This window comes from Aulonocara sp. 'chitande type north' Nkhata Bay, linkage group LG3, assembly GCF_057382095.1.
Source record: "Aulonocara sp. 'chitande type north' Nkhata Bay isolate Kocher_YH1m ecotype deep benthic linkage group LG3, A_spYH_male_GT1.1, whole genome shotgun sequence".
Lineage (NCBI taxonomy): Eukaryota > Metazoa > Chordata > Actinopteri > Cichliformes > Cichlidae > Aulonocara > Aulonocara sp. 'chitande type north' Nkhata Bay.
Genome location: NC_141346.1, coordinates 10,166,280 through 10,236,546, shown reverse-complemented (window position 1 = coordinate 10,236,546; position 70,267 = coordinate 10,166,280). Strand labels below are relative to the sequence as shown.

Here is a 70,267-nt window from a genome sequence, read left to right as displayed (position 1 = left end):
TTAATATTGTACATTGGGTTATTTTTATGAGTTTTACTGCATGTTTTAATGGTATTTATTTGGTGACTTGTCCTGGAAAGACTCCACCCCTACCTGATAATAAACTGATCACACCTGCGAGAGAGCCCAGAGAGGCCAATAAGAGGGCCTGACAGACCACAGGAAGGAGTTCGACCGAGAGGCAAGAGAGGACCGAAGCATGAAGGCACCCATGAGTGTCACGGGAACCCACGAGAGCCTGGAGTGACATGGAGGCTTAGGAGATGAGGCCTGACGTGAGGCTTCAGGGTGAAGTCACAGAGGCGTGACACATGGCGTGGGACATGAGGCCTGACATGAGGTTTGAGAGCGACACGAAAAGAGTGACACATAAGGCCGGTTGGTGCTTGGCGTTCCGGGGAGAGGATACAGCACCAGCGACTAGGGACGCGGAGCGAACAGTCGGACGGCAGTAGTAACAAGAGCCCAGCTTGTGCACTGCGGGAGAGCAGAGGCGGCGAGACAGCTGGTGCCGATTTGCAGTTTTAAAGAAGCGGCGGGCGGAGTTGAGAGCTCTGCCCACCCGGGGTAAGTCTTCAACTTATCCCCTTTTTACGAATGAAAACTGCCTGAAAAGAATAGTGACTGCCGCTCCCTCCCTTTCTTCAGCGTACCAGGACGCGGAATGCGGGGAGGAAGGCGAGGACTCCGCTGGGTTTCCCTTTTACACCACTTCGCTGGATTTCTTAGCTCTTTGTGACTCTTATACCGTGGCGGATGCCACTGGACTTTTAATGTTGTGTTTTATTGATTTTTATTGTGTTACCCCTTGGCCAGGGTTGTTTTAATTAAATATAATAAATTATATTTTAATTATACAGTTTTTAATGTGTGCTTTCCCTTGGCGGCTCCACTGCTCAATCCGGTTGGAGGAAGATTTTCTTCCTTCACACAAAACCCACTGTGGAAGTAAAACCAGCCTTCCGCTCCGTTACACTAACACATAGAGACAGACAACCATTCGCGCTCACATTCACTCACAGATCCACACCTATGGGCAATTTGTATTAATCAATTAACCTATCCCCACAAGCTGCATGTCTTTGGACGGTGGGAGGAAGCCAGAGTACCCGGAGAGAACCCACGCAAACACGGGGAGAACATGCAAACTCCACACAGAAAGACCCCGGCCTGATGGTGAAAACGAATTAAGGACCTTCTTGCTGTGCAGCAACGGTGCTAACCACCGTGCTGCCCACAGCTGTTTAGCTTTCTGTATTTATTTATGTTGGTTTATTTAAGTGATAGCAGAGCTGTACGTTTGCATGTTTTCAGAAATCTCTCATCCAGAACATGGTATATTATCTTTAGATGGAAGCTGGCGAGCTAACTTCCTGCTAACTTCTAATCCTTGTGGGCTAGAGATGTGTGTTTCTTAAAAACTTACTGCTCTCAGAGTCTCGAGCTGCTGACCGTTAAAGTCAGGCCTTTTTACCTCCCGAGGGAGTTCAGCTCAGTTCTCCTCTCAGCTGTTTACATTCCCCCACACGCTGATAAAGCTACTGCTATGGACAAACTGTATGACATCATTACTGGACTTGAAAACAAAAATCCAGAAGCTGCCTTTATTGTGCTGGGAGACTTCAACAGAGCCAACATGAAGAAGGTTCTCCCCAAATACTATCAGCACATCTCCTTCCCCACAAGATGTGATCAAACATTGGACCACTGTTACACTCCATTCAAAGAGTGCTACAAACCCCTCCCCCGCCCAGCTTTTGGTAAGGCAGACCATTGTTCCATACTGCTGCTGGCTGCATACAGACAAAGACTGAAACAGGAAAAACCAGCTTCCAGGGTTATTTACAAATGGGACAGTGAGGCTGAGGAGGTCCTGCAGGACTGCTTTGACACAACTGACTGGCAGATATTTGTGCATGCAGCTGATGGCAACATCAATGAACTCACAGACTCTGTCATTGGATTTATTGGAAAGTGCATGGATGATACCATCACAAAAACCACTGTCCGCATATATCCAAATCAGAAACCCTGGGTAAATAAAGATGTTCGCGCCAAGCTAAAAGTGCGGACCTCTGCCTTTAACTCCGGGGATGCTGATGCATATAAAGCAGCCAGGTACGACCTCCGAAAGTCCATAAAAAAGGCCAGAAAGGACTACTGGGACAAAATGGAGTCCAGCTTTGACACCAGGCGACTGTGGAATGGACTGCGCTGCATCACTGACTACAAGAAGGTCAACACAGTCAGTGTTCAGCCCACTGCATCTCTTGCAGACGAGCTTAACAACTTCTATGCTCGTTTTGATGCAGACAACAGAGAGCAGATCCTCTACCCTCAGGAGGTCAGTGAGGCTGCAACTCTAACTCTGAAAACAGAAGCTGTGAGATAGACCTTTAAAAAGGTAAATCCTCACAAAGCTCCAGGACCAGACGGCATCCCAGGCCGGCTACTCAGAGTGCGTGCAGACGAGCTGGCAGAGGTGTTCACCAACATCTTCAACCTCTCCCTGAGGCAGTCAGTGGTCCCCACGTCCCTCAAAGCATCCACCATCATTCCCGTTCCCAAAAAATCAGTGGTCTACTGTCTGAATGACTACCTTCCTGTTGCACTGACATCCGTCATCATGAAGTGCCTGGAGCGGCTGGTCAAAGGTCATATCTGCTCCTCCCTCCCTGACATACTGGACCCTCTTCAGTTTGCCTATCGGACAAACAGAGCCACAGAGGATGCCATCGCCCTGGCAACGCACACCACCCTCACTCACCTGGAGAAAGGGAATGCATATGCAACGATGCTCTTCATCGACTACAGCTCGGCATTTAACACCATCATCCCCTCAAAACTTGCCACGAAGCTCGTCGACCTTGGGCTGGGAACACCGATCTGCAGATGGATTCTAAACTTCCTCACAAACAGGCCCCAGGTGGTGAGAGTTGGTAAGCACACCTCCTCATCACTCATCCTAAACACAGGTACGCCACAGGGTTGTGTGCTTAGCCCCCTCCTATATTCCCTGTTCACACACGACTGTGTTGCTAAACAAGAGTCCAACATCATCATCAAGTTTGCGGATAACACAACCATCATAGGCCTCACTACAGACAATGATGAGACGGCCTATAGAGAGGAGGTGATGGCGCTGTATGAGTGGCGCCTGGAAAATAACCTGACTCTCAACATCAGCAAAACTAGAGAGATGATAGTGGACTACCGGAAACGACCAGTCAGAGAACACCAGCCCATCCACATCAACGGTGTCAAGGTCGAAAGGGTCAGCAGCTTCAAGTTCCTTGGAGTCAACATCACTGAGGACTTCTCCTGGACCCTTCACACAGACACTGCTATCAGGAAAGCTCGCCAGCGGCTTTACTTCCTGAGGAGGCTGAGGAAGTTTAGCATGAACGCCAACGTCACCTCAAATTTTTACAGGTGTGCAATTGAGAGCTTGCTGACGAGCTGCATCACAGTTTGGTACGGAAGCTGCTCTGCCAGCAGCCGTAAATCACTACAGAGGGTGGTGAAGGCAGCAGAGCACATCACTGGCACGAGGCTTCCTGCCATTCAGGACATTTATCTCCAGCGATGCCTCCGTAAAGCACACAGCATCATCAAGGACCAGAGCCACCCAGCACATCAGCTGTTCTCCTTGTTACCATCTGGCAGACGTTACAGGAGCCTGTCTGCTCGGACTACAAGACTCAAGAACAGTTTTTACCACCAAACCATACGACACCTCAACCACAACAGTTACACACACACAACACAGCCCTCAGAAGCTACCCTGGAGCTTCACAAGTACTCTGTTTAATCTGCACTGGTCACTCCACTTTATTGTTATTGATATTTATATTTAAAAGTGCAATACTGTAATTTTCTGCTGCTCATTCCTGTGCAATATCCCATCTGCCCTCCCGTCATATTTCTTTTAAAGATTTTCTTATTTAATCACTAGTGTACATATATTTATATTTATAGATACATATATATATATATTTAGTCATCTTTTCTCTTTTACTATGTCTCTCTAATATTTTGCTCCTTACTATTTTTCTATTTTCTTTATTATTTTATTTTATTTTATTATATTTTCTCCTACTGTATCATGCTGCTGAGTGACTGCTGCTCGTCAAACACATTTCATTGCAATGTCGACCCTGTGCTAACTTGCATATGACAAATAAAACTGAAAACGAAAACGAAATGTAATAAATTTTGTCTTCATGGATGCCTGGATGTTAAACTTAATTGTTGCACCTGGTAAAGCAGCAAAGCTGATCATTTTATTAAAGATAAAAGAATTTAGACAGTTTTTAACTCTCAGTCATGCTGCAGCATTTGTTTGACTTTAAGAGCTGAAGTGAACGGAGTTTTGGATTACTCCGCGAGGCTCCTGACTACTGTAGCTGTGACAATCCATCAAGCGTTGCATCTTCGTAGTTTACCAAAGTCATACTAAAACATTTTTGACAGATTTTTGAGCGCTGTGTACCACATAAAATTGGTCCGAGGTCTGTAGGCGCAACCAGAATTCATACAAAAGGCGCACCGGATTATAAGGCACACTGTCAATCTTTGAGAAAATTAAAGGATTTTAAGTGCACCTTATAGTGTGGAAAATATGCATTATATACAGCACAGCTTTAATCTCCATGCTCTTTCGCTTTTGGATTAACTGAAAGCTTTCTGAGTGTTTAGAAAACCGTGAAAATGATGAAATATAATAACTATCCCCAAACACATGCATCAACTTCGATCAGATGAAAGATGGCAGCTCTTCTTAACGTGTGAAGTTTCTCTGTGAATTGTATTTATTTTTCAGCTACGGAAGCATGGTTGACCCAACAAATATGACTTCATCTGGTTGTTCCATCAGTCAACCCTTTTTTTATGATGGTCTACAGTTTGGTGTTTCTGGTAAGTTTATAATTTTCCGATTGTGCCCTGTTAAAAATTGGTTTAAAGTTCTATGTGCATATATCAATGTCCTCTCTGTCTGTCTTTTTTCTACCGCCTCCTTTCTCTTCTCTCCGCAGGTATCTGACAATCATCCATCCTTCAGGAACTCACATCCTGCAGACAGTACAAACTGCCCACATCGTCTCCACGGTCACCTGGGTTTTTCTCCTGACTCCAACAATCACCTACAACATTATGTTTTTCATCACTCACAAACCTCTGACTCTGGCTACTGTGAGTCTCTCTTCAGTACATCATTCAGCGTCCTTCATAAAACATTTCATACCAGTTGCACCATCATCTTCCTTCTGGTCTTCATATCCCCGGTCTTCTTCTACTACAGCACCTCCCGCAGGGTGTTGCAGGCACAGCAGAGTCAGCTGGCCTCCTCCTGTGCTGACAAGCTTTTTGAAGTCTCGCAGGAACATATTGGTGCTGGTCAGCATCTTCTGTCTTTGTTTCGTGCCCTATCACTTGGTTTGTCTTCCCTATACACTTCTGTGGACCAGCTGCTCTGTACGTCGGGTATTGTACTACTTGAAGGAAGTGACTACCCATGATATCAGTTTCAAATGTCTGCCTGGACCCTCTTGTTTACTTTTTCATCTGTAAGACTTTTCGGGAGCAGCTATTAGACATGTGGCTGATTTAGCATATAATAAAATGACATATATTTTATAAATAAAGTTTCATTTGAGCTCAGAGATCGATGTGAGGCTACAGTCAGCACAAGTGCACTAATCATAGGCAGTAGCTTTAAAATGAATAAACAGAACCAATGTACGTTTAAATTTATACAAACAATGCAGTGTTAAATGTACAAAATCATCTCCACCACAGGCACAACCTGAATGGACCTGAGCTCCATCGTGGGATAACAGGGCATGCCCACAGATCAGAACAGCTCGGTAAAGATGTAACTAGTTCTGGGGCAGGCTCTGCAAACAGCAGAGGTCTTCATCAGTAGAGGAGTGACATTCAGGCCATTGTCATAGCCCGGTAAACAACTGAACTCCGTATATCTTTAATCTTATGATGGCTCCTGAAGCTATGGTCCTGTCGGTTGATCAGCTGGCCTTGCTGCAAAGCTGTGTCATCAGTTGCTGATCATTACAATCCTTCCAACTCTCAGTAGCTGCAAACGAAAGCTCATGAGCACAAACAAAAACCACCTCACACCTGACTTGGTGCTCAGTGACTACGCATGCAATCGTGAACACAGCCATACGGGAAAATTGTTAAGTAATAGACCAAATTATGATAATGTGCTCCATGAGACGCATTTTGAAAAAACGATGATATAGTTGATTAAAAACAATCATGGTGTCCCTGCTGTTCTGGAGGCCAAGCAACACTCTATGGGTGGTGGCCCTGCTTTCTGCACAGAAATGTGCACACACTTAAAGCACACACAGAGAGTACTTGCTGTTTCTTCTGTCTACCTCTGTTCTGCCTTTCATCTCTGTTTTAATGTTGTCACTTGTCTATTAACTGGAAAAACAATGAGAATTTATCGAGACTTAATAAACAGTAAGTAAGTAAATATTATTTATTTTGGATTATTTCAGCTAATTGGAAGAAAGGTGACATGTTATATTTTTGTCTTATTGTTAATTAATTTGCAAGAATTGAAAACTAACTTTTTCACTTGGTAATATTTTCGAAGTGAAAATGAATCAATTCAGGAATGAGGCTGCAACATGACAAAACGTGGAGCAAGTGAAGCGCTGTGAACACCATCCAGATGCACTGTGAGAACTGAACCTCTCTACTGCAGGTGTGACTTCGTTTTAACCTTCTTCTTTCCACTTCAGTCTAACATGTAGCGTAAACAATCACACATTTATATTGCATTTACTTTCTTTCAGTTGTTTTTTCCAAATCCTGGAGCTGATAAATGATCACCTTGTTGTTCTTTACTGTTTGTATGAGAGTAAAATGAGCGTTGTTCTTTGTGACCTGGATTGTGTCGTTAATCTGTGTCACACAGACTGACTTTAACTCTGCAGTCATTGCGTCCTGTTTCTGATGCGACTACAGGTTCTCAAGTTTTATTGCAGGGCTGTTACCTTTAACACACACACACACACACACACACACACACACACACACACACACACACACACACACACACACACACACACACACACACACACACACACACACACTAAATTCATTCAGTATTTTACCGTATTTAATAAAGGTTTATTTAAAACTCACAGCATTTAAATGTTAGATTTCACTTTTGTGAACTTTAATTTGCTTTTCTTGTCTAACGCTGAGCTGCTTCCTCCCAAAACTCAGGTGCAGCTTCTAGTTTAGTTCTCATCAGAATGTTCAGTGAGTTCATGAATTCAATCACTCTCTACTGCTTATTTGACACTTGTTTAGATTCAATTTTTTAAAATAGATTTCTGTATTTCACAGTGTATTTTAAAAACACGAACAGTTTTTATGGTTTTGTATGTTTGAGTGAAACCACAGCAGCTACTTCCTCCTCCTGTTTCCACTGAAGTGATGTCTGAATCAGTGACATTTCTCAGCACAGAGGCGATAAGAGCGTACATGATGTACCAACGGAAAGATGACACAGTGTTGCTGGAAACTGCTGACAGGTTGAAAAGAATACTTTTCATGATGCTTCATGAATAAGAACTGTCTTCTTTTAACGTACATTGTACAATAACACTACTGCTACCACCTCTTTTTTAGTGACACCCAGACATTAAACTTTAATGCAATATTTTGGTGAACATTGACACTGAGAATCTTATTGGAGCTGAAAGAATTTGGACCATTTTCACTCAGTCATGGTGGCTCCATGTCAGCTGGAAACTTAGGACTGCCTGCACTTGGGCCCTGAATGATATTCAGCACTTTATGATCTTATCCAGTGTTTTATTCATTTAGAAGAAACAAACAAACAACAACCAAACAAACTAAGCTAATCTAAAAAATATATAATCTATAACAGCCAAGCACAGAAATGACCACCAATAACACTACATGTATTCAGTAACGAGAGCTTCTTCATCAAATCATCACGCTAAAAATAGATCTTTAAAAAAAGCGTGTCATCTTTAGTGAACTGAAACGCAATGAAGAAGAATCTGTGGATTTCTGTTGAAATTTTATGATTTATGAATTATACGTTAATGTTGCCAACACAGGAAGTGTATTGAAAGTCTGAAACCTCGGACTGTCATGAAGGAGGCCAGTCCAGAGACTTCCCGTTTTCTGCTGCCGTTTTGATTCGCTTTCGTTTAAATGAAGAACTGGGATTTTGAGAATATGTCTTTTATAGTGTTAGTTTCACCACCTGCAGGATCATAGAGCAAATCCAGGTGGAATCGCCAGTCTGACTGGACTCAATACTGTGGTGAGTAAAAGAGAAAACAAGAAGTCTGCTTGGACTTTTGTGTTGGGAAAGTTTCATCATTATTATTGTTTTTTTTCATAGTTTAGTCCTCAGAAGAGGAACCAATTTGTGGGAAGGAAAAAATCCACTGTGGTAGGAGGTATAGAGGAGGTGACGTTCACTGTTTAAATTGGATTAGCGGAGTTGAAAGGATATTTATTATTTTCCGGTTTTCTTGAGACCCTGTGGTTTTGGTGAAATTTGAAATATTTTTTGAATGTATGAGTTTATTTGATGCTCAGGATGTTTACAATTTCCTTTTAATTGCATTCTTCATGCAGTCTTCCATGGCAGTAGAGAGTAGGGATGGGTAACCAGATCGAAAAGCAGCGCACATTTCGGTGCTTGATTTCGGTGCTTTTTTTTCCTGAGATGTCATACACTTTGGATTCTAGCCAATCACGTTACCTTTCCAAGGATAGTCGGCGGGCCCAGGTACGCACGTTCTTTTAGAGCAGAGCTACAGATTAAAAATGCCCAAGGCGAAGCGAAGTCTGGCTGTACTTCACAGCAAAAGATGCAAACTCAACTGCCTGCAAGAAGTGCTTTAAGGTGATACTGTGCAAAGGAGGTAACACCTCGAATCTCATGACAAACCTTGACACGTATAGCGTTTTTTTAAAAGCCGAGAAATGCACCGTTTCAAAAGTATGGGTTTGGCACTGGTATCGGATAAAACCTAAACGATACCCATCCCTAGAAGAGAGACCTGGCTAGTAGCCTAAAAAAAGAAGAAAACGAGATTAATAAATCTCGTTAAATTCATTAAATGTCCTTTCTCTATCATTTTCACTCCTATAAACAAAACACACAGGCCATGTTTCTGGTGGAGTCCACCGGCCCAACCAATGGAATCCAGTGGGCGGTGTCTAACTGGTATCCTTGAACAGAGGTGGTGGTTTACGACACCAACTCTCTGCCATCTATAATCCAGTTTTGAGATCCCTTCCCAGACGCCTTAACGCCCACTCACATCCTGGGCCATCTGACCTCAGGAAATCACATGATAGGGTGGGGCCAGGTTTCACAATGAACTCACCAGAAACCCTGTCTGATTGTGACCCACACCTGTTTTCACACCTCAGCTCATGTGATTAGGTAGATGATCATCAGGGGGTCCTTTGTCCCTCTTTGGGGGGAAACTCCCACTGGGTTTAAATCTGGGACTCTCCACCATTTGACCCTTAGAACTGAAGAAGCTTCTCGGATGAGAGGTGAAACGTCTTCAAGTAACTTAAAGAATTCCTGACGCTTTTCTTTCCAAGCTCCTTAGACTACGATGACTTGGATGACTGAGGACCTTCACAGACATCTAACTGGTAAGATGGAGATGATGAGATAAGGGGTCCGATTTGTAGGACAGCATGCCCTGACCTCTGATGCTGAGCCAAATGCTCCATCCCTCCAGTGCAGCTGAGCCACAAAACACCACCTGCCACAGTCAGGAGCATCCAGCAGGAGAATATGGTTTTTTCTTGCTCATCTATGGCACTGGTTCAGCAGGCAGAAGAGGCCAAATGGCTCTGCTGTGTCAGCAGCAGCAGTCTGTATGAAGTGCTGTAGTAGAAGAACAGAAAGATGATGGTGCAGCTGGTGGGGATGGTTTTGTTGAGTTTTCTAATTTTTTTCTAAGTTTTCTAAGTTTTCTAAATTACAACTCAACAGAAAATTGTCTTTTTTCCACATGTGAAATGCGTTGCGCCAGTTTAGCAACAAAGAGAAACGGGGAATAACTCAGACTTCACGCTACAAGTGCGTGTTTCCTTATCTTCAAGAGGGCATAATGACACGAGCAGTTTTTCCTGCTCTAAGCTGAAAACTGCATAAACAGTTTTTTTTGTCCGTTATGCTGATCATGAATCAGTCCATGGTTTCTCTTTTGTTACTGATTCATGTTGCTGAGTTATTGCGCTTATTTTCCTGTCCTGTGTTTTAGACACTGAGTGGAGGGACTTTTGTGTGTAATAATGAATTAAAACAAAGCTGGTGTTTGCGTGTCAGAAGCCAATAGTACTTCACAGAGCCGTAAGTCAGTAATAAGCTTCAGGGGAGGATTATTCCCACTCCTCCTTCTCAGACTGTATTTAAAGGATAATTACACCTAATAAGACTCATGAGAGGAGATGATTGATTGATCAACTGATTGATTGAGACAGTACAGGTGCATCACAGGACAGGCAGGGCCATCTCATACAACACAACACAGCTTGAGGCGACTGTTTAAATTTGGTGCTTTATTAATTAAATTAAATTCCATCACAAAACAGCCACAGACAACAGTTGTGAAATGAATTGTATAAACATGATAAGACAGTAGAAAAGTAAAGCAATTTAAAGGGAAAAAACTTTTCTTTTAAATTTGCTCCAAAAACAAATATCTGTGGCTGGGACTTTTTTTTACAGCTCCAGAAACATGGATGACCTAAAACCTGTGACTTCATCTGTCAACCGGACGTGTGATCTGGTTGTCCCATCAGTCAACCCTTTCTTTATGCTGGCCTACAGTCTAGTGTTTCTGGTACGTTTTAAATCTTCAGATTATGGATTAAGGATTCCCCTCACCTGGTTCAGATTCCACACAAACAGGATCTCTTCTGTCTCTGTCTCATCAGGTGGGTTTACTCCTCAATGGCTTCATCATAAAGTTTTACTGTTGCCAAGCTCAGCAGCAGGCATCGAGGAGCTTGATGGTCTACCTGAAGAACCTGACAGCTGCTGACTTCCTGCTGTGCGTCTCTTTGCCAATGCGTGTCACTGATTATGCCAGCAGGTCTGTTATCTTTCGGGAGCTCTACTGCAGCTTTGGAGCTACTTCCCTGTACCTCAACATGTACGCCAGCATTATATTCATGGGGTACATTGCTGCCGACAGGTAAGGAACTTTTACTGATTTCAGACTTGAATTCATGACAATGTTTAAACTAGATTAGTGGCTGAACTACATATTCTGTGCTCCTGACTAAAGCACCAACAACTCCTTTCACCTCAACAGTAAAAACATATCTGCACCACTTTTACTAATGATTGAAGCTGTCTACCACCTCCTTTCTCTTCTCTCCGCAGGTATCTGACAATCATCCATCCTTCAGGAACTCACATCCTGCAGACAGTACGAACTGCCCACATCGTCTCCATGGTCACCTGGGTTTTTCTCCTGGCTCCAACAATCACCTACAACATTATGTTTTTCATTACTCACAAACCTCTGACCTCTGACCCTGGCTACTGTGGGCCCCTGTTCAGTACGTCATTCAGCATCCTTCATAAAACATTTCAAATCAGTTGCACCATCATCTTCCTCTTAGTCTTCATATCCCTGGTCTTCTTCTACTACAGCACCTCCCGCAGGGTGTTGCAGGCACAGCAAAGCCAGCTGGCCTCCTTCAGCACTGACAAGCTGGTGAAGTCTCGCAGGAACATGTTGGTGCTGGTCAGCATCTTCTGTCTTTGTTTTGTTCCCTACCACCTGGCTCGTCTTCCCTATACCTTTTTGTGGACCAGCTGCTCTGTGGGTCAGCTATTGTACTACTTGAAGGAAGTGACCACTATCTTATCAGTTTTAAATGTTTGTCTGGACCCTCTTGTTTACTTTTTCCTCTGTAAGACGTTTCGAGCTCAGGTGAACTTTAGCATGGGGTCAAGAATAACAACACAAGCAACCCAGGAGAGTGAGAGCAGCAGGAAAGAGGTGGAAATTGTAGAGTTAAATCCATGAGTTATTATGCAAATTTCTACTTTTTTGAAATACAAAGAGTTATATTTGATTTTAGAGTCAGATTAGATCAGTGAAACCATGTCATGAGTCATGTATTCCAAGTTCTCATGAGCCACAATAGGTTCTGCTGAGATATCATAATGAGTCTAAACTGAGCACAAACCCACCCCCACACAGATACCACCAGTTTATGTTGCTAGCTTTCACCTATTAGCTAAGTAGCTGAATCTGAAACTCATTAATCTGAAGCTTAATCAGGCTAATGATCAAATTAATAAAAAACAAATACAAAATCTCGAGTTGTTTCTGAAAACTTGTTCTGTTTTTAAAAAAACAGCTTTAAATTTTAAAATTGCAAAATTGTCTTTGCGGCTTTTGATGATATAGGAAAAATTGCTACTTTTATTATTTCAATAATATGGTCTTTCTGAGCCTGGTTCTGCCAACGGTTACTTCCTGTTAAGTTTTTCCTTCCCACTGTCACCAAGTGGTTGCTCAATGGGAGTTGTCTGATGGTTGGCGTTTTCTCTGCATTACTGTAGGCTCTGTATCTTACAATATAAAGCACAATATGAAGCACAGGTGACTGAATGTCAAGACTGTATGTTTTTGCTTGTTTGCATGTTGCGTATGTAAAACCACAGCAACTACTTCCTTCTGCAGTTTCCACTGCACTGACGTCAGACACTTAAGTGACATTTCTCAGCACAAAGCTGATAAGAGTGTGTATTGACTGTGATAATGTATAAGTGTCTTTATGCCTCTTTGCGGTAAATTGTGTTGTTCTGCTGTTAATGGTGGGTGTTTTTCCAAAACAGGAAAGATGACCATAGAGCTGCTGGAAATTGCTAAAGCAATGTACAGTAACGGTAATGCTATAACCTGCAGTGACATGCTGAAAATCCTCTTTTTCACTGACACCTGGGCATCATACTTTATTCCATCACCGGGGAGAACATTGTCTGCTGGGACCTTAGGACTGCCTATATTTGGATCCTTAAATGAAATTCAGCACTTTATGATAACAATGTCATGTTGCATATGTTTAGAAATTTACACCTCTCTGTGACACTACTACACCATATTATCATGGCAAAAAGAAATCTTTCAAAAATATATGAATTTTACATCCAAATTTATATATATCATCAGAAGCATATATGAAATGATGCTGAATCTCTGGATTTATTATATTATTTTTTGTTTTATGAGTCCCACGTTGAGGCTAGCTCACTCCGCTCATGTTTTATGCTGATTTCTTTTTTCATTAGCTGTTGTTTAAGTGAAGACGCTCGTTAAAAGCTACATTTACTCTTTCAGTTTTTTCATTGTACACTTAAACAGATGTAAACGCCTCATGATTGTTAAAACCAATAAACTCTCTCAGGACCTGTGTAACCTTATTTTTGAAAAACATGCTACTCGCATGGGCTACAGAACAGTTTCAAGACCGCGGAAAGTTCCAGTGAACACTGTTGGGGCTAATCCAGAGGTAGAAGTAGGGATGGGTAGGGATGCCATTATGGCACCGGTTCTGACATAAACGGTAGTAACCAGATCGAAAAGCAGCGCACATTTCGGTGCTTTATTTCGGTGCTTTTTTCCCCCCTGAGATGTCACACACTTTGAATTCTAGCCAATCATTTTACGTTTCCAAGGATAGTAGGCGGGCCCAGGTACGTACGTTCTTTTAGTGCAGAGCTACAGATTAAAAATGCCCAAGGTGAAGAGTCAAAAGTCTGGCTGTACTTCACAGCAAAAGATGCAAACTCAGCAGCAACAAGTGCTTTAAGCTGATACTGTGATACTGTCAAAGGAGGTAAAACCTCAAATCCGATGAAACACCTGGCGACGCATAGCGGTTTTTTTTAAAGCCGAGAAATGCACCGTATTTGATAGCTTGCTGCGAGACCTCACACTGTGCACATCTACTGCGGGTGTGGTGCCTGTTATCGGACCCGGAGTTAGCAACATCCCCAAAAACACGAAGAGGAGAGTCCTGGCCCCTAGCCCTGTCAGTGTAGCAGAAATGATAACGGATGATGATGCAGCAGCAGCCGTTCTTCTCTGCGTGAGTAGCTTAATGTTTGATGGCAGATACTCCCTTCACCCTGGCCAAAAAGGCTAAAATGACCAAAGAAAAACTGGGAAACAGCTGAACATGAGAGGTTTTTGGAAAAAGTTTGTGTTTTTTCCATTGATTAAGCACTGCTTCCAGCCAAGAGTGATACCATATATGCCCTATAGCTGCAGAAAAGGCTAACATTGTTATCTTTTTACAAAAAAACAGCTGAACATGAGACGTTTTTGGACCAATTTTGTGTTCTCCATTCTTTATGCACCGGTTCGAGCACCGGTTTGAGCACCGTTTAAGCACCAGCACCGTTTCAAAAGTACCGGTCTGGCACCGGTATCGGATAAAACCTAAACGATACCCATCCCTAGGTAGAAGAATACCATTTAACTGTAAACCAACAACAACCTTGTCCCGCCCACACGGTTGTGGTTGGCAGCTGATAAAATATAATTATTATAAGAGTTGAGTATAGTTTTGCAGCAGTGCAAAGAAGGAAAGATTAAACCCAAAATGCAGACTCATAGGCAGAACGTAACTCAAAAACACAGCTTTATTGCTGGATGTAGTAATCCAAAAACCAAACAGGGGCAGACTAGAAACTTAAACTAGCAAGAAAAACACACAGCTGGAGAATGAGGGAGATCACGGCGCAGGACAGAGAGAGACACAGGCATAAATACACACAAAGAGGGAACAAACCACAGAAGGCAACACAGCTGAACATGATGTAACTAACAAAACAGTCAAAGAAACCTGAATATGATGCACACCGGACATGGGAATGTCAAAGCAAAGCAAAGTAACTCTAATTAAACCACAAAGACAGAACTGACTAAGCATGAGAGATAACACAGACAATGCATGGTGGAAATATAGAGTGGCTCTTCAACTGGTGGGGGAGATTGTCACACGTTGCAGGAGCTTTCCTCTCCTCAGGAACTCTCTCTGCAGGAGGGGGAGGTACAGGAGAGGTGGAGGAAGATCTCAGCCTGGGTGTTTATTGCCTCATGTAGTCTGGAAGATGAGTGGATGGTGGGGTGGGTGCAGTTTTCTCTGTGGTGGGGTTGGGTGGACTGTCCCGGGCTCTGTGGGGCCGGGAGGCGCTGCTGCACTGGGCCCCGGTCTGGATGGGCCTGGGCCCCCTTTCCCTGGCGGGTCGCGGAGTATGGAGGTGTCTACTGGGGTCAGCGGGGGAGCTGGCCCCAGGGAGGGGTCACTTGCCCCTCCCTTCCTTCCCTCCCCATCTCCAGCTGCCTCCCTCTTCCCGCTCCACCACAACCACCCACACATGCAGGACCTTGGAGTAGGGGTATGTCACCAGGGTGCAGAGGAGGCTACGCCCCCCCCCCCCCCCCCTGTCCCCTTCTGGCTGCCTCTGCCTCAATTTTATCCCACAACTTAGACATTCACATTACTCACACTCTCATTACACATACATATAGGATCTTGGGGGTGGGCACGATACACGGAATCCAAAGTACCATCAGGGTGTACACCTCACCCCTGGCGTCGTTGCCCACCTCTCAAGGTTAAATACACGTAGACATTGAGGGCTAGCAGGAGGGACCATGCGCTTACCTGCTGCTCTCTGGCAGGTAGCTCCATGCCCTCCTGGGTTTTAAATGCACCTTAGAACACACATGCATCACCACTACATATGAGCGGGTGGAGGGAGGTTTGGAATCTTCTCTCACCCTCATTCTCTGCGGCCTGCTGGAGCGGGGGGGCTAGGAGGAGGAGTTGGCCGTGTGGGGCCTCCCTGCTGCTGCGGAGTCGGGGCGGTCTGCCTCTCCCCACCGCAGGGAAAAGGGTAACACCACCTGGGTCTGGGTGCAGTTCCCCCCTCCAGGGGCAAGGGTACCTAGACCCGGTTCGTAGAGTACGCTTGGGGAGTGTGATCGTGTGTACAGCGTCTCTTTATGTCTGTCTCCACGTTGGTTGAGTGTGGAGTAAGTGCATATGAGCGCATGAGGGTGGGAATGGACGTTTGTATCTGTGTGTGCCTGTATTTCTGTGTCTATATGTCAGGTTGGGTGTCAGGCGCCACCTCTCTGGGGACATCTCAGGCCCTCCAAGGTTTGGAGGGCCTGAGATGTCCCACTTCCCCTGCCAGTGGCGGACTCCCTCAGACATCGGTGCGTTGGTGGTTCATTGTGTCCGGGGATGGGCGTCCAGGTACACACCGGCTCACTCCTTGGCGGCCGCTTATCGGTGCCTGGAGCCTGGGGCTCGCTCGGGCCACTTCGGAGGTGGGGTGCCCCCGGCCTCTCGGCCTGGGGCTCGGTCACTCAGGCACGGCTGGCTGCCGGCGGAGCTCACGGGCACGTCACTGCAACTCCCCCTGGCTTCTGCTCCGCGGCTGCTGAGTGAGCCCTCATCTGGGACTCTCCTCAGCTCTTTCCGGGACAGTGGCGCGGCTGCCCCTCTGTTGGTCTTCCTTGGTCTCTTGTGTTCTGGGGGCCTCTGGATGTCTGGAGTTTTGATCTCCTCCATACCTGCTTCATGCCCTGGAGGACGGGGCTGTGCCCCCCCCCCCCCCCCCCCCACACACTCTCTAGCAGATCATTACATGAAGGAACCTTTTAAAAAAACAAGCGCGTCCATGCTCACAGGTGTACACACGGGTGATCACACCCACAAACTACACCCTTTTTGGCTCCTACCTCAAAGCACACTGTGTTCTGTTGATCTTATGTGCTGCACAATAATGTTTAACATTTAGTATTTACTGTCATATTCCCATATATCATTGTGATGTTGTTTAATCTATTACTCTTGTTCTCTTCTGCTTGTTTTCTTTTTTCTTTCTCAGCAGGTGATCCAGGTGATCGATATATGCATTTTTTCTTCTTTTGTTTTTTTTCTGCTCATTCTGTTGGTTTTTGTCTTTTGCCCTTCTCCCCCGTCCCTCTTCTCAGCTGTTTCTCTTTCCCTCTTTCTTTCCCCCAGTCAAGTCTGTCCCGTATTCAGCAAGTGAAAATAAAATGAACAATAAAAGGTGAATCAAATAGACCATTATGGCAAGGCTGGGATGGTCAATTTGGTAAAGTAAATCCGTTGGGCATCTTTCTTTGCCTTTAGACAATAATTCTGATGCAAAAGAGCCAAACGGGACAGGCAGAAAGAAAAAAAAAGTTTTCTTTACTAAAAACAAACAAACAAACAAACAACAACAACAAACAGTCTGAGCTTTCCCGAAAATGGTTCCTTAAGGAAATTATTTCTGCTACAAGTCTGTAGCACCTCTTAAAACAAACTCTTTCGGGGAGAAGTTCTTTGGTCGTTTATATTACCCATTCGTGGAACTGAAAATGTTTCTTCTACCACCTTCATTTTTCAGACCACTTCCCAGCATTACAAACTTGTCCCACACAAACACAGGCCACTCTTTGCACTCCACAGTTTACTGGGACCTCTTCGACAGCATCTGTTATGTTATTGCATTTAATCAAATCAAATCACGTGAGCTTGGCTTATGATCTTTTTAATGCCGCATTGTTCTCTGGAGAGAGGGTGAACGTAGAGTACTTCACAGCTAATTTGACCCAATCAACAAGGCCGCCGTCTCAGTTCAAGAGCTGCGAGTCTGGCACTCGCCTGGGAACTGGCTGAAAAGGACTACGAGTGATCCGGTGTTTTGATGTCTTGTTCGGTGGAAACACAACTGACAACGAAGAAAGGGGTGGGAAAAGAAGTAGCCTGATTTGTCACCTTCACACATTGTAGCTGACAGAAGCGTCACTCCCACAACTTCTCCAATACGCTTCCACTGCGTGCTTTCATGCGCACCAGGAGGCGGCGCGCGGTAGAGGATGTGCCACAGACTGGAGCTTCAAATCAGTAAAACAGTGCCGGTGTTGCTTCGCTCCTCGTAGTGCGGATGCCTTACACTGTATACGTTCATGAATATCATTATTACGGGCACTATTAAAAACAAAACTAGACCCGGATCAGAGCAGCCGTTCTGGCGCTTCAAGGTGTTTCCAATCATTTTAATTTGCCCCCCTCCCCGCTGTTGATTAGTAACACATGTGTTTATAATTTCAGGCCAAAACAGTTGCCATAAAATCAGAGTGTCTTGCTTCGAAAATGATCTTAAAATGAAAGAAAACACGCCCACGATAAGTTTATTTCTTCACCTGCGGGTGTCTTTGATTCATCTTTCCATTTTAACCCTTGTGTGGTGTTCATATTTTTGTTACCCAGCCAGTGTTCATGGGTCTGGTGGACCCGCTAGAGTTTTGGATTTCCAAATTAACACTATCAAACAATTTTTTGTTAAATTACTCATCAGATGTTTACTTCATCCCAATTACAAGCCATATGAACAGCAAACATGGTTAATTTTTTCCCTTTACCTTTGTTAGATCACATTTATGAATTAATGTGCTTCTCGTTTTTTTTTTTTTTTTTTTTAAATGTTATAAAAAAATAAATCAGTTATAATCAAGTGGAGTGAGTGGAAAGACACAACACATTTACACGTGAAGCAATATCTTTCACAACTAAATGGGATCAGCTGCTCATCAATGGTGACATTAGGCCCAGGGTTGTAAAACAGGGAGAGGTGGTGCACACACTTATCCCACACTGTCCTAATGGCAGCTAGCTTGTCTCTCTGCCGTCGAGCTGGTCTGTCGTCTCGGTTATCAAATCGGATAATCCTGGAAATGTTGTGGAAGTTTTCCAGAGACATTGATGCACTGAAAGGTTCTTGCAAGTTTCTGCATCCCACAGGGATTCTGTGGATTCCCCTTTGGACCTGAAAACTCCTGCAAGGATAAGAACCCCAAAGTAGGCCTTTGGGGTTCTTAGATCTCCTTCCACCTCTCTCCAAAAACACACCGTCCTTCTAGATTACTGCAATCCAGAATAATTTTCTGGATGGAATCTGGGATGAAAAGCTCAAATGAAGACTTGATGTCCTGCACATGAGTAACTGTCAGCCGTGTTGGCCCTGGCTTATCACAGTAACAGCTCTGCAGGGTGGCTGGTTTCTTGGGCAAGAAGACCATTCAATTTCACCAGTTATTGACATCCATATTTCTTCACTTGCTGTCTGGTGGGCTTGTTCTGGTCCTGGAGCTGGCTGCAGATGGGGTACTCGTCTTCGTTTTGTTACTAAATGGTGCTCAACCTCATCCTCTTCTTCAAAGTCACTGTCAGACTCTGAATCTTCAGAAATGTGAAATATTCTGAAACCTCTTTGTCAACATCATCATCTGAAGCTCCTCTCTCTTCCAAAATCAATCAGATGGCCCTCGCAGCAGATAATCTTTTGCCATCTTGATCAGTTGTGATAAAGAACCACACTGGCAAAGTCTTATTTATAGTATTATGCCCCTAATTTGCAGGAGGGACAGGGTATGAGAAAATAAAATTTGGATCCCTCAAGAAAGAGGGTAAAATGTGTGGGAATGTCAGAGCAGACGGTGTTGATAGTTGAATTTTCAACAATGTTGCAACTTTGTGCGGGAGCAGGAGGGGAAGAAAACACTATCAGCAGCACCAGAAAGGAGGAAGACAGAGTGTGGGAACACAGGACCTACACTTTCAACACTTTTATTAGACCTGGGTCCAGTGGACCCGAACACCTTCTATGTAATGTAAATGCGTGGGGGGAGGTACAGTATGAGGTCATTGAAAATTAGTTCGGATTTATGTTCTTCACAGAAAATAAGCCAAAGCCAATGAATTTCAGGTTGAAAAAATAATTAATTGTTTAATTTTTCTTTTGAGAAAAACTGAAAACGCATCTCACAGACCCGAACACCATACAAGGGTTAAGGTTTCTGGAGCATCTCGTTGTCCGTAGCTGAAGACAAGCTGTCTCTCTGGTCTAAACGGGGCCCATTAACGGGCCATAGGGGATCAAACAGACACCTATTATCCAGACAGCCATTAACAGGTGAGCAGCACATCAAAGCCACGCGTTCGCAAAGCCCGATAGCGTCTGTGATGTGCAAGAGGATGCCACGCAGGGGGTCGTGTTGTGTCTGCAGAACTCGGCTGCGTGCTTCGGACACAGCGTGCGGGATGGATTTTACAGCAACAACAACGGGTCAGCACAGCGCTCCAGCACGGTGCACCATGTTCCATACACGATCAACTCGAAGACAAAGTGCCGCCGGAAGCGCACAATATTCAGCAAGGCGCAGCTGAGCCAGCTGGAGAGGGCCTTCTCTGCTACACCCTACCCGGATATCAATGGGAGGAAAACCCTGGCCACTCTAACTGGACTACCGGAGTCTAAAATTCAGGTTTGGTTTCAAAATCGGCGCGCACGCTTCTTCAAGACTAAGAAATCAACTCGAGGAGCCACCAAACCTTCACAGGTCAGGCACAAGACACCGTGCACTCCTCAGGTGGCTTCTCCTCCACCTCCTAGTCCCAGCCTTGCATCTCCAACAGACTACCGGGTGCCCAGTCTACCTCAGTCCACCAGGCTCTCGTCAATCCTGGACATCCAGACCAAGTCACCAGACGTTCCCCAAATCTTTTGCCACCAATCCCAGGACTTCACCAGCTACTGCCAAGACGTGTTTCCATACGAAGGGCTGGATGAGTTGGATTTACCAGAGGACTTTGAATCTTTTCTCAATGCACGGGGGGTACAGCCAGCAGAACGTGGCCATCCTGTCCACAAGGAAGACATCCAGAGTCAGCAAGGTCTCCAGGCTCTCTCCAGCTCTATAGAGACCATGGCCGACCTGTCGGATCTGTGCTTCCAGGACCTGATGGTCCCCAGTCTGCCCAGCTTGGACAGCTCAATGATTGACTATCTTTTGGCATGACTGACAAAACTGAGAGCAACATATTGAAGACCACGACATGAATGGGTCCACGTCCAACAACACGTCCGTTTGTGTAACAGCTACGAGCCAGCCTGCAGCAGGATGTCTGCTACATCAGTGTATCCATTCTCACACCCATATGTCCACGCTGTGTCGCCAGTTGCCGTGGTGGCCTCCACTAGTGCACCCATTCAGTGATGTCGCGGTCTTTCAAAGTGTTGCGCTAACATTTTTTTGGACAAAGGTGCGGAGTCTACCTTGGGGAGGTGGTAACTGTGACTTATGCTATTCGTTATCTATTTAAGAAACACCAGTATGATGCACATCAGATGATTTCACATGTCCTTTTTGCACATAGTTTGTTTTTATTTATATTTTGGATGGGGATGCAAAGATAACGTTTAGCACTTGACTCAAAGCTGTCCTTGCTGAGTGGGCTTCAGCGGAGTCCTGGAAAAAAAGTAAATGAGACGCACTTGTTTCCAACTGAAACTCGGTATGTTACAAAGTATGCCAACTGTTGTGACGGGGAAATGGGACACGAATGACGAATGCGACAGACTGGCGACCTGTCCAGGGTGTACCCCGCCTCTCGCCCTATGACAGCTGGGATAGGCTCCAGCGCCCCCCGCGACCCTGAAAAGGAGAAGCGGAAGTGAATGGATGGAGGGAAAAGCTAACTAAGTTCAAAATTAGAACATAATAATAAAATGATACAACAAAAACTGTGGTATTTTCTAAATATATTAATAAATGCAAATTCACTGTGTAATTGTCTAACTTTATTAGCAGTGTCCTCCTGAAATGCACCACCAACATTGAGAGTAACATCCTCCTCTCTGCCCCTGCTCTTTGGTTGATATGGTAACATTTAAATAAGACACACAACTACAAAACAAATGTAAAGTACATAAAAATATGTAATTCACCATAATACAGACAAAACAGGAACTGTAACTTTCTATTCTGACTTTATTCACCTGCAGCTGGGCACATTGCACCAAAAACCAGCAGAACCCCCCCGAACACCCAAAGACCGGGGCTTATGCAAATGGCCAGAACGGCTGAACCAGGGAGATGGACAACTAGGCAAAAACTCCCCAGACACACGACCAAGGACCAGCTCAGTGCTGCGCAATCCCAATAAATCCCAGGGAAGATGGTCAACCCAGTTGCCACCCGTTAAATAAGCCCGGAGCGCAGCCTCGAGTGACTGGTGAAACCGTTCACACATCCCGTTAGCCTGCAGGTGGTACACCGTAGTGCAGTGGACCTTGACCCCCGGGCCGTCAGACATGGCAGATCAAAGCTCCAAAATGAACTGGGGGCCGCTGTCTGAGGTAATGTCAGCAGGGGGACCAAAACGCGAAACCCACGTCGACACGAAAGCCCTGGCCATCGCTTCTGCCGTCATGGAGCCAGGGGGACCGCCTCCGGCCACCTGGTTGTGCAATCCAACACAGTCAAAAGGTGCGTGAAACCCTGCGACTAAGGAGGATGGCAAACCAGATCAACATTTACATAGTCGAAACGCCGACCAGGTACATGGAAGGGTTCGAGGGGCACTTGCTCTTAAACCAATTTCCACAGGCCTGGCCAAACGAACCTGGAGCTGACTGAAGCATATACGCCATGAAGAGAGAGGGCTGAGTTGAAAAAGATTTGAAAACATTTAAATGTCACCTCAGCCCTTTGTTGTGTTAGACTGGGGATGAAGATTCACAGGGAGCAGAACTACTTTTGGTGATTTGCTGCCACCTGCTGTCTGCTTTCTGTGAGTCATGTGAGCCATGTGATTTAAAAAAAGGAACATTTCAAAGAAAATCAAACATCTCTGCATCATTTTTCTGCCTTTGAGAAATGTTAAGTGCTGTTTAAATGATTCAGTGTAAATGAAATTTAAATCTAAAACAGCTAAACATTGCTGCCTATCTCAGCTGTCAGAGGTTGAGAAGTGGGGTACACTCTGGACAGGTCCCCAGTCTGTCACAGAGCAAACACAGAGCTATTTATGTTCATTTATAAGATCAATTAGAAATGATCTGATAATATGAGCCCTGGACTGAGACAGGAAGCCAGAGTGTCCACAGAGAACCTGTGCAGGCAGTGCGAGAACATGCAAACACCACACAACTTTCCTGGCCTTCATATATTATATTATACTAATACTAATACTAGCATCATTATAATATTATGTTATTATTGTGTTAGTTATCATCAGTGTTTGTGTTCAGGTAACACTATGCAATATATTCAGTTTTAGAATTTATATTCAATGTTAACTGTAACTATGCTCAAAGTGTTGATGCTGTCTCATTTTAATAAACATCACTGTCATATGCGAAACTAGGCTGGCACTTTGGGTCGCAAGAGATCATTTTAGGGTGGCACATGCAACCCCATGCCACCCTTCTAGATCCGGGCCTGGCACTACCAGTAAACAGAATCAGTTTAGACCAGTGACTGATTTTCAGGAGAAAAACCTCAAATCATCTTGAACCATGGAGCAGTAAATGTTCTGTTTGGTTATTTCTTTTGTCAGATTTCAGCCTGTAAATGGTGCATGTTGTCAGAGAGAGGTGGTGTGACTGAATGTGAGATCATTTAAGAAGAAAAGTGACAACGCATCAAGTAGGTAATAAGCAGACATCCTGTTTGAAAAGACCAAATAACTAAATCAGATAAGTCTGTGTGGTGCACATGTTGCAACTTTTTAGCAGTAAAGACAAACAGGAAATAAGTCAGAGCGCTGTTTAACAGTTTGGTTACTGTGTGTTTCCTCATTTAGGTGATTTTATTAAACTGAGAGGACATAACAACTCAAGCAGCTTTTCCTGATCACTGAAAACTGGTGAAATACAGGTGAGTATTTTTATTCTTTTGTACTGGCGATTACTGGTGAAATACTCAATATTCCCTCCACTCAGCAGCACCACAGCTCGCTTTTATCAGTGTTCATGAAACGTATTACTGACTAACATCGAGGGCATGCTGGTGCCATCTGGCCTAATAATCAACCTTACATTCTTTTGTGGGGTTCATTGTAAACAATCTGTGATGAATATATCGTTATATTCAGTGTTGTATATTCAAAGATTCCAATCTAAAATTTGATTAAAGTATTATTGCAGTTTTATTACAGTTAATAAGACTCGTTAATCACCTGAGACATCTGTTGTGAAAGAAAGGGCCATGGATCAAAATTGTTTGTAGTAGAGCTCAACACAAGCTACGCTGCAGTTTGTAAAATTGGTTTGTTGCGTTAAAATAAGGTTAAGACCGTGAAGTTGCATCCTCTCAATGTCAGTGGATTTATTTTCTCCAGAAACATGGGTGACTCAACAAATGTGACGTCATCTCCCAACCTCCGACCCTGTGATGTTGTCAGAACACCAGTCCATGCTTTCTTTGTGGTGGTCTACAGTCTGTTGTTTCTGGTAAGTTTCAGATTTTCAGATGTGCTCAAGACATGGAACTTCAGCACACCTGCTCTGTTACAAATTGGTTTAAGGTTCTCTGTGCATCTACCAAAGTCCTGCCTTCCCCATCCTTTCTGCACCGCATTCAGGTGGGTTTACTCCTCAATGGCTTCATCATGAAGTTTTACTGTTGTCAAGCTCAGCAGCAGGCATCGAGCAGCTTGATGGTCTACCTGAAGAACCTGACAGCTGCTGACTTCCTGCTCTGCCTCTCTCTGCCACTGCGCATCTCCCACTATGCCAGCAGCTCTCCTATTGTTCAGGAGCTCTACTGCAGCTTTGGAGCTTCTGCCTTGTACCTCAACATGTACGCCAGCATCATATTTATGGGGTACATTGCTGCCAACAGGTACAGAACCATTAGTAATTTAAACTGCAGTTCATAACCATGTTAAAACTGTGATTAATGGGTTAATTACACACATCGTCGCTTTTCAGATTATTAATGACTTCTGAAGATTTGGGAACACTGTGACTGATTAGTGAAGTTATTCACCGCCTCTTTTCTCTTCACTCTACAGGTATCTGAAGATCGTCCATCCTTCAGGAACTCACATCCTGCAGACAGTGCGAACTGCCCACATCATCTCCATGGTCACCTGGGTTTTTCTTCTGGCTGCATCAGTTACTTACACCATCCTGTTTTTCATCACCAAGAAACCACTGACCTCAAACTCCATCAGGTGTGGTTATATGTTTGGGACATCGGTCAACCTGTTCTCCAAAATTACCCATGTTAGTTGCACCATCATCTTCCTCTTGGTCTTCATATCCATGGTCTTCTTCTACTACAGCACCTCCTGTAGGGTGTTGCAGGCACAGCAGAGGCAGCTGGCCTCCTCTGGCTCTGAGAAGCTGGTGAAGTCTCGCAGGAACATGTTGGTGCTGGTCAGCATCTTCTGTGTTTGTTTTGTCCCCTATCACCTCGTTCGACTTCCCTATACTTTTCTGTGGAGCAGCTGCTCTGTTGGTTCAGTGTTGTACTACCTGAAGGAAGTGGCCACCATGGTGTCAGTTTTCAACATCAGTCTGGACCCTCTTGTTTACTTTTACCTCTGTAAGACTTTTCGGGCTCAGGTGAACCTGAGAAAGGTTTTGAGGGGGAAGAACATCCAACAAGCAAACCAGGAGAGTGAGAGCAGGAAGGAGCAGGCTGACATTGTTACAGCAACAAGTTAAACCAATGAGCTTTAAGGAAAAGTTCAACATGTTATTAAATGCTAAGCTGTACATTTGTTTTGAGAGTCAGATGAGTTCAGTGATGTGATGGATCCCAAGTCTTCATGAACTCATCACAAACACACTCCCATGCAGACAACATGCGTGTTCATGTTTCCACTGTCAGACTTTATCTTCTCTGTCTTTGAGGTTTTCTCGTCTTCTGCTGATGTCACAAAACCAAATATATCATTTTTCTCATTCAAATCATGATCTCAGTCTGCTCAAAGGTTGTGGTTTCTCCTCTGAATCTTATCAGCAAGTTCAATCAGCAGCTTTTAATTCGTTTAAAAAGCTTAGCAGAAGTAGTCAAACACATGTCAGACACTGAAGGAACACTCTCTACTCTCTACTCTTTATTACAGTTGTAATAAAGTCCTGTGACACAGTTTCACAGTAAAAGTCGATAAATGGTCCCCCTGTAGTTGTAACATCTTCTTTTTTATCCTGCAGTTGTGTAACAGGAACTAACAGCTTTGTGGGTGTCCAGTTTCCCCTGGGGCTGTAACTTTTATGATATTCATCGTTTTAAGCCAATTTGATCCATCTTGTGGTTTCAGCGTGATTTGAATCAGCTCAGCTATCTGTCACCTCTCTGGTTCACACGAATATCCTTTATCACTACTGTGAGTGTTTTCGTCTTTCCCTTAAAGAGAAGAAAAACAGTCAAAATATGAACCGTATATCAGGGGTAGCAGTAGTTACTGTAGCTAACTGTGAAATATTGCCACGCTTGCAGCTGTAAATGGCCAATTCATGTTCTCCCTGAAAATGTCTTTATGTGTGCAAACATCAGTATATCCTCACAATACACTTTATTGTAACACTTGGAAGTTATCCCTTTCCTACCTGCTGCTGGTTACCTGGATCAGGTGTGCTCTGCCAATAAGAAGCTACAAGGGCAGGTTAATTGGAAAACAAGCAGGAGTTCGTACGTGTCCTGTAAGACCTCCACCCACAGGAGGCGCCACAGAGGCCAGGTGCAATATATTATTTTCAAAACTACATAAAAAGGAAAAAAAAATCACCACTGAGCACAAATACAAACGTTCTTTCAGATATTGTTTGCTGATCTATTTGCTCTCTTCAATGGGGGCTTCTTGTTAGGAGACCTGAGTCGTTTGATTTCTTGTTTCTAGTCTTTTGGTTTCTTTGTTAATGTTCGGTCTGTGTTGCTTAGTTGCTCTGTCTCCCCCGTCTGCTGTATCCCCTCTTGTCAAGTCCACATCTCTGTGTTATGTTTCCTGAAAATCTGTGTCTTTTTTGGTATTTTCAGTTTAGTTATTTTATGTTTCATCAGTAAAGCTGTTTTGACTGCATTATTTTGCCTGTGTGAGTCTGCAATATGGGTTCTCTTTACCACCACTCCTGCCTGCACACAGCCTTCTCATGAAACTTCTGGTTTTGTTAAATGCTTTCCTTTCTTTTTCTTCTTTGCTGTCAGTAAAGTTTAAAAGCTGCCACGCGTTTTCCTTAGTTTATTATATTTAAAATTGAAGTCTCTGATCTCATGATATACCATGTCTTATTAAAAATGAAGCTGTATCATCCCAAGAAGCAGAAATGATCAGGGTTAAAGGGAGGCCTTCATTTGTTGGCCCCCCTTTGTCCCCTTAACGCTAACGGTCTGGGGATGTAGACAATGTGGGCTGGAGGAGGCCAAAGCCCTGCTTTGGTTATCAAAAATGATGTGACTTAATAATACGACCTGTACCCTGAAAATGCAGTGCGCTTACCATGTAAGATCAAGAAACAAACTTTTAAACAGAATTACCCGGTACTAACTTACTTACAGTAACCTGCCCTCCTTTTGAATTTTTAATTACACTATAGTCACTACGGTTCACAACGTATCACCACACACACACAGGGCCTTGGAGGGCAGGCCCTGTCAGTGTCCTGGGTTTTTCTGCATCTGTCTTATTAAGGTTATAACACCCATCTCTATCTGCAGCATCAATACACCTCCCAATACATGTATTGGGAGGCTGGAGGGTTGGGCTGCAGCAGTGACCCCATTAACCCCTTCACAATTCAATTTTTTCTTCAACTTAGACTTTGAGGGTCTTGGGGGATTATGGGTGGGGTGCTTATGTCAACCCCCCCCCCCCCCCCATTCCACAACACACCGACCCAACATAGCACCTTCAACACTAAACAATATATTTATAGTGAGAATAGACTTTAAAACATGAAGGGAGGTTATTAATAAGTTGTCTTATTACGTTTTCTTATTATTGTAAGGCACAGGCCCTACAAAAATATAGACAGACCCAAGAATCACACGATCCCCCTATGAGCAAGAGCTTGGTGACAGTCAGAAGGAAAATCTCAATCTTAACAGGAAGAAACCTCTGGCCAAGGCAGACTAAGGGAAGGGTAGCCATCGTACATGCCTGTGTGTTGGACCAGATTGGCCACAGTAACAACATTTACACTGTTGGGAGTGTGTTCATGTTGAGTTCAGCCTCATATTGATCTCTGATCTCAGTAAAAACTTGTGTTGTTTATGAATCCTTGGGATTTAGGTGACTGGTCTCACTGGAATGAAACACCAAAGGAGGCCAGATGCCTCTGCTGTCCCAGCAACACCCTGTAGGAGGTGCTGTAGTAGAAGAAAACCAGGGATATGAAGACCACGAAGAAGATGGTGATGCAACTTGTGTGGATGGTTTGATAAACAGAGTGACAAATGCACTTTAAATTCAACATAACATAAAAGTGCAACAAAGGAATATCTTAAAACAAAAAGAAGCCAATAGGAGTGAAGTCACAGATAGATCAAAAATCTTCTGCTTTGTTTGCGCTTTTGATTTCAGCCTGTTAATTGTGCATCTTGTCAAAGAGCTATGGTGTGACTTAATATGAGATAATCTACAAAAAAAGGGCAGACACATGAAGTATGTAATAAACTCACACACTTTATATCATAACATCACTGTCTTTACTTACAGTAGTGACGAAAAACAGGAAATAAGTCAGAGTGCCGGTTATCAGTTTGGTTATTGTGTGTTTCCTGATCTACGGTGATACTTATTAACTGAGGGGACATAACGACGCAAGCAGCTTCTTCTGCTCACCAAAAACTGGAGAAACAGGTGAGTCCTGTTGCTCATCCTCAAATCTTTAGTATTTCTACTGATTTCATACTTAACTTAAAAGATGACTTTTAGTGGCTCCTGTCATGGGAAAGAAAAGCAGTTCACACAGCTGCCTCAGGACTGCAACTGACTTCTGCCAAGATTCAGATCTCACCTCTCAAGCCTGAAACATTTAACGCCCGCTCTTTTTTGATCATAAAAATATGTATTTGGGTATTTTTGTTTACACTTTCTGGAAAAATACAAATATTTACTCAATATTGAACATAAGACTTGATGATTCGAAACGATGTGAAACGTTGTGCTTTATATGTGTCATTTGGCGTGGCGTCTTTAGACTGAGAGCGCAGTCTGGGTCTGGGAGAGTGCGGTCTGAGAATGCCTGCTAGTTAAACTGTGTGTGTAAAGCCGAGCACTGTCCAGCCCCGCTTGTTTGTTCCGGGGAGGTTAGCTGTGTAGAGTTTATTGTACTGAGTTATTTTTCCTCCCTTCCTCGAGCCTCGTTCAGCTATCTAGAGTGCCCTTGTGTCTTATTTCCTTTGTGTGGGTATTTAATGTTGCCCAGTGGCTTGTTGTGCGCAGCCCTGACAGTTTGCAGTTGTAAAATTGGTAATAAAATCCCTGTTTCTGTTAGATTCCTGTGTAAGGACTCTCCCTCTGGCCCTTAGCAGAGGGGGTCATAACAGAACTGAAAGCTTTCCAATGAGTTTTAATACAGACATGATAATGAGGACGTACAGCAATCATCCTTAAACACATTCATTAACTTTGAACTGAATGAAGGCAGCTCCTCTTAATGTGTAAAGTATCTCTGTGAATTATATTTGTTTTTCAGCATGGCTGACTCAAAAAATGTGACTTCATCTGTCAATCACACCTGTGATCTGGTTGTCCCATCAGTCAACCCTTTCTTTATGCTGGTCTACAGTCTGCTGTTTCTGGTATGTTTCAAATCGTCAGATTGTGCCCTGAAACTGGTTCCTGGATCATGTTTGAAAGTCCTCTTGTTTACATCCTCTCTGTGTCTCTACAGGTGGGTTTACTCCTCAATGGCTTCATCCTAAAGTTTTACATTTCTCAAACTCAGCAGCAGGCATCCAGAAGCTTGATGGTCTACCTGCAGAACCTGACAGCTGCTGACTTCCTGCTCTGCCTCTGTCTGCCACTGCGGATAATCCACTATGCCAGCAACTCGGCCATTTTGCACATACTCCACTGCAGCATTGGAGCTACTTCCCTGTACCTCAACATGTACACCAGCATCCTTTTCATGGGGTACATCGCTGTTAACAGGTAAGGAACATTTACTGAGCTAAAATTGCAGTTCATAACAATGTTAAAACAAGGATTTTGGTTAATTACACTCTTAAACTCTGTACTTTTGGCAAGAACATGAATATTTAGTTTCACTTTAACAGTGACTTCTGCAGATTTGGCACCACTGACTCGTTTGGTAAAGTTGTATACTGCCTCTTTTATCTCTACAGGTATCTGACAATCATCCATCCTTCAGGAACTCACATCCTGCAGACAGTACGAACTGCCCACATCGTCTCCACGGTCACCTGGGTTTTTCTCCTGGCTCCAACAATCGCCTACAACATCACGTTCTTCATCACTCACAAACCTTTCACCTCTGACCGCTGCTACTGTGGGCCCCTCTTCAGTACGTCATTCAGCGTCCTTCATAAAGCATTCCAAATCAGCTGCACCATCATCTTCCTCTTAGTCTTCATATGCCTGGTCTTCTTCTACTACAGCATCTCCCGCAGGGTGTTGCAGGCCCAGCAGAGGCAGCTGGCCTCCTCTGGCTCTGAGAAGCTGGTGAAGTCTCGCAGGAACATGTTGGTGCTGGTCAGCATCTTCTGTGTTTGCTTTGTCCCCTACCACCTGGCTCGTCTTCCCTATGCTTTTCTGTGGGACACCAACACTGTGGGCCGGCTATTGTACTACCTGAAGGAGGCTGCCGCCATGGTGTCAGTTTTCAACGTCTGCCTGGACCCACTTGTTTACTTTTACCTCTGTAAGACTTTTCGGGTCCACGTGAGAAAGGCATCCTGGAGAGTCAACAATCCAAACAAACAAACCAGGAGAGTGAGAGCAGCAACGAGCCAAACCAAGGAGCTGTAAAGAAAAGAGCTCAGACATCAATATGAGGCTCAGCTCAACATTTCATGGGGTGATGACATCATGATCATTTTTTAATTTTCAATATATTTTCAAGAATAGAAAACAAAATATTTTTCACTTTGTCATTATGGGTTTTTTTTTTACATTAATTTTGAGATGAAAAGAAAATGAATCATTCTGGAATGAGGATGTAACCTGACAACACGTGGACCAAGTGAAGCGCTGTGAACACTCTCGCGATGCACGGCACCTCAACATCACCGCTTCACACATGGCTCATTTTTAACCTTCTTCTTTCCACAACACGCTAACATGTAGCTTAAACAATCACATTTTTATATCTTGTTTACTTTCTTTCAGTTGTTTTTTTCCAAAACCTGGAGCTGATAAACGATCACCATGTTGTTCTTTGTGACCTGGATTGTGTTGTTAATCTGTGTCACACAGACTGACTATATGTCAGCACTTGTAGCTACCTGCAGCCAGTGTTGGGTAAGTTACTTTAAAAAAGTAATTAATTACTAATTACTAATTACTTAATAAATATTGTATTTAAAACACTTATCTAATTACTGTGTCTGAAAAGTAACTTAATTACTAAATAAGAAAATTTAACTAAATACTTCTTAAAATCCCGATGAACCTTGAGTGGAAAAACAATAGAAATTAAACTCTTTATATACATTTTTTTTAAAGACAGAGACTCTACAGTACGCAGCGGTAGCATCTCTTCCACAATGTAGCCTGCAATCATTTTTTAAGCTCACCTTCAGATGCTTTCTGTGCTGCTGAAGTAAAATCACGTTTTGCTGCTTAGCAGGAGTTGCCGCGGTGATGGATGATGAACAAGGATCGCTCAGAAGGGTTCGTCTATGCTCTCGTGTCAGGCGCTTCGGTAGATTACTCCTGCTATTAACAGCAGCCGATGGTTTTTACATATTACTGTAATGTTCTTGTCTGCTTGTTTCAGAAAAGTGAAGAGACGGGAATATGTCCACTTCATAAAACAGCCACTCGCTTCAGCCGAGTCCAACATCTTCCGCTGTAGAATACGACTGTGCAGCAAACTGGTGCAAAATGACGCGCAGCTGCACTACAACGATGTTAAAGCGGCAGAGTTTACTTCTACGTTTAGAAGACAAATTATTGAAATTAAATAATGATATTCAGCGAGTTTAATTATTTTACAATGTCACGCAAGTACATTGTAAGTAACTGTATTTAAAATACCTAAAAATGAACAGTAATTAGTTACTCTACTTTTTCAGTGGAAAAATAATTTAATTACAGTGACTCACGCGTTACACCCAACACTGCCTGCAGCAATAATAGAATGTTTGCAGATGTAAATGACTTATTATCAGTCACAATCTCTTTAGATAGAAAATAATCTGAAGGTTTTTTATTTTCTTGCTTTATTTATGTGTACATCAACAACATGACATGCGACGCTGAACTGATCAGAAGCGGAGAACTTGTAACCCTCAGTTTTCTAAACTATAGAACACTTAGAAATATCATCAATGTCTTACATTCAGTTCCAACATTGCAACAAACCAAACTGTTTTAAAAATCAGGTCTCAGATTTATTCTGTATAGACCTCAGGCTCCACAGACATGCACACACTGGGAGGGAAAGACAACCCTGAACAGTATGGCTGCTGTGCTTCTGTATGTTTTATGGTTTTGTTTTGTTTCATGTTGTGCATGTACAGCAGCTACTTCCTCATACTCTTTCCACTGAGCTGATGGCTGAGGCTACAGTCAGATTTCTCAACACAAAACTAATAATAGAGTGTGTATAGCTGTGGGAAAGTGTGTGTCTGTCCTGTACGCTGTGGTGAAATATGTGTTATTTTTGCTCTTCTGCTGATAGTTATAAATAAATATAGCTGCAGTGATATCATCTGTAAATCCTCTTTTCATCAACAGCTGGACGTTAAACTTTATCGTAACACCTAGAACATAGGTGTCAAACTGGCCCGCGGGCCTAATTACATTTGGCCCGCGAAGCCATACCAAATTACTATTAGAGCTGGCCTACTGGCATTATACAGCTAATATATATATTGTTTAGTATTAAGCTTTGCTTGTTCCATATTCAGTTTTTCAGAAAAACGTGTCCATAAGAAAAGATTCATTCTTATATCAGGAGGAATAAATATATTTCAATAAATATTAATGTTAGCCTGCGACTTTGTTCCAGTTTTGAATTTTGGCCCACTGTGTATTTGAGTTTGACACCCCTGACCTAGAACAACCACACTGAGCCGTGTGTTAACGTTCAGAGTGAGCACAAGAAGTGGTTTGAATATCTAAGACCTCAGAGTGTCATGAAGGAGGCCGGAGTTCTCAGACTTCTTGTGGTTTGAGGCTTTTTTCTGATTGGCTGCTGTTCAAGTGAAGAGCTTTCAGATTCTAACTTTGGGCTCGGCACTTATAGAGCGCTTTTCTGCTCTATCTGAACACTCAAAGCACTTTTAACTACAAGCCTCATTTAGCCAGTCACACACAAATTCATACGTTTTTTAATCTAAGCATCTTATCTAACATTCAATCGAATCCACCTACATTACAATTGCTAGAAGACCTGCTCTTCCTCCTGAACCTGTATGTTTATAAGAGACAAATGTTGAATACTCCTCCTGAATCATATCTGTTATTAACCTCTGTCTCTCTTCCACAGCATGTCTTTATCCTGCCTTCCTTCTCTCACCCCAACCGGTCGCAGCAGATGGCCCCGCCCCTCCCTGAGCCTGGTTCTGCCGGAGGTTTCTTCCTGTTAAAAGGGAGTTTTTCCTTCCCACTGTTGCCAAAGTGCTTGCTCATAGGGGTCATATGATTGTTGGGTTTTTTCTCTGTATCTATGAAGCGCCTTGAGGCGACTTTTGTCGTGATTTGGCGCTATATAAATACAATTGAATTGAACTGACTTGAATTAAATTATCAAGCTTATAAGTAAACTTTTATTTTTGACTTTTAAATGTGTCCTCAACAGGAAGCATGTAATCATACTCTCAGTGCTCTGTTGGGGTTTCATAGTTCCAATGAGCATAACCAATTTTGGAGGTGTGCTGCCACCTGCTGGCTGCTCCCAGTTGCTGCTCAGGCTGTCCATCTCTGAGAGGACACTGGAGCCATAGCACTTAAATGAAGCTGTGTAATATTAAAGATAAATGTTTATTAAAAGTACCACCAGATCTTAATTATGACTTCAGTGCTGTTCACAGTCAGAAAGTTTGTTTGTGTAGCGAGTAAAAGCCACCGAGTAACCGCTAAGGGCCTCTATACTACTTGTGCAAACTTTCAGGCCCAAAGCTCTTACAGGAACGAGCCCAGAATAAACGGGACAAGAGGGTCAATAACAGTCAGATATGTTAAAATTTATTATTTTAAAAGAAAACACAAAGGGTTTGCAAAAGGACTAAAACATCAAAATGGGAAAGGTCACTAACGACCACAAGATAGTCTTATTGGTGCAACCTGCCAGCAATGCAACTATCACCTGAGGGCTTGCTCTACCCCGGTGGTCCCAGATCGTTGCTTTAAAAGAAACAAATCCACCCCAAATAAATCCGAGCCTGTGAAATGCACTTCACACACGCACAGTTGTTTGTCGCCAGATTCCACGTTTATTTCTAGTTTTCATTTATTATGATAGTCCACAGTCTGACAGCTCCAGTCTCAGCTGATTTCCAGCCTCCCCTCCGCTCCTCTCCTGTCATCAGTCCAACCATCATCAGTCCAAACGCCATCAGCTGTTCTCACCTGCGTCTCCAGCACCGCCCCGTTGAGCTCACTGCACCACTCCTCCCCTGCAGCCGTGCCCGGGACCACACCTCCGCCACAGAGCCCAACAGAACATTTATCGCATGCACTAAGTGTTTTAGTTCAGGCAATAATCAGTGGCACTAAAATCACTCTTAATAAAACTTATTCACTGCAAATCCACACGGAGCACCTCTAAAAAGACCTAATTCCCCTAAGGTAAGAGCCCAGCTCAGGGATTGCACATTGCCCGACTAATATTGCACCAGCCCAGTAGAAATAAAAACAAAACCTGGCATAAAAAACAGTTTAAAAGGTGACCCTACTAAAACCAAAAAGCCAACAAAAAAGAGAAGGAGGAAAAAAAAACAGTGACAAATTCACATGTGCAGCCTGCCCTGCAGGAGGCAGTACAATATAAATTAGATTATAGTGCATAAATATACTTTTTTTTAATGTCAAATATATTAAGTTAACATACCTCCAGCAGACAACTGTGTTTGCTGCACACCTGGCTTATCTTGGCTTATCTTCTAAAATCACTACTAAAAACATCAAATACAATAAACATCAAATACATTTCAACAAATTAAAAAAAAAGCACTAAAAGAGAAACAGCCTTTACCTCGAACCTCTGCTGTAGAGATTTAAAACAACAGCTGCCGGCAGAGCTCACGGGCGCGTCACTGCAACTCCCCCTGGCTTCTGCTCCGCAGCTGCTGAGTGAGCCCTCATCTGGGACTCTCCTCAGCTCTTTCTGGGACAGTGGCGCGGCTGCCCCTCTGTTGGTCTTCCTTTCTTTCTCCCCTTCTTTCCCCCAGTCAAGTCTGTCCCGTATTCAGCAAGTGAAAATAAAATAAACAATAAAGGGTGAATCAAATGGACCATTATGGCAAGGCTGGGATGGTCAATTTGGTAAAGTAAATCCGTTGGGCATCTTTTTTTGCCTTTAGACAACAATTCTGATGGCTAAAGATCCAAACGGGACACAAAAAGAAAAGAAAAAAAAAATGAAATGCCAGTATGAAACTTTGTCCAACATATGTGACTACTTAACACCTCCTTTCTCCGATCCTGTCACGTATGTGAAAGTGACTGTATCATCTATATACACACGCTTTATATATCATCACACAGACTGTGCAGCAATCCCATGTTACAAGCTCTTGTTAAGAAGAACATGTTGTAGACCTGGACATATGCAGACAGGATTATAACCAGTTATATGTTGTTATACATGATACCTTGTAATGCTCAGAGTAAAGAATTGTCTTGGTCCATGTTGAAATGATTGTTACGATTAGACTCGTGAGAGGAAGTGATTCATTTTTGCTTCCATAAATATAAACTGTACATGAAAGATGACATCACTAATGATTTCTATACTTGCATGTTAAGCTCTCAACTTTGCTTTTAATGCTGCAAGACTGTAGGGTGCATCATATAGAAAGCAACCTGAGACAACTGTTGTGAACTGAATTTAGTCAAACTGTCAGAAAAGTCCCCCAGAAAGCTCCATGTATTAACATTACTGTCTTAAAAAGAGATGCAGTAGAGTTCAAAAGAATATTTAAAATGAGTTTGACTTTGTTTTGTTTAACAATAAAATTAGACTATGATGGTAAATCCATTCAAAGAGAGAATAAAGTGGATTTGTTTTTCAGCTGAAGAAGCATGGCTGACTCAAAAAACATGACTTCATCGTTCAACCAGACCTGTGATCCAGTTGTCCTATCACTCAACACTTTCTTTGTACTGGTCTACAGTCTGGTGTTTCTGGTAAGTTTCTAATCTTCAGTGCTGTGTTAGAAATTGCTTTAAGGTTCTCAAAGTACTGTATGTACCAAGGTTCTCATCTCCTCACCCTCTCTCTGTGTCTTCAGGTAGGTTTACTCCTCAATGGCTTCATCCTAAAGTTTTACATTGGTCAAGCTCAGCAGCAGGAGTCAAACAGTTTGATGGTCTACCTGAAGAACCTGACAGCTGCTGACTTCCTGCTCTGCCTCTCTCTGCCACTGCGCATCGCCCACTATGGTAGCAAGTCATTCATCATTCAAAAGGTCTACTGCAGCTTTGGAGCTTCTACTGTCTATGTCAACATTTATGCCAGCATCATATTCATGTGTTATATCGCTGCCAACAGTTAAAGGACCTCTACTGATTTCACACTACAGTTCACGACAGTGTTAATGACTAAAAACCCTAAATTCCAGATGAATGTGCAAACATCTCATTTTAACTTGATAATGACCTTTGCGAATTTGGTACCACTGTGACTGCTTCGTGAAGTTATCTACTGTCTCCTCTGTCTTCTCTCTTCAGGTATCTGAAGATCGTCCATCCTTCAGGAACTCATGTCCTGCAATCACTGCGAACTGCACACATCATCTCCATGGTCACCTGGGTTTGTCTCCTGGCTCCATCAGTTACATACGCCATCGTCTTTTTCATCACCCAGAAACCTCTGACGTTTACCCCCAGCCACTGTGGGTGTTACGGCCGAGAGGGCCCGGCTGTGGGTGTGGACTCAAATGCAGACACAGAGGGAGGCAAACGGGCGTGAACACAGTGCTTTATTTACAAGTGTCTAGTGAAATTACACAACAGGAGACTATGAATGCTATGAATTATGAAATGCTATGAACTGTGAACTGTGAGGCCAAACTGTGAACATGAAACTGAGTGCTATGGCTAGGTGCTGGATTTCACGGATGGAAAAAAGGGGCAGCGGCTTGGATGGAGGTACGCAGTCACTATAATGAGAAGAGACAAGTAGTCAGTGGCAGTCCAGTGAATCACAGCTGCAGGATTAGGCTATGGAGGTTAGGGCTTACGCGTTGCAGGTTTAAAGTGTCATGCGAGGAAGGGGTGTCCAGGGGGTTCCGGGTGAGGAGTGTCCAGAGAGGATCCAGAATATGCGTGGAGTGAGGGACTTGGCAGGGAGGCAGGCAGGTGTAGTCCGATGGTGGAGAGGAAGAAACCAGATGACAGAACCAGCGTCCAGGCGGAGATGAGAGTAGTTCGGGAAACGTGACTGCCAGGTGGGTCCTATGACAAAGAAAAACACGGTGAGGGAAAAGCAGTAGTTGAGGGTTCTCACAAGGGGTTCACAGCCTAGCACTGACATGGGTTAGCAGAAGATCTGGCAGAGGTCTGTTGTGAATGCTGGTCTTATATGCAGGTGACTTGATTGGAACCAGGTGTGGAAGCTGATTGGAGTCTCTGCCTGAAGGTAGAACCCAGCGGAGTGGAAAAACCCCGTGCTCACCCGGACCATGACAGTGGGGCCCTCTTTAGTGTATCGATCAGTCTGTTCTTCAAAATCCTCCACACCCTCTGCACCATCATCTTCCTCTTGGTGTCCATATCCCTGGTCTTCCTTTACTACAGAATCTCCCGCAGGGTGCTGCAGGCACAGCAGAGGCAGCTGGCCTCCTCTGAGAAGCTGGTGAAGTCTCGCAGGAACATGTTGGTGCTGGTCAGCATCTTCTGTGTTTGTTTTGTCCCCTTTCACCTGGTTCGACTTCCTTATGCTTTTCTGTGGAACAGCTGCTCTGTTGGTTCAGTGTTGTACTACCTGAAGGAGGCAGCCATCATGCTGTCAGTTTTCAACATCTGTCTGGACCCTGTTGTTTACTTTTTCCTCTGTAAGACTTTTCGAGCTCAGGTGAGAAAGATGTCCAGCAGAGTCGATGATCCAAACGAACAAGCAAACAGACCAGAAGAGTGAGAGCAGCAACAGCAACAAGTAAAGAAAAGAGCTCAGACATCAACTCAACATTTCATGGAGTGTAAGACTTTTCGGGATCAGGTGAGCCAGAGAATAGTATCCAACAAGCAAACAATAATAGCAAGAGAAGGAAGGAGGAAGTGGACACTGTTACAGCAACAAGTGAAATCAATGAGCTTTAAGGAAAAGTTTGACATTTTATAAAATGTTGATTTACATTTGAGACATTTGTCAGATGAGTTCAGTGAAACCAGTGTCAGGGATTCCAGGTCCTGATTAACCACAGGAGTTTGTACTGAGCTCAGAGATCAATACAAGGCTGAACTCAGCACAAAACCAAACCAAACAACCAAACAACATTAGTGTTTATGTTGTCTGTGTCAGCGTTTGTCTACACAGCTTTTAGGGTGTTCTCATATCCTGCTGATGTAACACAAAATCAAAAATATTTTTTCCTCATTCAAATTACATCAATGAAATCTGATCAAATGCACTTTACATCATCATTACTATGTAATAATGCAAAGATGCAGCACAGTTTCATCAGTTGGGAAGCTGTGATACTCATCTGAGGGTCGGAGAAAAGGAACTATTTTATCTGATGGTCTCAAAATCAGAGCAAAAAAAGGAAAAACATAACAAAAGACCCTGACAGAGGTTAAAAAGAGAAGCTGTTTTAGTGCATAAAAAACAGGTTTAAATAATCCAATCATTTTACATTTTAGACTCAGTTTTTACAGAAATCATAAAATTAAAGCAGATTCATTTTAAATATTACAATTTTTACTTTAATTTTTAATTCTTCTTTCTGTGTGTCATAAATACAATTTTGCAACCACCCAGACTTTTCAGGCATGACTTAATTCTGTTTACACCTCTGGATCCACAGTCAGCCCTGAACAATATGGTCGCTGCGCTCACACATTATTCTAACAGCAGCAGTCACCACTGTGACTACACTGAAGAGGACATAAGCTGTGGCCTCTACATGTCAGCCTCCACCAACCAGATTCAAATTCAATTCAAATTTTATTTGTCACGTACACAGTCATACACAGTACGATATGTAGTGAAATGCTTGGACAACTGCTCGTGACCTAAAGAAAACAAAAAAGGAAAAGGCTATGAATAAGATAGGAAATAAATATGAAAAATTAAAAAGGGTAAATTTAACTAGGAAGGAATAAAATATAAATTAAGGTTAAAAATGAAATAACTGTACAACACAAATTAGAATGAAGGGTAAATTTAACTGGGAAGAATAAGATAAAGATAAATATATAAATTAAAGTTGAAAATAAAATAACTGTACAACAAAATACACAATACACAATATAGAACTATATAAGAATGTATGAAGAAATCTAAATATAAATAAATATATACACAATAACAGCAGCTGTACAAGTATTAACCGGAAATGAAGAATATAGTGACCAGTGTTGTGCAAAACCAAAGTCCAGAAAGTCCAGTGTGTGTGTAAGAACCATATGTGTGGGTCAGTACTGTGTGGTGGTGTGATTGAGAGACCGTATCGCCTGCGGGAAGAAGCTCCTCCTCAGTCTCTCTGTGTTGGTCTTCAGGGAGCGGAATCGCTTTCCTGACCTCAACAGAGAGAACAGTCTGTTGTTGGGATGGCTGAGGTCTTTCACGATCTTCCTGGCCTTGGTCCAGCACCGCCTGCTGTAGATTGAGTGCAGGTCAGGGAGCTCGGAGCGGATGGTGCGCTCAGCTGATCGCACAACCCTCTGTAGAGCTCGTCTGTCCTGCATGGTGCTGTTTCCGAACCAGGTTAAGATGTTTCCCGCCAGGATGCTCTCTATGGTGCACGAGTAAAAGTTCCTGAGCACCTTGGAGAGCAGTTGGAAGTCTCTCAAGCGTCTGAGGTGGTAGAGACGCTGACGGGCCTTTTTCACCACGGTGTTGATGTGACAGGACCATGACAGGTCCTGCGTGATGTGAACTCCGAGGTATTTGAAGCTGTCCACTCTCTCCACTGGGCACTCGTTGATGACGGGGGTCTGGTAGTTCCTCTCCTGCTTAGTGCTGAAGTCCACTATCAGCTCCTTTGTCTTACTGGCGTTTAGAAGGAGGTTGTTCCTCTGGCACCAGTTCTCCAGATTCCTAATCTCCTTCAGGTAGGCCGTCTCGTTGTTATCAGAGATCAGGCCCACCACGACGGTGTCGTCAGCAAACTTGATGATGGTGGTGGAGCTGGTAGTGGCCACACAGTCATATGTGTACAAAGAGTACAGCAGGGGGCTCAGAACACACCCCTGGGGGGCTCCAGTGCTGAGAGTGGTGGAGGCTGAGACATGTCCGCCCATCCTTACTGCCTGTGGTCTGCCAGTTAGGAAGTTGGAGATCCACTGACACATAGATGAGCTGAGTCCCAGATGCTCCAGCTTGGTGGTGAGTGTGGAGGGAATTATGGTGTTAAATGCAGAGCTGTAGTCTATGAAGAGCATTTTAACATAATTCCCCCTTCTAGTGTCCAAGTGAGTGAGTGATGTGTGGAGGAGATGAGAGATGGCATCGTCTGTGGAACGATTTGGACGGTAAGCGAACTGTAGTGGGTCCAGTGTGTCTGGTAGTGAAGAAATGATGAAGTCTCTGACCAGGCGTTCAAAGCACTTCATCACTACTGAGGTGAGGGCTACAGGGCGATAGTCATTGAGAGAAGCAGGGTGGGGTTTCTTCGGGACAGGAACAATGATGGACTCTTTGAAGCATGTGGGGATCACCGACTGAGATAAAGAGATGTTGAATATCTCAGTGAACACAGGAGCTAGCTGGTATGCGCAGTCTCTTAGGATACGACCTGGGATGCCGTCTGGTCCTGCTGCTTTCCTGGTGTTCACTCTCTTGAAGGCTCTCCTTACTTCATGCTCGGAGATGACGAGCACGTTTCCGGTGCTGGCAGTATCTTCCTGTCTGCAGCCGTTAGCGCCGCTAACACTAGCATTGTTGGAGACCTTAGCTGCAGCCTCGAAGCGAGCATAGAAAGTGTTCAGCTTGTCTGCCAGAGTCACGGCCGCGTTCGTCATACCGGTTGTTGGTGCTTTATAGTCCGTTATTGTCCTTTCAATTCACAGTTCACAGATTCACAGTTCAAACTAAGAGTCTTGAGTGAGCTCATGATCTAATCAGTCCTCACGGGACAGTTAATATCTCTACAAAACTCTTTAACTTCACTTTATCAGTTACATAGATTGAACAACAGTAATGCATTAGAGCGTCTATTTATATGTTTGTATGATGTGCACGTATAACCACAGCAGCTATTTCCTGCTCCTGCTACAGCAAGACTTCTCATCACAGAGTTAATAATAAAGTGTATCTAGTGTTATAAAGTGTGTGTCTCTGTTTGGTACCTTGTGTTTTAATATCTGTTGTTATTTATGAACAGGAAAGATGATCATAGAGCTGCAGGAACCTGGTGACACTTACTAACATTTAGGTTTTTAAATGATGATTCATGGGGCGTCTGTGCTGTATTATCTCAGCCAGGGTTTTATTCACATAAATAAAAAAAGCAAAACAAAATTAAACCTCTTCTGAAAAATATCAGCTAAAATAAATACAGTGGCTGAAGCAGCCCAACACAGAAATGACCAGAAATCACACTGCCTGTATCTAATAACATGAGCTGGTGTATTTTAGTGTTGACCATGACTTGACAAGATTTTTTTTTTTGTGGATCATATTTAGGCTACTTTGTGGTATCACTCCACTAAATGCTCATGCTAAGAGATCTTTTTAAAAAAGGTGTCCTGTCTTTTTCATCATATGATCTGTAACGACGCTCAGTGTGAGCTCAGGGAGTGGTTTGAAAGTCTAAGACCTTGGAGCGTCATGAAGGAGGCCAGAGTTCTCAGCCTTCCTGTGGTTTGCAGCTTTTTTCTGATTGGCTGCTTTTTAAGTGAAGAGCTTTTCGAACTGCTGATTAAAATTATTTTTAGATTTGGTCTGTAATATCTTTGGCCTTACACTTTAACACAAAACCAGACATATGCATATGTTACCTTTTGAAAACAATAGTATGTGAGTGTGTGACCGATGCTTATGAAAATCCACATACCCACCCATTCATTGATTTGTTCCTCCAACATTAAACACACACCCAGAAACCAGATGTGAGCTGAGGAGTCATAGGATGAGTTCTGAAGATAAATGGATCATCTCAGCTAAACTGGCAAAGTGGTTGTCTTGGTGTACTTCCTGCAACCTTCTGAGATCTCCGCTCATCTTCCCTCCTTATAAGATGAGATAAGATAAGATAAGATAAGATAAAACTTTATTAATGCCTCGGGTGGGTTCCTCTGGGAAATTCGGTTTCCAAAAGCACAGCACCGACAGAAGTTACAGAGTTACAGAATATTATATATATACACTCAACAAAAATATAAACGCAACACTTTTGTTTTTGCTCCCATCCCCCATGGGATGGACGTAGAGACCTAAAATTCATTCCAGATACACAATATAACCATCCCTCCCAAACAGTGGTCACAAATCAGTCCAAATGTGTGGTAGTGGGCACATCTGCCATATTGAGATAATCCATCCCACCTCACAGGTGTGCCACATCAGGATGCTGATCTGACATCATGAGTAGTGCACAGGTGTACCTCAGACTGCCCACAACAAAAGGCCACCCTGGAATGTGCAGTTTTGTCTCACAGCAAAATGCCACAGATGCCACAAGCAATGAGGGAGCGTGCAATTGGCATGCTGACAGCAGGAATGTCAACCAGATCTGTCGCCCGTGCATTGAATGTTCATTTCTCAACCATAAGCCGTCTCCACAGGCGTTTCAGAGAATATGGCAGCACATCCAACCGGCCTGACAACCGCAGACCTCGTGTAACCACACCAGCCCAGGACCTCCACATCCAGTAGGTTCACCTCCAAGATCGTCTGAGACCAGCCACCCAGACAGCTGCTGGAACAATTGGTTTGCACAACCAAACAATTTCTGCACAAACTGTCAGAAACCGTCTCAGGGACGCTCAACTGCATGCCCGTCATCCTCATCGGGGTCTTGACCTGACTCCAGCTCGTCGACGTAACAGACTTGTGTGGGCAAATGCTCACATTCGATGGCGTCTGGCACGTTGGAGAGGTGTGCGCTTCACGGATGAATCATGGTTCACATTGTTCAGGGCAGATGGCAGCTGAGAATGTCCCAGTTCTTGCATGGCCAGCATACTCACCGGACATGTCACCCATTGAGCATGTTCGGGATGTGCTTGACCGGCGTATACGACAGCGTGTACCAGTTCCCACGAATATCCAACAACCTCGCACAGCCGTTGAAGTGGAGTGGACCAACATTCCACAGGCCACACTTGACAATCTGATAGACTCCATGCGATGATGTGTTGCACTGCATGAGGCAAATGGTGGTCACACCAGATACTGACCGGTTCTGGGTCCCCAGACCCCCAATAGCGCAAAAAACTGCACATTCCAGGGTGGCCTTTTGTTGTGGGCAGTCTGAGGTACACCTGTGCACTACTCATGATGTCAGATCAGCATCCTGATGTGGCACACCTGTGAGGTGGGATGGATTATCTCAATATAGCAGATGTGCCCACTACCACACATTTGGACTGATTTGTGACCACTGTTTGGGAGGGATGGTTATATTGTGTATCTGGAATGAATTTTAGGCCTCTACGTCCATCCCATGGGGAATGGGAGCAGTAACAAAGGTGTTGCGTTTATATTTTTGTTGAGTGTATATACACACACATATATAAATGCAGAGACATATATAAATAAAATATACAAAGGGGATAAATAGAATAAATAGGAATAAAAATAAAAATACAAGTGAATTGCACATTTCAAGTATTGAGGTCTATTGCACCGTTGACTGTTAACAAAAGTATTGCACAGTGAAGTGAAGAGGCACTACAGCTTAGTTGTTCCCCCCTCCTTTGTCCTCCTGTCTCCCCTCCCTCTCCCCTCCAGAGAGGAGTTAAACAGTCTGATGGCGTGTGGGACAAAGGAGTTTTTAAGTCTGTTAGTTCTTGTCTTGGGGAGAAGCAACCTGTCACTGAACAGACTCTTCTGGTTGTTACAGTTTTTTCTGATTGCTTAAGCACATTTTTTGTAACTATTGGCTAATTTTGCAAAACTCTTCACACAAATAAGAAAACCTGTCACCCAATAATCAAAACATTGTAGTTCTCTTGCAAAAGCAAACACAGCTAGATTAACTCTTCACACCTTCGTAAAAATGGTGTTTCCGTATCAAACAGTACACACAAGCCATCATCTACTAAGCACACAATGCGCCAACTGCACACTGATGGTATGAATACAAAACACATCTGGCTTTTGCTTTCTCTGTGCACAAGGTAGGCTATGTCAGTTTGAGCTCATACTTTTGTCATAGATCCATAAGCATAGAGGGATCCAAACTTCAAGTACTGGTGTTTATTCAAACACATCAAAACAAACACAAGTGTTTATTTCCAAGTATAGGATTATTTGCAATCGCCATAATGACTATATGGGTTACTTGGTCTGCAGTGAACATGCTTCCTCTGCCCCCAGCATCTGGTCATCTAGCAATTTTGTAAAGTAACAATTTCAGTATTTTTACATCAATGGTATTGGTGTGTTTCTCATTGGCATATGGCAGTGCTACAAATCTTTGTGCGAAGTGACTGTACTAACCGATTCTCATTTCAAGATGTCCTTATGGTGCTTGCTACAGTGTAGCGGCTCGAGTTAGGGTGGACCTGTTGGCCAGCTACCCTCAGGGTCATTCCACGGTTGATTACATGGTCCACTATTGTAGCTCTGATGTCATCAGCAATTCTATTTCTTACTCTTCCTACCCTTCCTCTCCCCCCTCCTCATCTTCCTCTCCTCCCTCCTCATCTTCCTCTTGCTCCTCCTTGTCCTTGTCGTCCTCTTCATCCTACTTCTTCACCTCCACGTCCTCTTCCTCGGCCTCCTCTTCTTCTCACTCTTTCTGCTCCCTCCATTGTACTCCGCACACACAGCTTACCTGTATTATAGTGCTTAGGCTGATTGCAAAGTGAACTAATTATCTAAAAAAGTTTTCACATGTGAAAGTGTGCCAGACAGTTGGCAGATTAGTGTTAATGATAGCCATACATGTGTATACTTTTGCTAGGAGTGTGTTGGAAATTTGGTAATTGAGTGTTGTGCAGTGAATTGTGCCTACAGTTTTGCAAAGTGTGTGTTACAAAATTGCAAACTGAGTGCAAAGCAGTTTTTGTGCTTTTAGTTTTGCAAACTCAGTGAGTGGTTTTGCTATAAGTCTGAATAGTTTTGGAGATTGTGCTACAGGAATCACAGTTAGGGTTTAAGCATTCAGAAAAAACTGTAATGGCCATGTGCAGAGGATCAGAATCAGAATACTTTATTGATCCCTGGGGGAAATTATTTTTTGTTACAGTGCTCCATTTTAAACCAACATTAAGACAAGACAGACAATACGCTAACTAAGAATAGTACAATATATACATATATATACATACATACATACATAAGTCACTTATAAATAAATATTTGGAAAAGAAACATGTGTAGTTGTAGCAGCAAACAGTGTGTTAAGTGGATGCGTTGTACAGGGAGATGGCCACAGGCAGGAATGATTTCCTGTGTCGTTCAGTGGTGCTTTTCGGTAATCTCAGTCTCTCACTGAACGAGCTCCTGTGACTGACCAACATGTCATGGAGTGGGTGGGAGGTGTTATCCAACATTGTCTTTATCTTGGACAGCATCCGCCTCTCCGACACCACCTTGAGGGAGTCCAGCTCCATCCCCACAACATTGCTGGCCTTACGGATCAGTTTATTAAGTCTGTTGGCATCTGCGACCCTCAGCCTGCTCCCCCAGCATGCAACAGCATAGAGGATCGCACTGGCCACCACAGACTCATAGAAAATCCTCAGCATTTTCTGGCAGATGTTGAAGTACCTCAGTCGCCTCAAAAAATAGAGACGACTCTGGCCCTTCCTGTAAAGTGCTGTGGTGTTTTTAGCCCAGTCCAGTTTATTGTCAATGTGTACTCCAAGGTATTTATAGTCCTCCACAATGTCAACACTGACCCCCTGGATTGAAACAGGGGTCAAGTGTTTCCTGGTCTTCCTGAAGTCCACGATCAGTTCCTTGGTCTTTGCCACGTTGAGCTGCAGATGATTCTGCTCACACCACGTGACAAAGGAGTCGACCACAGCCCGGTACTCTGTCTCATCATCCCTGCTGATGCATCCAACCACCGCAGAGTCATCAGAAAACTTCTGAAGATGGCAGGTCTCTGTGCAGTGGCTGAAGTCTGTGGTGTAGAGGGTGAAGAGGAAGGGGGAGAGGACAGTCCCCTGTGGTGCCCCTGTGTTGCTAATCACCTTGTCAGACACACACTGTGGGAGACGTACATATTGTGGTCTTCCTGTCAGGTAATCAACAATCCAGGACACCAGAGAAGCATCCACCTGCATCGCTGCTAACTTATCACCCAGGAGGGTCGGCCTGATGGTGTTGAAAGCACTGGAAAAGTCAAAAAACATGACCCTCACAGTGCTCGCCGGCTGGTCCAGATGGGTGTAGACACGATTGAGCAGGTAGATGATGGCGTCCTCTGTTCCGAGACGAGGCTGATAAGCGAACTGAAGGGGATCCAGATGTGGTCTTACTATGGGTCGCAGCTGGTCCAGGATGAGCCTTTCCAGGGTCTTCATGATGTGGGAGGTCAGTGCCACGGGCCTGTAATCCTGGGGGCCACTGGGACGAGGCGTCTTTGGTACAGGGACGAGGCATGATGTCTTCCACATCACCGGGACCCTCTGCAGACTCAGACTCAGCATAAACAGTTTATGAAAGACTCCACACAGCTGGGGGGCACAGGCCTTGAGGACAAGGGGACTCACTCCGTCTGGTCCAGCAGACTTGCCTGAGTGAAGTCTCCTCATTTGCATCTCAACCTGGTATTGAGTGAAGGTGATGGGTGGGGGAGGGGTGTCAGGAATCTCACAGGAGGCAACATGTGAAGAGAGAGGCTGGCACAGTGGTGTGGCTCTGGATTCCAGGCTGACTGCAGGTGAGGTTGTGCGGGTGGGAGCAGACACTGTGGTGTCGAATCTATTGAAAAACAGATTCAACTCATCGGCTCTATTCTCACCTCCCTCAGCTCCCCTGCTGTTGGTTGGCCTGAATCCAGTGATGGTCTTCATGCCCCTCCACACCTCTCTCATGCTGTTCTGCTGGAGTTTCCACTCCAGCTTCCTCCTGTAATTGTCCTTAGCCTCTCTGATCTTGTCCTTTAGTAACACCTGGACCTTCCTCACCTCCTCTTTGTTGCCCCCTCTGAAAGCCCTCTTCTTGTTGTTGAGGAGGGCTTTGATGTCCTTAGTCACCCACGGCTTGTTATTTGGGTAACAATGAACAGTCTGAGCTGGAACAATGGAGTCGGTGCAGAAAGTTATGTAGTCTGTGATACACTCAGTAAGCCCATTGATGTCCTCGGCGTGAGGCTCACAGAGTGTTTCCCAGTCGGTCACCTCGAAACAGCCCTGTAGTTCCGCTATTGCCTCCTCTGACCACCTCCTAACAGTCCTGGTGGTCACAGGTTCCCTCCTCACAATTGGCACATAGCGGGGGGTGAGGTGAATCAGGTTATGATCTGACCTACCAAGTGGGGGGAGGGAGGAGGAGCTGTATGCATCCTTGACGTTAGCATACAGTAAGTCTAAAGTTTTCTCTCCCCTGGTGGGACAGTCCACATATTGTTTGAATGTTGGTAGTGTATTGTCCAGTGATACATGGTTGAAGTCACCCGAGATCACAATAAAGGCACTCGGGTGCTGAGTCTGTAGCCGAGCTATGGCAGAGTGGATAGTGTCACATGCAGCTGTGGGGTTAGCAGAGGGGGGAACATAAACAGCCACCAAGATGACGTGAGAGAATTCCCTGGGTAAATAATACGGCCTGAGTCCAACAGCACACAGTTCAGTGTCCGGGCAACAAATCCTTTCTTTGATTGTTATGTTGGCAGGGTTACACCACCGGTTGTTAACTAAAACAGCAAGCCCACCTCCTTTACGCTTACCGCTAGCGATGCTGTCCCTGTCCGCCCGAACAGTGTGGAAGCCTTCCACGGAAGCATTCTCATCGGGAATGACCTGGTGCAGCCATGATTCGGTGAAACACATCAGGCTACACTCTCGGTATTCCCTCTGACTCCGTACCAGTGCTGAGAGCTCGTCGATTTTACTTGCCAACGATCGCACATTTCCCATCACGATAGACGGCAGACACGGTTTAAACCTCCTCCTCGCTTCGAGCCTCCGCTGTCTCACCGTCACCTTTTTTCTTCTCTTCTGTCCTTGACCTCTGCATCCCCGATGTGTTTTCCTCCAAATTTCAGCTGGTACTTCTGCGGGCACTTCTGCGGGCCTGGCTAGCGAGCCGGCCGGCATCAGGGCGATCAGCTGATCTCTGGAGTATACAGTCCGTGCGTGTAGGAGATGTGCCGCGGTCCCGTTCCATGATAAAAGTAACAGTTCCACGGCCACCAGAAGAACAAAAACTCTCTCAATCCACATGATTGAGTAAGAGATAGAAAACGGAGGAAAATACAAGTCAGAAAAAAAAAAGAATACGTAATAAAAAAGAGCTAAACTAAGAGAAAAGCAGGAGCGACTGTAACAGGCTGCACGCTGGTTGGCGCATGCGCACCCAGCATTGTTCATAATGTCCAGCAGTTTTTTTAGTGTCTTTTTCTCTGCCACTGTCAGCAGATTGTCCAGCTTCATGCCGACCACAGAGCTAGCCTTCCTGATCAGTTTCTCCAGCCTGGATGAGTCCTTCTTTGTTTCTTATTGACGAAACAGTCTGCACCACCTATAGAAACATAGAGAAAACCTGGACTGGAACACTGGTCTGACTCGAGTCAACACTCTACTGAGTAAAAGAGAAAAGAAGAAGAGAAATGGCTTGATGTTTTGTGTTAGGAGAACGTGGTTAGATGAGTTTAAGTGAAGAATTGGACAATAAATAGAATGAATAAATAAAGAAGTAAAATAAATAAATAAAAAAGAATCAAGTCATATATGTCAGTAGCTGCCTGGTTAAGATAAGATGAGAGATAAGATAAGATGACCTTTATTAGTCCCACAGGTGGGAAATTTGTTTTGTTACAGCAAAGGTGCAAAGTTATGTAGCAGAAATTAGAAAACACTGGAATGCAATAAAATACAATAGAATAAAATAAAATACTATATACAACAGAATAAAATAGAATAATATATACAATAGAATAAAATAGAAATACAAACACTATATACAACTGAGTAGGAAAATACAAAAATACAACTTTGTCAGAAGAAGAATTGCACATATAGCAGACTTATTGCACGTGTGAGGGTTTGATCAGCTGCAAAAGTCTTTGTTGTGGAGTCTGACAGCAGTGGGGAGGAAAGACCTGCAAAATCTCTCTGTCCCACAACGTGGGTGCCACAGTCTCCCACTGAAGGAGCTGCTCAGTGCTGTTTCCTGCATGGGGTGGGAGATGTTGTCCAACAGGGATGAAATCTTACCCACCATTCTCCTGTCACTCACCACCTCCACTGGGTCCAGAGGGCATCCTAGAACAGAGCTGGCCCTTCTGATCAGCCTGTTCAGTCTCTTCCTGTCCCCAGCAGAGATGCTGCCCCAGCAGACCACACCATAGAAGATGGCTGAGGCCACCACAGAGTCATAGAAGGTCTTCAGGAGTGGGCCCTCCACTCCAAACGACCTGAGTCTCCGCAGCAGGTACAGCCTGCTCTGCCCTTTCCTGTCGAGGGCGTCTGAGTTATGAGTCCAGTCCAGTTTGTTGTTCAGATGAACACCAAGGTACCTGTAGCTGTCCACAGCCTCAATGTCCATACCTTGGATGTTCAGTGGTTGCAGTGGAGGATGTTTGTGCCTGCGGAAGTCTACCACCAGCTCCTTGGTTTTACTGGCGTTGATCTGGAGGTAGTTCAGCTGGCACCAGTCCACAAAGTCTTGGGTCAGTCCTCTGTACTCCTTGTCGTCCCCATCAGTGATGAGGCTGACTATTGCAGAGTCATCAGAGAACTTCTGCAGGACATAACCAGAACTTCTGGTTATGAGAAGAGCAACTAATAAACCTAAACATTACATCAAAGTACCACGAGTGCAGCTCAGTGATGTTTCATTTTTAACACTAGGCCGATGTTTCATAGACAGACTGCTCTACCAAACTGCACACTTCCTGCTGGGTCTCTTTCACAAAAGTTTTAATTTGAAACTAAGGGAGGAAGCAATTTTATTCATGGTACTGTGACATTGTGGGTCAGCTGATGTGATTTTTATTTTCTCATAAACTGGGGAAGTCAACATTTAGGACAGAACAAAATGGAGGAATTATTGAGTCCACTACAATATGTCCTTACATCAATATAAAACTGTCCCCAAAAACCTTTTTATGAGTTTAAATGTGATCGCTCTAATGCGTTTATTAACTTTTCTTCATTCTATCATTTGCATTGATTTAAACAAAACACACAGCCCATGGTTCTGGATTTGGGTTTACTGATCTGCAAGCCAAACGTTGTCTTTGGCTCACTGAAGGAGTCTACCTGTCCAAGCACTGGTGTCCAGTGAGTGGTCTCTAACTGGTCCATCCAGGCCCCAGACCTGAGTACATATATACAGTGTGTATTTTGTATATCGTGTTATCATAAAAATAACAAAAACAGAAAAAAAAGCAAGTAGGCATTCATGGACAAGGGATGAGAACAGGTCGCTGTTTGAATGCTACAATCCAAGTAACCCCAGTGGAGGCGGTTCCATGAATAGGATGTGGACCTTATGGATTTTTTGACACCCAACATCTGGACTAACCTTGAAATAACTAGTAGCTCAGTGTACCAACAAGAAGTTCCAAGACGTAACTGGTATCACAATTGGAGCTTTATAAAGTACAATACAAATGCCAGGGCATGGGCGACCCAGGATATCATGTAAGGTGATCATGCTCTCTGAGAGAATAGTGGTTCAGACACTCACCAGTCTTCAGCCTCCATCCTTTTGCTTAACATAGTCTTAGGTCATCGTAGTTCAGTGGCTCCCAAACTTCTTTTGCTAGGACCCCCTTTGTTTTACAAGAAAAATGTTTGTGCCCCCCCACCACTTAAATACCCCCCCCCCCCCCCCCCCGCCCCCCAAACACCTTCCCAGACGCCTTAATGCCCACTCACACCATGGGCCATCTGACCTCAGGAAATCACATAATAGGGTGAGCTCACCTGAAACCCTGGCTGATTGTGACCCACACCCGTTTTCACACCTCGGCTCATGTGATTAGGTAGAGGATCATCAGGGGGTTTGATTACACCATTTGACCCTAGAACTGACGCTATTCTTTCCAAGCTCCTTAGACTACGATGACCTGGATGACTGAGAACCTTCACGGACATATCTTGGCACTTGTGCAGGTGAAGCCAGGGAGGATATGCTTCATCATATTTTCTAGTCTTTGACTTGGAAGGCAGTCGGTTTGGAAACTTATTTGGCGACGTTTCATCGGTTTGCGTTTGTGTGGGAGCCCCGTCAAAAACCTGTCCATTATGCTAGCAGTGTCCAAGCATTCTTTTTTTTTCTTTTCATACCGTGCCCCCCCCCCCTTAACAGCCATCTCCGAAAACGTTAGAGCACTTATGGAAATATGTGATGTCTGATAAATCGAGCAGATATTTGAAGTTTACACAGCACTAATCTCGCATGAAAATATCTTAAAAGTTTATTTTGTGACCCAGAAAGAGTAATATTTCAAACTCCGCCACTGCCTCGTTTGAGTTTTGGACGAAATGCATTTTGGGATATTGCATTTCGTCATTTCGAGCTGATTGGAGACCAGAACAGCAAATCAGATTTTTTGCATCCAAGTCTGTGATTGGCTGGTTTTGTGGCACAAATATAACGGTATACAGAAAGAGTTGAGCGTGCACGGGCAGAAATGTTGAGAGCGCGCGCAACACATTGCGAGCCATCACAAATACAAAAACTGAGCGAGAGGGGCTTTTGTGTGTGTGTGGATAATAGCAAACACTGAAATACATTTTTTGCACGCAGAAATGAAGTTTGTTCACTCAAATTCAGCTTCTCTTCGCTCAAAATAAATTTCTCCTCAAAATGCAACACAAACTTTTTTTTATGTGCGCTCAATTTTTTTTTTTACGTGCGTTCAGAATAGTGGCACAAAAATAACGCCATAGTTGAATGGCTGCTGCTTATCAAGCATGACAGACAGTGTTCATACAACCCGTAGCATTGCAAAGGGTTTCTGGAGGGGTAAAACATATAAAGTCCGTCTCTCTCCATGTATTCGCATGCAAGCACGTTGCTCCCATAAATCACAGAGAGGGCAGTGGTGCACACTAGTGACATCATAAACCCTCGACTTATGTTACATTAAAGAGACACCACACCATTGTGACTGTTACAAACTGTTGACAGTTTTTAACAAGTTGTTTAAAAAAAAAACCTCATGGCAAATGAGAACACTCTAATACCCTGAACAGTAATAGCTATAACCTGCAGTGACATCCTTAAATGCGCTTTTGCACTGATGTCTGGACATCATACTTTATTACCAGACTGACAGCCTGCCCAGAGTGATCCCAGAGTGATCCCTGCCTCTCTTCTTTTGCAAAACAAAAGCCAAACTGCGAGCCTGGTTGGATAAGTGGTGAAAAAATAAGAAATAAAAACTAAAATAAAATAAGAAAAGGTATGCAAGTGAGTAGATAGGATGTTAAATCCTCTGAATTTAACTAAGCAGCTCAAAGAAAGCTTAGAGTAACAGTTCAAAGAAAATGTCATATTTTTCGCATTTTTTCTCTCATGTGGCAAAATGTAAACTGCTGTTCAAAACATTTAGTGTTAAAATCATACATACACAACCATAGCCCTTAGACAACACTGAAATGAAAAACATTGAATAAGAAAAGTAATGTGGAGTGGGTTAAACACCCGCTCATTTTGTCATTCTCATAGATGCCAATCTGAAAGTGCTGGTAAGCCTGAACCTGATGAACATGCCTGTTTTATAATCAGAGATGGTGAGAGCTGCTGTCCTCTAACTGTGCTTTCATAGAAAGTTAGTAACTCATAGCACAGCAGCGAAAGCTGAGGCAGCAGAGCACCTCGCATGCTGCTCTTCCATTAGTGATGTGCGATACCACTGATTTCCTTTCCGATCCGATACCAAGTAATATTCAGGGTGGTATCGACGATACTGATCCGATACCGATACTTTGTACAAAACGGATTTTATTTATTGTATCTCAAATTATAGCGTCATAATGATTACAGGACATCAGAATACATTCTTCTTATCACTTAATAATGCAGAGTTCATCATATAGAAATAAAAAAACTAAAGTTGTGTGCTATTTGAACACCTTGCCTGCCTGGAGGACTAAAGGACTCCGTGAGAGACTCTCACCCTAGCAGCACCTGTCCCTCTCCTCCTCTTCAGTTCGCCTCAACATACGCTCGTCATATTTTGTGATATGATTTACTCTGAGGTGTTTGACAAGGTTAGTGATGTTGCCACAACCATACATGCCAACCCTCCCGATTTTTCCGGGAGAATCCCACCTTTCTCCAGATTTTCCACCCGGACAACAAAGTTGAAAAACCATATCGCAGAATTCATAGCACGGCCCAGCCAATTCCAGTTTCCAACAATGACGGCAGCGACTTAGTTTTAATATCACTCTTATTTCTCTTTCTGGGTCGCAAAAAAACTTTTAACATATTTTCAGGTGAGAATGTAGCTGTGTAAACTTCAAATATCTGAGCCGACCGACACATCGTCTTCAAACCCCCGCGGTCTTTCACCACTCGGGTTAAACATGATGTACAAGTCACTTTGATAACTTAAAAATGTTCTTGTTTGGCTTTTTCAGTGTTTTATTTGTTCGTGAGTAAATCGGTTTGGCTGAGATTAAAGTTATTAGATTAGATTAAATTAAATTAAACTTTATTATTCCCTCGGGAGGGTTCCTCCGGGGTTTTCACACAGCTGAATAAACGTCAAACAGAAAACTGATTAAACAGAAGAGTTTACGTCAGTGTCCGGTTATATTTTAGACAGCAAGGAGCAGACGGCAGAGTTTCACTCCACCGAGGGAGCTCGTGACGTACTACCCGGCTTTCTTTAGACCGCGAAGGCCGGTCCTCAGGTGGAAGCAGCCTCTGAATTTGGACACCCCCGCTGTTTCCGGGCCGGCCAATAATAACGGTGACATTTAACGTATTTTATCCGATAAATAAACCCTGTAAAATATATTTATCCGCCCAAACAGCCCTTTTGAATGTCTCCCTAATTCTGAGGTCTCAAGGTTGGCAAGTATGGCCACAACACCTCACTTTTTTTGCCACATTTATTGCAAACCACGGCTCAGCTGTTTGTGGAGGTAAAATACATCCGCACAATTACGCTCAGCCATTGTTGTGAGTGCGCACGCCAAGGGGCTGCGAGACATTTATACAGCCGTATTTCGCACATGACTATGAAAGGCGGAAGAGGAAGTAGTTCCTTTGAATGTAGGCAATCCGAATGTTATAGTTTCTTTCCACTGTGTTCCTGTTAATGATAAACTACAAATTTACTCTAAATTACTAAAATATCGATATTTTAATGTGAGAATCGATTCTAGAACATAAATGACTGGTATCGGAGGAATCGATATTTCAGGATCGATCCGCACATCACTATCTTCCATCAGTTTACACTCACACAGCAGCAGTTTATTCACAGTGCACAGATGCACGTCTGTCTGGACCCTCTGGTTTACTTTTCCTCTGTAAGACTTTACACCTACTTGTAACTCGTTACTGTAATCTGATTACTTTTTTCGAGTAACGAGTAAAGTAAGGGATTACTAATGCAAAAACGGTAATTAGATTACCGTTACTTTCCCGTAGGAACGCTGCGTTACTGCGTTACTAAAACCGTGATTTTTTGCAAGAATGTCTCACGACAGTGACGTAAGCGAGTGCGCCGTTAGTGACAACAGCTGTGTGCAGATCAACAATGGATCACATATCGATTGTGGGAGAGAGTATGAGCGTGCAGCGTTTAAAGCGTGGAAGTACTGACCTTATTTTTAGTTTGATTCCATAAAAAGTGACAAAAACATTAGTGTCCGTTGTGCGTGGGAAGAAAACTTATTTTTACAGCGAAAAAAAACCCTAAACTTCCAAGCAAGCACCGAGTGCACAACGACGTAATGGGAAACTCACAGAGAAACTCGCGGATTCTTCAACTGACCCCGGCACACCTGCACCAGGGTAAACCTCCGCCTACTAGTGATGGGTCGTTCGCGAACGAAATGGCTCTTAGAGCCGGCTCTTTGACGTGAACGACGCGAGCCGGCTCCTTATCGCGAGCCGTCACGTGGGTTTTTTTTTTTCTTTCTTTCTCTCAGCCTCTCTCTCGCACTTTTTTTCCGCTTCACTCTGCACGCGAGCCTTGTGCTTTATGCTGGGCAGAGGGGGGAGGGGCGGTAGTTACACTCAGTAGCACAGGAACAGAGCCAGAGAGAGAGAAAGAGAGGCAGGGACAACAACATTAGAAAGGTACAGTAATCATCCACAACTATTTTCGGTTGCAGATGATAAAGGATTGAGAAAGTTTATTCATGCAGGTCCATATGACAGAGAATATGCATGTTCTTTTTGTTTTCATATTATAATTTATATTTAATTGTGTTGTGGTTTGCAGTGTTTTGTGTTCTTTTCACTTTAAATTTGTGAAAGGAAAAAGCTGAAAATTTAAATAGTTAAAACTTGAAATGTGAATAGTTGATTTTTGTATTATATGATTTATTTATTACATTTTATGTGGAGTGAATAAATAAAAGTATATTTACGGTGGCCCCTAGAGACAAAGCACATACAAACTTCAAATCACGTACGAACTCTGAAGCATGTACAAACTCCAAAACACGTAAAAACACGTACAAACTCCAAAACACGTAAAAACTCCAAAACACGTACAAACACGTACAAACTCCGAAGCACGTAAAAACTCAGAAGCACATAAAAACTCAAAACACGTACAAAAGACAACAGAAGTGCTCCAGGATGCTGGGCGCAGTGTTGAGCCTTTGTTATCTTGTGGCTACACAAGCCAGCAAGTACCAACGACCGGATTTGGTGTGTGGTAGTAACAGGTAAATGAACTTTTTTTTAAATTATTTGAATATATATATGAGTGCCTGTGTATAAATACACAAACAATACACACATGCTTTCAATTGTGTAATTTAAGTGATCTAGTAGCTCTGCTTTGGAAGTTCAGTTCATGCTAGAAATGTGTTTTGGAGTTTGTACGTGTTTTGTCTCTAGGGGCCACCGCATATATTTATATATAAACATATATAAATAAAACCACTTGTTTTTACGTTAGTAATTCCTTTTGTGCATAATTTTATATTATTGTTAATAATAAATTAATTAAAGCGACAAAACAACCTGAAGAGCCGGTTCGGAGCCGAAAGAGCCGGCTCTTTTTAGTGAGCCGAACCGAAAGAGCCGGATCTCTATAAAGAGCCGGAAATCCCATCACTACCGCCTACCGTAGTCCTGCTTTACAGGTGAAAATAGAGCAACAGGACCGCTGAGTCTTTGACATTATTTATTTTCTGCTGTGTTTTACTTGCATCTATTTGAAAGAGTGAGTGTAAACACAAAAAATACTTTATTTTATGTGCTGGAATGTGCAGAAAATAGGTTTAAATGTTAAACTAATTTATTCAAGTCAGAGAATGTTGCATATAATTAAATTTTTGCTTGATGCATAAAGTTAAAAGATTAAAACTAATAAAACAAGTTAAAAAAGAGACTCTTCCATTTGATTACATTTTGTATGATGGATTATGCATAAAAAGTAGAATTGGGCTGAAAGATCTATCACTTTATCACCTCTTCAGGTTGTAAATCGTGTTTTTAAAAAGTAACTAAGTAACTAAGTAACTAAGTAATTAATTACTTTTGAAAATAAGTAATCAGTAAAGTAACAGGATTACTTTTTTGGGGAAGTAATCAGTAATTAGTTACTGATTACTTTTTTCAAGTAACTTGACCAACACTGCACAAGACCAGGCAGAAAGAGACAACCGTCACGTGAAAATGAGAATCTGCGGATGCCACATGTGGAACACACAATTCTAACCGGTTAACGTAAAAAACAGTTGGAAAATCAGAGCTGTGAGCTCAGTTCATTGTCAGCTGACTGTTATCGGAGCTAGCAACATCTGGGAAAACATCGGAGGACTTTTGCAAACATGCTCTATGTTGACAACCTGATCAGATATGTAAAGATTACACCACTACATATTATTAAAGTATAGTTATTCACAGAAAAACAGGGTATTTTAAAACTTTATTTACAGTTTAGAGTAGGGCTGGGCGATATGGCCTAAAATTCATATCGCGATATTATTTGAAGCACGTGCGGTAACGATATATATTCTTTTCTTCTGTATAACGTATTTTCCACACTTAAAATCCTTTAATTTTTTAAAAAATCGAGAGTGTGCCTTATGTATGAATTCTGGTTGTGCTTAATGACCTCGAACCGATTTTGGCGTGCAGAAATCTGTTAAAAAATGTTTTAGTACAACTTTGGTAAGCAGCACTTCTTGATGGATTGTCAGAGCATTACGGCTGCTGTAGTAGTGTAGTAGTGAGGAGCTTCACGGAGTAATCTGGGTCCAAAACTCCGTCCATTTCAGCTCCCAAAGTCAAACAACACTAAAAAATGGTCTAAATTCCTTAATCTTTAATAAAATGATCAGCATTGCTGCTTTACCAGGTGTAACAATTAAGTTTAACATCCGGTCATCCATGAAAACAGAAGTTATTAAATTTAACGGAGTTAGAAGTTAACAGGAAGTTAGCCCGCTAGTTTCCACCTAAACATTTCATACCATGTTCTGACTGAGAGATTTTTGAAACTAATTCAAACATACAGCTCTGCTACCACTTTCAGCGTAAACAAAGACAGAAAACTAAACAGCAGTGGCGTTTGCAGGGTTACTGAAGTTGGACTACCTGGTATATAATGTTGTGCTACGTGATTGCTAGCGACACAGCTATGTTAGCATAACATTAGCACAGTGAAGCTGGAGGATGAAAGCCAACTTTTCTTCCACTCGATAAAAGTTAACGTGAGGGGTTCTGGTGGTCAGGGACAAATGCAATCGCATAGCAGGATGCTATACACGGGCCAAACTTCAGTCAGGAGAACAACTGAGATTATTCATCCACAATACGAGGTTAGTTATTAATATACTGCAACAACATGGGAATAGAGCAGCTGCGAGAGAATTCAATATGAAGAAAATATAATCTGATCAAACATTATTCAGCTTTAAATATTGTTCAGCTTTAAAGTTACTGTGCAACTGTGTAATAAAAATGTGCTCACGACTTTGGCCTTGAGAGCGATAAGAAGCGATCGCCTCATCCTGCAGGTGAAAGATATCTGCAAGCGAAGAGACTAGAACACCCAAGGCCGATTTCCTTTTATGGAGTTGTTTTTCTGCTAATGCAGCACTTTCCTCACAACCCCCTCCTGTAAGTTTTAGAGAATATATACCCATCCTCACAGCAAATATCAGGAATCTCCTGATGTGAGCTGTGTTGAGAGGTTGTCTCTGTCTCAATAAAAGTTCACTGATTCCCCATCTGCCGCAGGTGTCCGGTTGTCTTCATTCTCCGCCAGCCTGGTTAAGTCAATTCCTCCTTAACATCTAAAAGAACCTATTTAATGAAGGAAGACGGGTTCACTTTGTGTTTAATATTATTCTATTGCTGTTGTTGTTTTTTTATATCCTTCAATTGGCGTCACGAACAGGATCCGCTCCAGGTCAACTGGACGGATGGGAGGACATCGGCTGTGGTCTGAATGAACGGAGTTTGGACAAAAAGCTGTGTGCACACAAAAACAAGGTAAGCAGACCTTTTATTTCTGCTATATTGAACATTATAAAAATACTTAGTGTCCAAACTCCTAGTAATTCATAACCAAAATTGTCTGGCTTACTTAAGGCTTGCTGAGAATCAGACAAGTGAATAAGAGATAAGTGAATAAGAAATAAGTGAATAAGTGAATAAAGATAAGAGTGAACTGAGGTCTGACCACGGTTGCAGCCGACGGGTTGCTCTCCGGTGTCGGATATATACCTCAGTGCAGGTCTGGGACCTTGAAAGGGTTTATTAGTAACGCCTTTCTAAACAAATTAAAAGGTTAAAGGCCTTGAGAATATTTTTTAGTAATATTCTCTAAACTACAGAAGGGTTAGGAAGGCCCAGAGGACTTTATTAGAAAAGATCCTCTAAAACTTAAAAAGGAGAAGTACTGGTTGGAGTCCAAAGGAGGGGTCCCTTTGATCAATAGGAGAAAACGGATCTCTTCTTAAAACCCCGATGATTTTAGTGTTTTAAATGTTTTGATGTTCTGTTTGATATTGGACACACATAAATACACGCTGAATGCTTGCTGTGGAACACTGGGCAGGACAGTTTGGTTCTCCGTTGTTCACAGATTACACAATTAAAGGAACTAGGTTCCTCTTTTGGTTAAAATAATACACCACACATAGAATTTTTTTACACATTTATTACATACATAAGGAGGGTAATGAGTGACTGCAGGTAATGTATGAAGTGTGAATGAGACGTGTGAACAAGGTGACAACCAACTAGCACCCCTATCAGGAAGCTCTAGGCAAGGTTACCCGCCAGACTCCGGTTTGGTAGAAGCCTGGTAACACCTGAAGGGATATTTCAGTGCTGACTCACCTTTAAAGCAGCGCCCCAGCTGTTAGTGCCTAACAGAGGCAGAAACCCAGCTGGCCCAAATTCTCCTTTAAAATCAATAAATAGAACATAAATTACCGGTGTGTGTAAATAAGTTGTATAAATCTGTTAGATCTGAAACTCCTGCTAAAAAACTTCCTCTCTACAACTCTTTTCTCTTCTCTCCCTCTTTCTCTCAGTTGGGATTCTGTGTGTGTATGTGTGCTGGAGAAATAAAAAAAAAGGAAAAGGGTCTCTCTCTCTCTGTCTCTGTGAGAGGAAAAAGGTGGGGGCCGAGTGAGCCCGCGGGGCCGAGCGGGTCCGCGGGAGCGAGCGTGTATGCTGTATGAGGAAGAAGGGAGTGAGAGGGAGCGAGTGAAAAGAGTAATCGAGTATTTGGTGATTTTTTTATTATTTCAGAGGCACTGGGTAAGAGTTTTGACTTTAGCTGTGAGAGTTGTGAAAAGAGCAGGTTTTTCTTTTGTTGTAGACTGTGAGTAATCGGTGTTTTTCTGCCTATTGTGCTGCGTGGAAGACACAGAAGTGTAGAAATGTTTGTGGTTTATCTTTGTTTGACGTTTTATATAGAGTTGGTTGATTCAGGGTGATTTCTCCCGTTTAAGGGAGGAGTTGCATTGTGGTTATGTTAAAGCTTTGCTGTAGGGGTATGTGTGTGATTTTGTGCTGGCTTCGCATGTTTAAATGGATGCATAGAAGTTTGTCAGTGAGAAATTGTTATGGTGGGGTTTTAAAGTTAGTAAAGAGTCAAACAACGCCCACTGTTTTAAAAAGGCCCAAAACATCATAAAAGACACCTCACATCCTGGCCACTCCCTGTTCGAACTGTTGCCCTAAGGCAGACGGTACAGGGCAATCAGAGCAAGGACTAATAGACTCAAACACAGCTGTTATCCAACTGCAATAACACATCTGAATACTACAAAAATGTCCACCATGCCACTCTTGTGTTAATCTATGCACGGTCTGAAGCATGACGGTGGGAATACTTAGTATTTTAAGTATTCTATCTATTTTATTGATTGAATTTTATTGTTTTTTTATATTTGATATTACTAGGGATGATGCAATGATCGGGGACCATTCTTAATGTCGTCGGTCTCATGACAATGACAATAAAGTTTTTGATTTTGATTCTGATTCTGAAATACACCCTCCTCAAGAGTTCAATGATTTAGGCAGTTATGTTTATACAAATACTAAATGTATGTTTAGTGTCTTCATACAGGTGTTTTTTCTTAACCTGGAAGCCTGAGTACGGCAGCAGAAGACAGGCCAAGCTTTGGCTAAAATTCACGGCTGGACACCAGAGTTGTCCTCACCCCTCCCGGTAAAACAAAAAAGAGAGAATGTAGTTTGAGGCGGGTTTTTCTCGCTGAACTGCTCTGGGTGCTGTGTCCCTGAATCTCACCAGTGTTAACCTCTGGCGGAAGACATGGAGAAAAGGAAAAGATGTTCCTGGTAAATCACTGAAACAAATAAAACCACACACAACCAGAGAAAGATATGAGAAGGGTGAGGAACAGACACATGTGCGTGTTAGAGACATGCCTCGTTTGAGAAAAAGTTAAAGTAACCCATATACAGACGCACCCATACATGCAATGAAGAAACAGCTTACATACATGTGCACGTACATGCAAGGTTAAAGTAGCGACACTTAACATACACCTGTTTTTAAATGATATAGTTTATACATTACTGACAATTAAACGCTTTGGGTTGCAGGACAACAACGTAACGTCAAAAGACAAAGACACTGGTCTGAGGATTAAGTGAGGACACGACAAATTTAGTGGTTAAAAGGGTCGACTTGGGACATGTTTTTGTTGATTGTTTAAGACAAATGACTACTGAATGATAGGAAATTCCTTTTTAGGTTTCTAAACAGGATCTTAAGAATTTTAACACGTACCTGTGTTGTCCTGTCAACTTGAGGGGTTATGAGTTGATTATATGGTGAAAAAAAAAAAAAAAAAAAAAAAAAAAAACAAAAACAAAAAAGGGGGGAGACGAGATCTCGTTGTTTCTCCCCTCTCGGGATAACACAGCCAACACAGCACAGCCAACACAACATCATTTTCCTGTTCGCCTGTTTTGTTTTGTTTTTGTTTTTTCTGAGAGCCGAAGCTGACCTGGACTCCTACCCTCCCCTCTACCATCGTTGCCCTCTCCGCGACCATCTTTGACCCTTTGACCCCTGAAGGCCACAGCAGCTGGACTCACAACAACAACTTGAGGATGTCAACAGTGCTGCAAAAGAGTGATCTCATGCAGCAGAGACGGAGAGCACTAAACCTAAAGCCCGTTTCACTACACGGGGGAAATTCCCAGGCTGCGTCAGCTGACAGAGCTGTGACGAGACGCGCATTAAGCCCGGAGGAAAAGGGACGGTGAGCAGAAGGATGCTGACCTCTGAGAAGAGCCGAACAGCAGAGCTGCAGAAGGCCGTGGAGCAAAGTAAGGACAACATAAACAGACCCAAAGAGGAGGGGAGGACCCTAGGCCATGCGTCAGGCCGCTGGTTTACCTAAACTACAGAACAGGAAGGTGATGAACACAAACATATACCAACACACGAACACACACTTCTGCATGCGCCTACTTAGAATGAAGGGAAACACACACATGAACACTTATGCACTTGTTGAGGGAGTAAAAACTGATACATACCCATGCACTAAAATCAAAATGTTGATTTAATTTACTAAGAAGTGACACACAATGCTCCAGCTGCTGCAATGAAGAATGCTTTACTGACAAAGGCTCAATGCTGCACACAACAAAGTCAAATACAGAATTTGCTATAATAATAAGCCCAGAGGGCATTTGTGTGGTCTGGGGAGCAGAGTCCGGAGCGGTTTGGTTATGAAAATGATGCCCGTGCGAGATATCTGGGGCTTAAGGCCTCGACTTAATTGTTTACTCTACACTAAAAAGAAAAGAAAACACTCTGAGCAGTGGTGCAGAGTGAAAACGAGGAATTAACAGTGTGAGTTTTATTTCAGAGCGCCACGTCATTGTGATGGAGATTTAATAAAGGAGGAACACACGGACAAAGAAGAAGAGAAGGGGGGGCAGCCCTTGAACGCGATTGCCTGAGGCATTAAAGTTCTGTACTAAATTCTGGTTTCCAGTGTGAGAAAAGTCACGCAGTGCCAGTAGTAGAGCTAGGTTGAGTGATGATTCTAAATTACTGTAAGTAAATCATCGTACACCGTTCAAGTTTCATGATAACGGGGATCTAGACTTTGTTGAACCCTAGGCAATTTGAACAGGTAAAAGTCGAGTGACCAAGTAGCAGTTGAATAAAAGTCATTGAATAAGTGTTGAAATAAACTGGCAGAATTAAGAGAATTAAAACATTTCAAGAGCTCAACTTACTTAATGGTTCAATTTTGTTTCACGAACGCAAAACATATAGGTTTATGAATATGAAAAGGTTGAGGTGGTGTTGATTTGACTCTGTGTAGGTTTAGGTTGGTATTTTTATTGATGGGAAGAATATTCAGTGACAAGTCCTAAGACCCGGGCGTCTGCATTTTGTTTTTGTTATTTTTCATTTTATTTTATTTTATATTTACTGATTTTTGTTTGTGAATCTTTTCTTTAAGCAGATCTGCACATCGGAAATTACAAGCATTACACGTCGGCGAGAAAATTGTTGTAAGTGAGTTTCTCCGCATTGAAATGGGTTCTGGAGGAAACACTTGTGGGGACAATTAGAAACGAGAGTCCCTGTTTAAAAAAGGATTCAGCGAGGTAATCCAAACTCAAGTTCTTGTTTCTTTTTGAGATGACGTCATTTTGCTGAGTGTGGAAACTAGATGCGACGACAGGTTTCACTATCAGCAAAGAACGGATGAATGGATGAAGGACTGGGAATAAAAACAAACGGACTGACTGGTAAAAGATGACAAGACTTGACCATGACTCAAGGTTAACCACCTCCACCTAGATAGGATAAAAGGGTGGATGAATTTATGTGGGTTTCTTTTACAGGAGTAGAAGGATGACAAAATATTCGAGGATGAGTGAACCTGTAAATGCCATTTTTGTGTCTTGTGTTGCTTACAGAGGTAACTGCGCAGCGTTACCATTTACATTTTCTTCCCTACAGGGTTACAGTTTTAATGTTTTTCTATTACAGGATTTCTGGGCGGATGTGTGAAGAAACGGTGTTTATGGGTTAGGAGTTGGGGATGCTATTACACTGTATTCTGGTGAGAGTGTTGGGGGAGACACACCCTGTCTTGAAAACTGTGATTCTTTTACAGGAAATGTTTTATAGCACCTATGGAATGAGGATGCCTGACTACGGTCAATGTGCTGCTAATGTTTGCTTTGCTTTGGTGAGAGGGGTGCAGTAGAAAACAGACAAGTGACATGAAAACAAGTAATAATAACAAATAACAAATTTGGGGACAGTTTGACCTAGAGCCCACTAACTGGCCATTAGGGGCTCTCTCTCGCTCTCTCTCTCTCTGTCTCTCTCTCTCTTTCTCTCTCTCTATCTCTCTTGGAATAACATTGCCCAAAGGGTGAATAAAGCAAATTGTGGCAATAATAGTGATTTAATGATTGGAGAAACCTGAACATGATACTTGTCTGTTGAGCTGAATCGTTTATTACTCTTATGATTTTCCGGTGGGACTATGAAGATTTTTTGGTACAGATTGCAGGTTGTTGCTCTTTAACTCCTAGAACACGCCCTTGGCGAGGTGGGGGGAACTGGACCACCTTTCTGTGCCCCATCATCCTCTATTAGACGACATCCAAGCTAAGTAAACATGTCTTGGCCCTTTCCCCCTGAAATGACAGGCAGGCAAAGATGTTGCGTCTTTGTTTGCTTCCTGGCCCTGGGTCTCATTCCCATTGGCATAATCCTGATCTGTGAAGGGCCCCCGACACTTATGACACCTTGAAGTTCAAAAGCTTCGCCCCCTTCTGACAGTCCCAATCTGACAAATGTAGCCCATAGGGTCTTGCCCACCACTTCCTCTCCAGTTTTACCATATTAACTTTTGAATGTCCTTAGCAGTTACCGTTCTGAGTTTATTTTACGGTTGATTTATTCTTTCACATTTTCACGTTTATATCTCTCATTATTATAGTATACTCTGTACTCTCCACATTTTTATCATTACTTATGCTTTTTGGTTGCTGAGTTACAGGAACTGTTAATTTTGTGTCACTACCCTGGTTGCACTAACTCGTTGTACCCTTGTGTGCAGGACAGCTGTTACTGCTTTCGTCGGGAACCGAGACTGCTTGCAGCCGACCCCTGGGCAGGGTGGTGCCTGGACTCTTTTCTCCTCATCTGCAATGACAGATAAAGACAAATGATAAGACCCGAGGAGTTTTTCGAGCCAGGCTTCGACACGTCTCTGTGTTCCTTTGAATGTTACTTATTTTTGTGTGTTGACCCATTTAAGATGGGTCAAAAGGGGGATTTGAAGAAAATATAATCTGATCAAACATTATTCAGCTTTAAATATTGTTCAGCTTTAAAGTTACTGTGCAACTGTGTAATAAAAATGTGCTCACGACTTTGGCCTTGAGAGCGATAAGAAGCGATCGCCTCATCCTGCAGGTGAAAGATATCTGCAAGCGAAGAGACTAGAACACCCAAGGCCGATTTCCTTTTATGGAGTTGTTTTTCTGCTAATGCAGCACTTTCCTCACAACCCCCTCCTGTAAGTTTTAGAGAATATATACCCATCCTCACAGCAAATATCAGGAATCTCCTGATGTGAGCTGTGTTGAGAGGTTGTCTCTGTCTCAATAAAAGTTCACTGATTCCCCATCTGCCGCAGGTGTCCGGTTGTCTTCATTCTCCGCCAGCCTGGTTAAGTCAATTCCTCCTTAACATCTAAAAGAACCTATTTAATGAAGGAAGACGGGTTCACTTTGTGTTTAATATTATTCTATTGCTGTTGTTGTTTTTTTATATCCTTCAAATATTAATCAATCAAAAAATATTTTATATCAGCAGCAATTTTTCTCAAACTGCTGCATCACAGCTTTGATGCTCTGACCTGCATGTGAAATGAGATAAAAGCTCTTTATTAGTAACTTTTACAACTTCTGCCAGGTTAATGTCTGAACTTTGGAGTGAAACACACCCTTAGTTACAGGAAATAACACCACTGTCTGTAACTAAGTGAATCCACCTGAACACCACCTGTGTGTGTGTGACTGCATTACACTCCCACTGCTGGGAACCTGAACAAGAACCAGAACAAAGTCTAAAATAGAAGCTGACAAACAGCTGCACCACCGAGTGACACTTTATTTTATAAACTTCACAACAGGTTTCATGTTGTGACCTGTGGAGGTGAAAAGACACAAAACCTGTTTTACAGCTTTTGAGCTGCAGGCAGGATTGAAACACACCTTAGTTAAAAGTCATAAAGCAACATTTTCTCCTCCCCTCACGTCACTCAAATGTGACAAACCAGGAAACAGGAAGTTCTTCGTCCTCAGTAAAGAGAGACGCACAGACGATCAGACTGAGCTCAGACCAAACTAGCAGCTTCCTCTGAGTGAGTCCAGCTACAGGAGAGAAAAGTGGAAAACTCCAACACTGCTGCTTCAAGCTGCTGACGCTCCACACACTGAATGTGAGTTTGAGCAAAAACACGACTCAAAGGAAGTTTCAGTGAAGGTGGTAGAGGAGGGAGGGGAGCCAGGACTGACTGTACTTCCTGTCTGCTGTTTTCAGCTTCACTCACAGACTCAATGGCTTCCAGATCAGAGGAGGATCTCTGCTGTCCGGTCTGTCAGGAGGTCTTCAGAGATCCTGTTATTCTGTCATGTAGCCACAGCTTCTGTAAAGACTGTCTGAAGAGATGGTGGAGAGAGAGAATAATACACGAGTGTCCAGTTTGTAAGAGAAGATCTTCAAAGGAAAAACCACCTTTAAATCTGGCTTTAAGGAACCTGTGTGAGTCGTTCTTACAGGAGAGAGATCAGAGAGCTTCAGAGGCTCTCTGCAGTCTGCACTCTGAGAAACTCAAACTCTTCTGTCTGGACCATCAGCAGCCAGTGTGTCACATCTGCAGAGACTCAGAAAAACACACCAATCACAGATTCAGACCCATCGATGAAGCTGCACAACAACACAAGAAGGAACTTCAGGAAACTCTGGAGCCCTTAAAGAAGAAGTTAAAGGTTTGTGAAGAAGTTCAAGTGAAGTTTGATCAAACAGCAGAACACATTAAGGTCCAGGCCCGACACACAGAGAGGCAGATTAAGGAGCAGTTTAAGAAGCTTCACCAGTTTCTAGCAGAGGAAGAGGAGACCAGGCTGGCTGCACTGAGGGAGGAAGAGGAGCAGAAGAGTGGGATGATGAAGGAGAAGATGGAGGCTCTGAGCAGAGAGATAGCAGCTTTTTCAGACACAGTCAGAGCCACAGAGGAGGAGCTGAGAGCTGAAGACGTCTCATTCCTGCACAACTACAAGGCTGCAGTGGAAAGAGTCCAGCGCTGCCCCCTGCTGGATGATCCACAGCTGCCCTCAGGAGCTCTGATAGACCAGGCCAAACACCTGGGCAACCTGACCTTCAACATCTGGAACAACATGAAGGACATGGTCTCCTACACTCCTCTCATTCTGGACCCAAACACTGCTGGTCCAAAACTCATCCTGTCTGAAGATCTGACCAGTGTGAGACGAGGAGGAGAGAAGCAGCAGCTTCCTGATAATCCAGAGAGGTTTGATTCATACTGCTCTGTCCTGGGCTCTGAGGGCTTTAACTCAGGGACTCACAGCTGGGATGTTGATGTTGGAGACAGTAAATGGTGGAGACTCGGTGTGTTAGCAGAGTCTGTGCAGAGGAAGGGAGACATAGAGTCTGGATTATGGAGAATATTGTTATATAAAGGTAAATACTACACACGCTCACCATCAGCTCCTTTCACTGCTCTCTCAGTCCAGAAGAAGTTCCAGAGGATCAGAGTGAATCTGGACTGGAACAGAGGAAAGCTGTCGTTCTCTGATCCTGATACTAACACACACATACACACCTTCACACACACTTTCACTCACAGGATGTTTCCATACATCAGCACTGTTGATGTTGGTAAACTGAAGGTGTGTCCGTTGAAGGTGTCAGTGTCAGTGCAGCAGATGAGTTGAGGATGATGATGTTTCTAATGTTGTTTCCTGTCAGTGAGTTGAAGCTGTTAAACTGCAGCTGTCCTCCTGCTGCCTCGTTGTTCCAAAGCTCTTTGTTTCTCTTTTAGTTTCACTGTTTCTTTCTGTTTCTGCTGTCCACCTTTTCACATGGAAAATCATTTCACTGTTTCTCACTGAATGACTCCCCAAACTAGATTTGAAATTCTATCAAGTTTCTAATCATTACAAGTGATTCATGTTTCTATTTGATGTGTAAATGGAGATGATTTAGTTTGCTGGGATATGGACTGACATGTGTTGAATGGGAGGAGCAGTTTGTTGTTGTCTTCTTGTCTGTTTATGACAACAATAAATATGTTGTTGAAACAATGATTCATGTTTAACTCCATATATGAAATGTTTCTGATCTTTGAATTCTGTTTGATTAAAGACTTTCTTCATGACACAAATGAGATTTCAGTGTATTAATAGAACTAAATAAGCTCAGAGTTGAAAGGCTGGAGTATTATGTACTAGAGATGGACCGATCCGATATTACGTATCGGTATCGGTCCGATACTGACCTAAATTACTGGATCGGATATCGGCGAGAAATAAAAAATGTAATCCGATCCATTAAATATCAAAAAAGCACCTCACAAAACTTGCGACATGGCGTAACTCGTCTCATAACCGTAGCACGTCGGAGCAGTGTGGTCACGTGATACAGCGGCTGTGTGTATTTGTAGTCTCGCTACCAAACCAGCATTTCATCTCCGAGGAAGTTATCCCAGAGAGAAGTAAAGCAAGTGTGTAAGTTCCTCTCTGAATGTTTGTAAAGCATTCCCACGTTAAGCTTAACAACTGATATATGGAGCAAGTGCCCCTCTCTCTCTCTCTCTCTCTCCTGCCGCTACTTCATGAAACTGCTTAATGATCAGCTGATCGGCTTTTCTGTCGGGAGTCCGTCTCTCTTGTTTGTTTTTGGCCCACTTTGCACCAGAAAGAGGAAACCAGCGGCTGAACAACAGCAGCACGTTTAAGCTTGATAAGCTGTTGTTAGAATTTATTTAATATTACTTTCTACACCAGGATCTTTTTCTACGTAGCTGACGCTGGTAACTGTGCAGGGGCGGATCTAGCAAAGTTTAGCCAAGGGGGCCGATAGGGCATTAATAGGGAAAAGGGGGCACAAAGACATACTTTTCTTTCTTATTCTCATTTAAAATGTCTAGCTTTTAATAAATAATTATCTGAATCTTACACCCAAAGTTTTAATCTGATGTAAAATGTATAGAAGTCCATTACTGTATATAGTAACTGTTAAGTCTAATATACCTTAGTAAGCTATAGTACTTTTTCCTTTGGGAAAGTACCATCTGTGCAGTCTGCAATTCTGTTGAAGAAAGATGTTGAATCTATTTAATTATTCTTGAAAAAATAATTTATTTCTGTGCATTTTTTTTTCACACTGCATCAAATTAAAGTTGATTACATCGATTAAGCATCACAAAGTGGAGGGTGGAGGGTGGTTCCCTATTTTTTATTTTTTTTTGCTGGTAGTTTGCAACCCTATTAGTTAGGTTGCTTAATATTTCTGCTAAGTACTCTTTAAAATACCAGAATAGGAAGGATGGAGCAGGTTTAAGTTTATTAGATTGATCAGTGTTGCTGAACTATGAAATATTTTGGGCGCAGTGTACTTTTTACACACAGGTATAACAGAATAGCTTTAGTGCTGTTGTTTATTTAAACTTGACTATGAACTTATACAAAATGCAGCAAGATATTAAAAAACAGTTTTATTGATTAAAAAACACATTATATCGGATTCATATCGGTATCGGCAGATATCCAAATTCATGATATCGGTAT

At 43.1% G+C, this 70,267-nt stretch overlaps 6 protein-coding genes, 1 long non-coding RNA gene and 2 pseudogenes across 7 annotated transcripts; 8 read left to right on the top strand and 1 right to left on the bottom strand.

The window, feature by feature from the left end:
• Positions 1-1,546: 1,546 nt before the first annotated feature.
• LOC147333903 (uncharacterized) lies at positions 1,547-2,392 on the top strand. Its single transcript, XM_086285850.1, has one exon. It carries the CDS (start codon positions 1,547-1,549, stop codon positions 2,390-2,392), a length of 846 nt encoding a protein of 281 aa, XP_086141976.1.
• A 402-nt stretch (positions 2,393-2,794) lies between these two features.
• On the top strand, positions 2,795-5,611 carry LOC147333902 (P2Y purinoceptor 14-like; annotated as a pseudogene).
• A 3,956-nt stretch (positions 5,612-9,567) lies between these two features.
• On the top strand, positions 9,568-12,158 carry LOC147333901 (P2Y purinoceptor 14-like). Its single transcript, XM_086287308.1, has 4 exons — positions 9,568-9,696; positions 10,781-10,895; positions 10,990-11,249; positions 11,441-12,158. Exons 2-4 carry the CDS (start codon positions 10,791-10,793, stop codon positions 12,090-12,092), a joined length of 1,017 nt encoding a protein of 338 aa, XP_086143434.1. The 5' UTR covers positions 9,568-9,696; positions 10,781-10,790; the 3' UTR covers positions 12,093-12,158.
• A 7,874-nt stretch (positions 12,159-20,032) lies between these two features.
• Positions 20,033-21,051, top strand: LOC147333900 (uncharacterized; annotated as a pseudogene).
• Positions 21,052-24,543: 3,492 nt separating this feature from the next.
• On the top strand, positions 24,544-25,621 carry LOC147333899 (P2Y purinoceptor 14-like). The gene is made up of 2 exons (XM_086287307.1): positions 24,544-24,791; positions 24,964-25,621. The coding sequence occupies exons 1-2, from the start codon at positions 24,559-24,561 to the stop codon at positions 25,619-25,621; spliced, it is 891 nt and encodes a 296-aa protein (XP_086143433.1). The 5' UTR covers positions 24,544-24,558.
• Positions 25,622-29,597: 3,976 nt separating this feature from the next.
• Positions 29,598-31,183, top strand: LOC147333898 (P2Y purinoceptor 14-like). The gene is made up of 3 exons (XM_086287306.1): positions 29,598-29,702; positions 29,795-30,054; positions 30,249-31,183. Exons 1-3 carry the CDS (start codon positions 29,598-29,600, stop codon positions 30,889-30,891), a joined length of 1,008 nt encoding a protein of 335 aa, XP_086143432.1. The 3' UTR covers positions 30,892-31,183.
• Positions 31,184-36,333: 5,150 nt separating this feature from the next.
• On the top strand, positions 36,334-38,389 carry LOC147333896 (P2Y purinoceptor 14-like). The gene is made up of 5 exons (XM_086285849.1): positions 36,334-36,438; positions 36,543-36,799; positions 36,979-37,128; positions 37,164-37,178; positions 37,942-38,389. The coding sequence occupies exons 1-5, from the start codon at positions 36,334-36,336 to the stop codon at positions 38,387-38,389; spliced, it is 975 nt and encodes a 324-aa protein (XP_086141975.1).
• LOC147333897 (uncharacterized) lies at positions 37,222-37,927 on the bottom strand. Its single transcript, XR_015128578.1, has 3 exons — positions 37,785-37,927; positions 37,494-37,707; positions 37,222-37,412 (listed from the first exon to the last, which is right to left on the bottom strand). It is a non-coding gene; the product is annotated as an uncharacterized LOC147333897 (long non-coding RNA).
• Positions 38,390-66,757: 28,368 nt separating the features above from the next.
• LOC147333895 (nuclear factor 7, ovary-like) lies at positions 66,758-68,796 on the top strand. The gene is made up of 2 exons (XM_086271202.1): positions 66,758-66,897; positions 66,999-68,796. Exon 2 carries the CDS (start codon positions 67,016-67,018, stop codon positions 68,411-68,413), a length of 1,398 nt encoding a protein of 465 aa, XP_086127328.1. The 5' UTR covers positions 66,758-66,897; positions 66,999-67,015; the 3' UTR covers positions 68,414-68,796.
• The last annotated feature ends 1,471 nt before the right edge of the window (positions 68,797-70,267 follow it).

What these genes read in the sequence shown, in the direction of transcription:
- LOC147333896 (XM_086285849.1), top strand. Translation starts at nt 36,334, where the DNA reads ATGGCTGACTCAAAAAACATGACTTCATCGTTCAACCAGACCTGTGAT. An exon ending in TCTACAGTCTGGTGTTTCTG is followed by an intron (nt 36,439 to 36,542) that starts GTAAGTTTCTAA and finishes CTGTGTCTTCAG; the next exon opens with GTAGGTTTACTCCTCAATGG. An exon ending in ATGTGTTATATCGCTGCCAA is followed by an intron (nt 36,800 to 36,978) that starts CAGTTAAAGGAC and finishes GTCTTCTCTCTT; the next exon opens with CAGGTATCTGAAGATCGTCC.
- LOC147333901 (XM_086287308.1), top strand. Translation starts at nt 10,791, where the DNA reads ATGGATGACCTAAAACCTGTGACTTCATCTGTCAACCGGACGTGTGAT. An exon ending in CCTACAGTCTAGTGTTTCTG is followed by an intron (nt 10,896 to 10,989) that starts GTACGTTTTAAA and finishes CTGTCTCATCAG; the next exon opens with GTGGGTTTACTCCTCAATGG. An exon ending in GGGTACATTGCTGCCGACAG is followed by an intron (nt 11,250 to 11,440) that starts GTAAGGAACTTT and finishes TTCTCTCCGCAG; the next exon opens with GTATCTGACAATCATCCATC.
- LOC147333895 (XM_086271202.1), top strand. Translation starts at nt 67,016, where the DNA reads ATGGCTTCCAGATCAGAGGAGGATCTCTGCTGTCCGGTCTGTCAGGAG.
- LOC147333898 (XM_086287306.1), top strand. Translation starts at nt 29,598, where the DNA reads ATGGCTGACTCAAAAAATGTGACTTCATCTGTCAATCACACCTGTGAT. An exon ending in TCTACAGTCTGCTGTTTCTG is followed by an intron (nt 29,703 to 29,794) that starts GTATGTTTCAAA and finishes GTGTCTCTACAG; the next exon opens with GTGGGTTTACTCCTCAATGG. An exon ending in GGGTACATCGCTGTTAACAG is followed by an intron (nt 30,055 to 30,248) that starts GTAAGGAACATT and finishes TTATCTCTACAG; the next exon opens with GTATCTGACAATCATCCATC.
- LOC147333899 (XM_086287307.1), top strand. Translation starts at nt 24,559, where the DNA reads ATGAAGTTTTACTGTTGTCAAGCTCAGCAGCAGGCATCGAGCAGCTTG. An exon ending in GGGTACATTGCTGCCAACAG is followed by an intron (nt 24,792 to 24,963) that starts GTACAGAACCAT and finishes TTCACTCTACAG; the next exon opens with GTATCTGAAGATCGTCCATC.
- LOC147333903 (XM_086285850.1), top strand. Translation starts at nt 1,547, where the DNA reads ATGGACAAACTGTATGACATCATTACTGGACTTGAAAACAAAAATCCA.